Source organism: Lissotriton vulgaris, chromosome 6 (assembly GCF_964263255.1).
Source record: "Lissotriton vulgaris chromosome 6, aLisVul1.2, whole genome shotgun sequence".
Lineage (NCBI taxonomy): Eukaryota > Metazoa > Chordata > Amphibia > Caudata > Salamandridae > Lissotriton > Lissotriton vulgaris.
Window position 1 is genome coordinate 662,494,639 of NC_141694.1, and position 72,089 is coordinate 662,566,727.

Here is a 72,089-nt window from a genome sequence, read left to right on the forward strand (position 1 = left end):
TGGCGACCGCCAGTAGGTAATATATATATATATATATATATATATATATATATATATATATATATATATATATATATATATATATATATATTACCTACTGGCAGTCGCCAGTAGGTAGTTATAGTTAGGATTATTTTCAATAGGAAATTGCAACATTCTATCAGGAATAACTTTGGCGCCGGTTGAGGAATCTGCCTGAAAATGTCCTCAAATTTGCCTCGCGGCGCTCCAGCCCTTTCCTGAAAGTTTGGGGGGGATTCATTAAGTGGGGGCTGAGAAAAAAGGGGGGTCTCAAAACGTGTTTTCCCCATTTTAATTTCCATAGGGCGGTCAACCTCACTTTTAGCCCGAATGGCTGAATGAATTTCCACGAAACTTGGCAAAATTGTAAGGGACTGGTAGCCCGATGTGCCTTTGCTATGTCTCAAGATATGTGGTCTAGTGGATTTTGAGTAATTTAGGTTCAAAAAAATATATATATCTATGAGTGCGCCCCTGTACGCGCACCGGGGTGCTAACCAGCGCGCTACGCGAGTTCGCGCGCGGAAAGCTGATTGGCTCTCGGGTGTCTTTCAACATTCCAAACAGTCCGGAGTGGCCGCCATCTTGTGTCTCGGTAGGATCGAGACACAAGAGGTGGCAAAAACAAAGGGGGAAATGACCATAAGGGGGCAGAGTACACCCCCCCTGACCCCCTAGATTTGATGTGGGGGCTATAAAAGGGCCCCGCGGGACAAACATTTTAAAAAAAAAATGTTTGATTTGCGCGGGGGGAGTGCCTGGTACGCGCACCGGGGAGCGGAAAGGGGAGCGTACCTTGGGGAAAAAAGAATGACAGACTTTTTAAAAAATGTAGCCTTTTTTTATAAATTGGAGGTAGTTCTAAAAAGAACTGTTTTTTTTCTTCTTTTTGTTGTTTTATATTTTTTTAATGTTTTTTTGAACATTTTGTACTTTTTTTGGCTTTTATGAACTATTTTATATTTTTTTTGTTATTTTTATGGGGAGAAACAAAAAACAGGGAATTGTAAATGGCTCAACTGGAGCAAAAAAAAATAAGGAAAAAATTATTGTTTTTTGGGGCAATTGTGGTTGTCACCAGCACGGTTGATGAGCTTTATGCTTTGCTCACCATAGGTGATGGTCTTACCACAGAATATACAAGAGATCTTGTATTCCCCAAACTGTGGTTGTATGTTTGGGACCATCTCCCTTGTCTCTGGTCCCGATGGAGTGGGTTGCTATAGTTTGGAGGTGCTGGGTGAAGATTGGGGAGGGTTGCTGGCCAGTTCTCTCACCTCTGCCGCAGCATAGTTGTTGGGATGCCTGCGCTGCATGTGCCGAATCATTGTGTTATTGCCAAAGGAGTATTTTTTATTAGGGTTCCCCCTTGAAAGTTCCATGTTACAGATTAGGCAAGTCACCTTTGGCGCATTCACTTTCTTCTTGCCCTCTGGGATGGAAAAAAACTCCCATACAATGTGCTGCTTTGGCCTATATGGGGTATTGTCTTCTGGTAGGAATGTCCTACTCTCCTCCTCCTCCTCCTCCTCCTCCTCCTCCTCCTCTTCTTCATCTCCACCACTGTGGTGTTCTGGTGGTCCTCTTGGTGGTGGTGGTGGTGGTGGTGCAGATGCTCCAGCTGCTACTGCTACTGTAGCCATTTTAAAGTACAAAATATTATTCAGAGATCTCCAAACAGGTCTTCCTCAGTCAAAGGACAAAGTCAGAATAAGGAAAAAAGGTGGGGTCTTTCATCATTTGGAAAAAAAACTGTCCTGAACCAATGAAAAGTGTTATTTTCAGGTCACATGACCCGGGTTTTCATCATTTAGAAACCAAAACTGTTCTGCACCAATAAAAAGTGTTATTTTCAGGTCACATGACCCGACGCGCTTACGCTGCGCGCCCCGGGGCGCGTCGCGTAAGCGCGTCGGATGCTTACGTCGCTCGAGTGCTTACGGGTGCGCTTACGCCGTGCGTATCACACGGACGCGGCTACGCGATACGTCACAATGATGTTTTCGTTCGCGGCAATAGCGCTAACGGGACGCTCAATGGTGAGCAACCCGGGCCGCGCCGAAAAACTGCGCTTTCCAGTGCGCTCACCGGGGCGCGCAACGGGAGCGCTCCAGGGCAAAAAAAAAAAATACTATTATATAAATATACAATATAGGATTCATTATAATAAATATTACATTTCATAGGTTTGAGGCCCTATATATAGTTAGGAATTAGCATTTAAAAAACCTATGAAATTCACTGAAAAAACCATGGGTTTCACACCAGTTATAGTTAGGAATTAGCATTTAAAAAACTTATTAAATGCACTGAAAAAACCATAGGTTTCACACCAGTTCTAGTTAGCTGGAAATTTTACTGACAGAAAACCATTCAAATTCCAACGTTATAGTAAGTTGGACTCACTATAACAAGCGCGCCTGCAATGCACTGCTGATGACGTCACATATTACATCACTCATGACATGGTCAGTGACATCACTCATGACATCACTCATGACACCATCCTTGTGACAGAGTGACAGACCTCCTTTCAGTGTAATGTAACCCTTGAAACACATATTCAAAAATAGAATCTAACATTTTCAAAAAAATGGAGATACCTATACCAGTTACAACAACCAATTCTGTAATTCCACCATCTATATACACATCCACTTATTCACCAACAGTTCTATATAGTCAGTCATACATATACTCACTCATCATATGTAGTGATACACCAATACATCCTGTTACACACCGACAGTCATCCAAAAGTTACTCACACACATACTCACACATGCAAATAAACTATTGAACATCAATTTATTTGCATATATAACTATACACACACTCCCACCTTACTTCTAAGGAAACTTACACATACTTACTCTCTTAAACAATCATTTATAGAAACACATACTTATTTAAACAGGAACTCTTTCAATCTCTCACTCTCACATATACTCACTTATATACATCAATACTCACATATACTAGATTAAAACATATGTCGTTACTGATAAAGACACTAGTGAGACAGTCATTCACTTACTAACACATACATATACACACTCATCCACCCATACAGTCCTGCACATATGCGGTCTTCAAAACACATACAAACAGTGAGTCAGTCACCAACCCATGCAGCCACTTATACACAAAGTGAAACACTGATACATATATTTAAATAAATAAAAATTACTCGCTAATGTATGTATTCACTAAGATACACTTAATAAGCCAGTTAACCAATCAATATTTTTTTTTTAAACATCCATTTACACACTTATTTAACCATTTATTCTTCCATCGACCTTTACAAATACATATATAAAACATATTTATTTTTCAGAAAGACACACATTCACTGGATGGTGTCATCAGTGATGTCATGAGTGATGTCACTGACAATGTCATGAGTGATGTTAATATGTGACGTCATCAGCAGTGCATTGCAGGCACGCTTGTTATAGTGAGTCCAACTAACTATAACGTTGGAATTTGAATGGTTTTATGTCAGTAAAATCTCCAGCTAACTATAACTGGTGTGAAACCTATGGTTTTTTTCAGTGAATTTAATAGGTTTTTTAAATGCTAATTCCTAACTATAACTGGTGTGAAACCTATGGTTTTTTCAGGAAATATATATATATATATATATATTCAATGAAAAAACCATTGGTTATAGAACATATATAGTTAGGAATTTGCATTTACAAAACCTTATTTTACTCGCATAAAACCATTGAAATTCCATATATAGTTAGATGCGCTAACTATATATCGCGCACCCGCAATCCACTGCTGATGATGTCACATATTACATCATTCATGACATGGTTAGTGACATCACTGATGACATCACTGATGACATCTCAAATGACATCACTGATAAAATCACTGATAACATCTCATTTGACATGACTGATCACATCACTGATCACAACATCCAGTGACTGTTTGTTTCTGTAAAGTTAAAATATGTCTTACATATTGAAGAATGAGTGGATGTATAAGTGTCTGGATGAAGGATTTAGTAGGTGCATGACTGACTGTATGAGTGAGTGAATAAATGTGTCTCACTGAGTGCATGGGTTAGTGACTAAACTGTTTTAATTTGTGCATCATTATATCTGTTGTTCTACAAACTGCTGCATATGTTGATCAGTAGCTATATGAGTAACTGTATGGGTTATTCATTGGTTGTCCAAGTATTTGTATGGGAAACTGAGTGTGTGTGTATGGGTGGCTGGGAGGTGTGTGACTCTGTACATAGATGTGTGAGTAGTTGATTCACTATATGTATGGGTTCAAAAGTGCATGTGGAAACAGCTGTATGGGCGGTTGACTGTGCATGAGTGTATTAGTGAGTGAATGGATATCTCAGTGCTACATGTCAAAGTAAGTACATATGTAAAACACAGTACATGTGAGAGTTGACATCTATAAATAACTGTGCATAAGAGCCAGTGAATGTGTGAGTGGCTGTATAGATCATTGTGAACATGTATCAGGGATTGTATAAGAGAGTAAAGTAAATATGTGTTAGTATATGTTTGAATAAGTAAGGTGTGTATAACTGTATAGTTGAGAAAAAGGAGGTGTGATTGATCTTTTGCATAACTGACTAGGTGTGTGAGTAACTCCATGGATGAGTGACAGTCTATGACTGTCTGTTTACACTGATTGTATCTAAGGTTATATTAGAGTCTGAAGAGGTTCATGGTATTATCACATGAATGATATCATCAGTGATGTGATCAGTCATGTCAAATGAGATGTTATCAGTGATTTTATCAGTGATGTCATTTGAGATGTCATCAGTGATGTCATCAGTGATGTCACTAACCATGTCATGAATGATGTAATATGTGACATCATCAGCAGTGGATTGCGGGTGCGCGATATATAGTTAGCGCATCTAACTATATATGGAATTTCAATGGTTTTATGCGAGTAAAATAAGGTTTTGTAAATGCAAATTCCTAACTATATATGTTCTATAACCAATGGTTTTTTCATTGAATTTTCAATGTTTTGTAAATGCAAATTCCTAACTATATATGGTCTATAACCTATGGTTTTTTCTGTGAATTTCAATGGTTTTTTAATAGCAAATATCAAAAGCTGTCAAATGTCAAGTACGTGATAGGTAAAAACGTTTTCGTGTTTATGCACGCTCATGTGCTTTGAACGCTTCCCCCCCCCCACTCCCCTCTTTTCTCTTAGTAGTACTCTCTCTTTGCAGATAGTGAAGGGTAGTTAACGCAGAACTTTACCCCCGTTGTAATCCGTCGTACCTGCTTGTCTCTCCATTTGATTGATTGTTATCCAAGCATTTACTGTTTTAGAATTGGTTCTCTTTGGATCATTCTCTATTTACAAACAAGCACAAAGTCGCAATACTCTGTTTAGTCTTTGCAGATAGTGAAAAATCGTGTAAAAAAATAAAAGTAATCGTGCAAAATCAGTAGACCACTAATTGGATCTCTTTTTGACCTCGCTAAAATACAAACATTAGGAACAACCCTTCATGAGAAATACGAAAATAGTGAAATGAACTGAGCTCCACACCATGAGGGCTGCAAGACAGCTCGGCTCCGTCACCCACCCCGCCCAAAATACCGACAAACCCTATGCAAATATTATAAATATAGACAACAAACCAGCAAAGAAACAGGGTAAAACATTTTATTAAATAACTTTTTACATAACTATTTTATACTTTTTGTTGCCCGATCCGGCTAGCTCAATCGATCGAGCATGAAACTCATGCACTGATAGCAAGCGTTGAGAGTTTGTAGAACGAAGGCTTCAGATTTTCTACATACGGTGTAGTGGCGCGAACTGGGAGGGGGCGTTTGGATCCTGCCCCTTCCCCAAATAAGATTTTCATACAAGAGTGTTCGTTCATGCTTTTGGTCCCTGAGTTGCTTCGATGTCACTGCCTTACACAAATGGCATAAGTTCTGGATGTTGAGTGCCATACTTCAGAGTTCTAAGCAGCGCTTGTAACACTGTCTAAACCTTATTTGCACCTGCTGCAGCTTCACTATTCAAAGTAAGTGGGGTCCGTTTGTGAACCTGACTGCATTGGAAAACAATGTGATACGGTGCCTCCCTAAACCGCTTGACGGAGGCCCCCGAGGGGCGGTGAGATGGCGCGGACTGGGAGGGGGCGCTTGGCTCCTGCCCCCTCCCCAAGTCGTGTTGCCCTGGTGTGGCCTGAGATCGCCCCCAACATAGGCGGCCGGCTCCCGGGGTCCGGCGGAATTATTTGCCTTTTGATGACTCTTCCATTCTGGACCTTGTCCCACAATCCGTTTGACCTGAAGACACGCTGTAGTAGGGCGCCCCTTTACCGTTTTAGTTGCCATTCCGCCCGCTTTTGGTACTCTTTGCCTCTTCCGCCATTCAGCTGTTTACCGCCCGCTCTTGCGACTACAGCGTCTCGCTCACCATGTAGTTGAGTTGCTCCCGCTCTTAAGATTTAACAGAACTTTTTGGACTGCTGAAAGCGGTTGTATTCCGACCGCTGGTTGGTGAAGACATTTTGACTATATTCTGGACCTGCGTTGTCGCGTAATGCGTCATATGACGCGCCGCATTAGCGCACCCGGAAGTGCTCCGGTGCGCAAGGCGCAGCTTCCCGGAAACGATCCAGAGCGCGCCGCGCAGCGCGTAACGTAAGCATAACAGGTCATGTGACTTGTTAATAAAACTTTTCATTGGTTCATTTTACTTTTGTTTTCCTAATGATGTAAGACTAGGTCATGTGACCTAAAAATAACACTTTTCATTGGATTAAAAAAAAAATTTCCCAAACGATGAAAGCCCCACCTTGTTTCTGGATGTTTCAGACTGAAGCTGGCGTCACCATGAGAGCACCACCATCTCGTAGCTCCGTCGTGACCATTCCGCAAGCAATCATGGCAGCCGCTCCACACCGGAAGCCTGCGGGAGTCGAGGGCCCCAAAGACTTTTGTACAATCTTCAAGGCTGAGGGGACGCTTTCGAGAATGGGACCCAAGCCCTGGCAGACAAGCGTCCGAGTTCCAAGGTGTCCCAGGGCCATTTTACTGGACCAGGCCCAAATCCGAAGAGCCGGCCGCCATTTTAAGAGTCCTGTGGCAGCCGCCTATCGCTGCACCGCAAGAGTGGGAGCAACTCAACTACATGGTGAGCGAGACGCTGTAGCCGTAAGAGCGGGCGGTAAACAGCTAAATGGCGGAAAAGGCACAGTGTAGCAAAAGCGGGCGGAATGGCGACTGAAACGATAAAGGGGCGCCCCTCTACAGCAGACGAGCCTCCACCATGTGCTTCAAAACTGCATACGTATTTCGTGATATCAAGGTTGGGCAACCAGTACACAACAAGCAGTTACGAGTCCCATTTACACCGGCGCCATTTTGGGCGCGGCCGGGCAGGTCCAGGATCTAGTCAAACATAACAAATGAGGCTGACGTCTCTGAAGCAGTTGACGCACAGCAGGACATAGCAAATAAACATGAAGTCTCTAAAGCTGTTAACTCACTGCAGGACAAAACAAGTGAACCTGAAACCTCTGGAATAATTGTCGCTCAAAGGAACAACACACAAAACTCTGTAGAGCCTGAAGAAAGAAAAACAGAAGGGCACTGTAGTTTCAGACACACTTAACACTAATGACTTAACAAGGATATCGTCTGTTTATGAAGCAGTTATCATGTTCACAGAATTGACAAAGAAGTGTGCAGACACCAATGCTATTAAGAAACACAAGGAAATCCCTAACGCATCAGCATTCTCGGAAGAGGTTGACACAGATAACATCTTAGGGAACAAAGAAAGACAAAATAAGGATGAGGAAGTTATCACTTTAGTTTTTTCATCAGCTAGCGACAGCAAGAAACATATTGTAATGGAGATTAGAGAGGTTACGGATGGATGAATAAATTATCCAAAGAAATGGCGACTCCCCCCCCTTTACCAGATTAGCTAAATCTTTGCGTAATTTGGACGTTAAAGTTATATTATTGTTGTTGTTGTTGTTATGGTTATAGTTCTGGCTAATTTTAACAAGAAACACATTGTAATGGAGATTAGAGAGGCTACGGATGGGTGGCCCAGGATATCACCACTGTTCCCCATGTCATAAAACCTTAGGATGTTCAATAACTGAAACAGCTAATATGGGTTTACTTACAGGGGACATCTTTTGTTCTGTTTTCTAAAGTAAAACTATTGTGAACGCAAGTATTATACATAGTAAGTGTTTAATATAGCATTTGGCAGTCATTGGTTAAACAGCTAGGACCTGTTCACTCTTGACACCCCAGGTGCTGTGTATGTTGCACTATAGTGCTGCATCGGGAATACGGACAACCCTATTGATGTTGATTTTTCATTATTGATTATTGTAAAGAAATGGCGACTCCCCCCTTTAGCAGATTAGCTAAATGTTTGCATAATTTGGGCATAAAAGTTATATTATTGTTGTTGTTGTTGTTATCATTATAGTTCTGGTTAATTTCCATTCAGAGTGTCCTACACAGCACCACTCTAGGTAAACACTACTTTATGTAAAACCTGGGACATAGCACTCATTGAAACTATAGTTGGTCACCATGGGGTTTAAAGAAGGGATGGTTCTTCACCTGGGTGCCTTCCACAACTCAGCACGTTGTGCTGCCTTGGGACTATTCGCACAAAAGACAGCTTCTGACCATTGTTGTTTTTTTTTATCAAAAAATGTTTAAATATATTTACAGTTTTTGTTGCGTTCGTTATATTTAAAAGTTAATAAAGTTTTATAATCCAACTTTCTTGGAGTACTATATTTTTTTTAAAAATCGGGTGAATGGGGCCTTGAATCGGGTTATTGTCATGTGTGGGCTTTGCAAGTGTACTGCTACAGGATCGGACATTTCAAACTCAAATGCACGTTCTTTTTCTTACCTTTCCGAAGCATGGAGCGCAATAGCAGGCAGAGAAAGGGTGATGCACGTGTTGAACACTGCCTAGCCTGGCAAGTTGCTGGCAGTGCCCCCCCGCCCGCTCCTGAAAGAGGGCACACACACACCGCCGCCCAGAGTACTTCACAAATCTTTAAAAGACCATGCGCTTGTTCATGAGGCTTAAATGGTTTATCACCCCTTCTAGAACCCCTACATCGACCCTATGACGTTTCCTGGAAGAATTAGCACGTAACACAATACCAAGCCCTGTCAGCTGAAACCCCCGAGGAATCGGGGCATATTATCAAGGGGGTTTATTTCCGCTTTTTTGGCTTTAAAAGCCAAAAAAAAGGAGATAAAATTATCTCCCTATTACCAAGCTGTCGCTAACACCAGTTAGTGACAGCTAAAAGGAGATAGCGACCATCTTGGGCCCCGCTTTGCATGTCAGTGATATTTATCACTAATGACATGCAAAGTGGGCGTGCCAAGATGTTAGCGACTGGAAACAGTCCCTAACCATCACGATCTCCTATTACCAACTTTTGGAGATATTCGCGCTAAGCGCGAATATCTCCAAAAGCTAACACCTGCCCTGAGCAGTTTTTAGCCATGGTATCCAATGGAAGGTGGATAACATGGCTAAGAGCATTTGCTGGATAATGCATGAATATCGCTGACTTTTCAGCGATATTCATGCATTGCAGCCGTTTTTTATAGAATTTGCGATAAACCTTGCTAATAGCAAGGTTTATCTGCGATAAAATTCGCCGATGTGCGGCGATAATTTTTGTCTCTAAACAAGTTAGAGACAAAAATTATCGCTAGTTGTTGGTAATATGCCCCCGGGTTTTTCCTTGCAGGAATCGGGAGGCGGAAGACTAGCACTGAAATCAGTAGTCTCACGCCTGAATCGGGAGGATTGGTATGTCTGTATTCTCTACAGCTGGGGCCATAAACTACATCCGCAGGGCTAGGTGATAGCCTGGGTCCGGCCTGGACAATCGGACACAGAGGAAGAGGAGTGTCAGAGGGTGCGGTAGTGAATAGGGTGAAAGGGAGGTGTCGGGCGGGCACAGGGTGTGATTCTCAGGGAAGAGCAGCGCAGATGGGCGGAAGTATATGGCCCATGCATGAGAGAGAGAGCGGGGGTGACCAGTGCGTGGGGGAGATGCTTGCGAGGGTGGGGAGCCGTGCTGAGAATCGACGGCGTGCAGAGAGTGGGTCTGGTCAAGGCATCTAAAATGGCTGCCGTGCACGACAAAATTGTGGCATTGGAAAAAAAGGCAAGATGGCGCAGACAATGTTTATCAATAAGGATTCATTTATAACAAAATATTTACTCGCAGTGACAAAATGGTGGTCAACACTTCCTGATTTCCATCGAATCGAACGTTAACAGACGTCACGCAGCAAAAAAAAAAAAAAAAAAAGCTCACCCACAGCCGCTGGAAGACATGTATCAACATATATGAGCCTCCTCAGCCACCCTCAGAAAACATAAGGGGTCAGGATACGTCTCCCGCACCCCCTTATACCTAGTAATTTAATTAAAACGAAACACAAAATGGCGAATTCCCGTTTCGCTACCAGTTTGCGGCCCGGGAAGCGCTTCTACCGTGAAAAATATTTTTTTTTTATTTTCCCCACGGGACCCTTGAATAACCCCAACATCATTCCTAGAGGGTCAAGAGACGTATACCTTGCCCCCTTTCATTAAATTCCCCCTTCGTTTTTCACCTCTTCTTCTCTCTCGATCCTACCGAGAGATAAGATGGCGGCCGCTCCGGACTGTTTAGAATGTTGACAGACACCGGAGAGCCAATCAGCTTTCTGCGCGCAAAGTTCCGTTTCGCGAAAAGTAAGCGGACCGGAGCGCAGCCCGGAGCGCTGTTACAGATATATATCTTGTTTTGAACATTAATTTCTCAAAATCCACTGGAGCACATATATTGAGACCTAGCAAAGGCACATCGGGCTAACAGTCCCTACAATTTTGCCAAGTTTCGTGCAAATCCATTCAGCCGTTCGAGCTAAAAGTGAGGCCAAAGGCCCTATGGAAATTAACATGGGAAAAATGCGTTTTGGGACCCCCCTTTTTTCTCGGCCCCCCCTTGACGAAACCCCCCCAAATTTTCGGGGGCTGCTCAGAAACAAAATGTGCCTTTTTCCTGAAAATTTCAGCCGATTCCGTCCACAAACGCCAAAGTTATTAGACATAGAATTTTCAAAAGTTCCATAGACAAATAATCCTAACTATATATACCTACTGGCGAGACGCCAGTAGGTAATATATATATATATATATATATATATATATATATATATATATATATATATACATATATATATATATATATATATACTCAATTTCAAGGTACTGACATGTAGAGTTATGTACAGAAAATATATAAGGACTTACAGGCACAAATCAAAACTAGAGTCAATGAGATTTGCTCTACAAGACTCCCATTGACCTTGGTTTGCTGCTTGCCTGTCATGTGCACTAGGCCCAGCCACACAAGTCTGGTAGTATTCTTATCAGAACAAGTGGGAGAACTCTGGGTGGTAGGAATTTTGTGAATTCCTGCTGATTCTGGAAGTTTACACCACAGAAATGGAAGAAAAATTTGCAATTTTAGGCAAAGTGTGAGGTTCGCAAGGCACTGTGGGTAAAAAAAAACATTGTGGGATCCACACAAGTCACTCCTTCCTGGATTTCACTAAATGTCTAGTTTTCCTTAGGTGCCTGCTGAGCTAAGGCCTAAAATCCACAGCTACCCACTTTGCAAAAATGGGTTCTTTTTGAGTGGAAGAATGTAATGTATCCATGTCGCGTTTTGGGCTGTTTCTCGTCACGGGCAGCAGGCCTACTTACACAAGTGAGGTACTGTTTTTATCAGACAACTTAGGGGAATGCTGGGTAGAAGAAAATTAGTGGCTTCCAACAGATTCCAGAACTTTCCATCGCAGAAATGTGAGGAAAATTTGCTTTATAGTAAAAGTTTGAAGTATTCTGAATAAACCAATCTTGTGAGAGCCACGCAAGTCACCCCAGCCTGAATTTCCCTTGAAAGCTAGTTTAAAAAAATGTAGAGGTTTGATAGATTTCCCTAGTTCTCGGCTGAGCTAGGGCCCAAATCCACAGCTACCTACTTTTCAAAAAATGTGTCAGTTTTGAGTGTTTTTTTCCTATCCACTTGGCAAATGTGGGTCACATTTGAGTGGGAAAATGTAATGTGTTCATGTTGGGTTTTGGGCCTTTTTCTGTTGCAGGCACAAGGCTACCCACAAAAGTGAGGTATCAATTTTATCATATGACTTAGGAGAATGCTGGGTGGAGGGAAGTTTGTGGTTCCCCATAGATTCCAGAACTTTCCATCACAGAAATGTGTGGGCAATATGTTTTTTTATTCAAAGTTTGCAGGGGATTCGGTATAAAACAATCTTGTGAGAGCCACGCAAGTGACCCCATCCTGGATTCACCTAGGTTTCCAGTTTTTAAAATTGTACAGGTTTACTTGGTTTCTCTAGGTACCTCCTGAGCTAGGACCCAAAATCAACAGCTACCCACTTTGCGAAAAACAGGTATGTCACAGTCACCATGCCTACCCGTACAAGTGTGGTGCCATTTTTATCAGAAGATATGTCTGGGGATATTGAGTAGTAGGATATTTATTATTACCAATTCGATTTTGCTGTATTTATGCCATCCAAATGTAAGTTATTATGTAAAAAAGAAGACATTTAGAAAAATACCCTTTAACCCCTGCGATGCTCATGACGGAACGGTTCCGTCATGAGCGTCGGTTGGCCTGTGCTCATGACGGAACCGTTCCATCATCAGCCCGTTGGCTCATTATATCCTTCAGCACAGCGCAAGAATTTGTGCCGCGCTGAAGGTGTTAAGAGCACTGTTCGTACCGATACCCACAAATTCAGAGATGTACAAATAACCACTGCTCCTAAACGCCATACCTTGTGCTCATTTCAGAAATACAGCAGTTACCTTGATGTCTATTTTCCACTCTACATCTTTCACCATATGAATTGATGTATACTCGGTACACAATGTAAAATCATTGTACTGTGTAGATCAGTTTCTGGCTCTGGGTACATCGGGTTCTTGGAGAAACTGAAAATCCTACATATTCCCACAACCAAAAGGGTCTAGCAAAAGGAATGATACATTGCTTTTGATAAAGGCCCATTCTGGCAATAAGTTACAGATAAATCAAAAATCAATCATAGCATTTGTAAAGTGCACTACATTCCTGTGAGGGTCTCAAGGTGCTCGGGTAGGGGGGAAAAGGCAGCTACTTTTCGAAGAGCCAGGTCTTGAGGAGTCTTCTGAAGGTCAGGAGGTCTTCAGTCTGCCGTAGGCAGATGGGAAGGGTGTTCCATGTCTTGGCGGTGAGGTGGGAGAATGATCTGCCGCCGGCGGTCATTTTTCAGATGCGTGGGACAGTGGCAAGGGCGCGGTCTGCGGAGCGGAGCTGGCGGGCGGGGGTGTAGCGGCTGATTCGGCTGTTGAGGTACGCTGGTCCGGTGCCGTGGAGTGTCTTGTGTGCGTGGGTGAGGAGCTTTAAGGTTATCCTCTTGTTGATTGGGAGCCAGTGCAGGTTCTTCAGGTGGGGTGTGATGTGGCTGGGGATGTCGAGGATCACGCATGCTGAGGCGTTCTGGATGCGTTGGAGTCGTTTCAGGAGGTTGGCCAGGGCTCCTGCGTAGAGTATGTTGCCGTAGTTCAGTCTACTGCTGATGAGGGCCTGGGTGACCGTCCTTCTAGTTTCAATGGGGATCCACTTGAAGATCCTGCAAAGCATGCGAAGGGTGTAGAAGCAGGAGGAGGAGACAGCATTGACCTGCTTTTTCATGGAGAGTGTGGAGTCGAGGAAGACCCCTAGGTTGTGTGCGTGGTCGGTGGGTGTTGGGGGTGTTCCTAGTGCAGTTGCACCAGGAGTCGTCCAAGGCCGAGGGGGTGGATCCAAGGATGAGGACCTCGTCTTGTCCGAGTTCAGCTTCAGTCGGCTGTTCCTCATCCAACATTGTCACAAATAGCAGTCTTTTCTTACCCATTTTCAATATAAATGTATTTAAGCAGTTGGGGGCATATCATCAAGCACGGAGTTAAAATTATTGCTGCTTTAGTGGCAGAAAACTGCTGCTAAAGCGGCGATAATGAGCTTGATAATATGCCCTGGAGAATTCAAATAGAAGCCCATGTTGACACCAGAACATGGGTTTCTATTGGAATTCTCAAGGGCATATTATCAAGCCCAGTATCGCTGCTTTAGCAGCAGTTTTCTGCCGCTAAAGCGGCGATAATTTTAACTCTGTTTCTTGATAATATGCCCTATAGTTTCTGTAGAAAAACCTTGAGGAAGCTACACAATGACTCCTTGCTGAATTTGGATTTTTTTGTTCTACTTTTCAGAAATCTATAGCTTTCCTGTATCAACTCATGGGTTTCACACTGGTTTGCACCACAAACTGGAAGTAGGTTGAAAGCCCCCCAAAAAAGGACAAATTTGAAAACTGCAGTAAAAAATGTGGTTTTTGATTTAATTCTGCATGTTCCTGAAAGCTGGGAAGATAGTGACGTTAGCTCATCTAATTGTACAAAGATTCTATTTTTTAAAAGAAAATCAGACACTTTTATCCAGAGCACTTTTTTCCCATTTTTTTACAAAAAACTCAAAATGTAGCTATGTCTCAGCTACTTTCTCTGTCTCCTCCATTACAATCCCCCGGATGTTGGAAAAAAGAGCACATATTTGGCATGGATAGCTTATGTGGGCAAAACGTAATGGAGCTAGCAAAAGGGTTAAGGCACTAAAGTATTCCCTACATGATATTCAGCACCCACACCATATGTTTTGATATATTAATAAAAAGTTGTGCATTTTCAAAATCTTACAAGTTTGCCTGAACATAAACATAGTTTGTCAGCTTTGAGTATTGTGTTTTTCTGTAATTTCTGAGACATTAGGAAAATGTTAAATATTTACAAAGCCTCACAACTTTAGCTGCATTAACATCTTTGTTGCAACTATGGCAACTGTCCTGCAATACACCTAGACACAACTCTACACCACTTCCTGAGTTTGACATTGACTGCTTGTCCCTGTCTACTGGTAGAGCCAAGAGAACTTCTTTCTTTCGAAGACTTGGTACCTGATGTCCTGGTTAATGTGGAAGACTGTATCTCACCTTAGATATAGCTCATTGTAACTGCAAATGAAAGGATCAGGGAAAAAGGTCACATGGTGGATTTTTTCATTTGAGATGTATGTAAAATACACAGCAGATGCAAACACAGTTACTATAACACTACCAATTTTACATTTACATTTAATGGTGCATATCATTCATGCTCCTATATCCTTTGAGGAACTCCAGGCACCCAGTAAGGGTCCAGCTCTGGGCCCAACATCTTTGTATAAATGTGAGAACAATCCAAGTGAAAACTTATGTGAGCTAAAATCTGAATTGAGATATGTGTATACCCAGGACATTAGCAAGTGATTGAAAACTGTGGGGTGTAAGTTTCTAGAAAACGCAAAAAATTGCTGCAAGCAGGTTGATTGATCCAGGCTTAATTCAAATAATTAAGAAGTCTGAGCATCTAACACGTTCTTTTACACAAAGTGCTTGAACTGCAAATTGAAAAAGTTACACGGAACAGAAGAAACCCCCTTGTGGTTATGGCTCAAGCATGCCTTGATAAGGATAGCAGACCATTAAACAGATATTTGACACAAAGGATTATATGCCCATGCCCACATGTGACGAATATAGATCTTTGTAAACATTTGAAACCAAATAAAGCCACTGTGCGGAAAATGAATGCATAGGAAAAGACACTGAGGGAGATTTCATTGATGGAAATGTCAGGGGTTATTGAAAGAAACCATCTAAGCGTCTTCTGGGCTTTCTGTGCAATGATTTCAAAGAAGGTTTCTAACAGTGTCGACTCCTAGAACATAATAATGTTTATTTATACTTTGCATTGAAAGGACATGCTGCTCAGTACATTATTATGATACGTAATTTAAAATATAAAGCAGCATGTAATCCGTGTGGAGATCATCTAAACAAACAACCCTGTTGCAGCTGTGAAGAAGCATACAACTGTGTTCGTGTTAGGGAAACATATCTTTCAACACTAATGGTGGAAAACATGCGTTTCTTTGTTGTGACAGAGTCTAAGAACTACCTGTCGCAGTTTCGTAGAACACTTGTGCAGCATTTTCATTGCTATTACAAAGGAAAAAGAATAAAAGGGTCAATAAACTCCCAAAACCTGCAACACATGCATGTTTTGTTAATTAGGAAGCTAGAGTTCATTAACTTGTTTATATTCACACGCACATATCAAGAAATAAATATGATATTAATCTGCCTCACAAATAGCCGGCAATCTCTAGAGATTACAACAACTGTCACCAACCTCAGCATGACTGAATTAAGACCAAACACACTAAAAGCGATAAGAGGAACGCTTGCAAATAGTCGTACCAATGACAATCGCTTGGGGCAATATTCCAACCTATTGTGTTTTTTGTCCACCTTGCCACCTCAGAATAAACCCAGCCATATGCTAATTAATACAGATCCTGCTCCAATAGGAAAAGTCCAGCTCATATCACCTAACCAGGTCCTATCTAAACCGGAACACGAGCAACCCAAGACTGGCCTATAACTGCTTTAATACCACACCTGTTAGAAGACACCCCTATAAATAACTTCCATACAACTGCAGAAGGCAAATGCTCATAAAAGATTGTGTGCAAACATGTGACTTAGCAACGGAACTTCCAAAGCTGTACTTATGGCAATACACTCACCAAGATGGAAACCTCCCACAAGCTAGACTGTCCATGACACTTAACTGGATGAAGGAGGATCACTGTTAGCCATCTTGGAAGTAGCCACGCCCGAAACATATAGCAACATGACATGCAACTTGCCATGATGCTTTAAAATGCTATCACTGGCAAACATACTCCACCACAAGTACTGAAATAATAAAATGAAAAGCAAAATTGCCATACAAAATACCTATTGTTTGCTCATGATGCAGACTCCATTGAAGAACAGTTCAGCCTATCACTTTCCCATGTTAACACCATTCATCTGACCCCACACTTGAAGCTGTTCATCATCAACTTAGGCAGAATGGGGAACATTGTTTACAACGCGGTGTTTACACCGCACTACCTTAATAACGCTGCCATTACAACGCAAGTCGTTACTACGGATGGCGCTGTTGGTTAAGGAATATTGTAATTTTATATTCCAACACCTTCCCTACTGTTACGTGGACTGATGTTGGAATATAAAATTATAATATTCCACAATCCGCGCCATCCAACGCAAGTCGTTGTAACGACGTGCGTTGTAATGGCAGCGTTGTAAAGTACCGCAATCTAAAAAGATCGCGTTGTACTGACATACATCTAGGCAGAATACCTGTACTTTCCCAATGGCAAAACTCCTATATTATTGATTCATTGTTGGAGGCTTTGTCACCAGCGACGACAGGCTAAATCAGTGAGAAGAGTTTGATGAAACTAAAAAAAAAAGTCAGACTCCTCAAGTAATAGCACGGGCTTTCTATGGATGGGAAATCTCCACCAATAAGAATACCTGAAAAATGTCTTGCAGGCCATACTGACAAAGCTGTTGCCAAGGCCCTCCCATCCCACTGACTGGGGGTGAATGTTTTGCCATTGTGCAACATTCCGTCCATCATCTTGTGTGTTTTGCCTCCCATCCCACACCCAGCAGTGGTGCAACCAGAGTATGCAATTTCCACTGAAAAAAACACGAGCTGGAACAGCTCAAGCAGTGAATTATGAGTGACAGCACCCATGGTGTCCACCAGAAAAAGGTGTAAGCTACCATGATTCAACACTTTAACAAATAAATAACTGGTAGCCCTAGCCCATGAGATACCACCACGTGTGAAACTCTACTACCTTTGTGATAAAAGAGCGAGCCCTTGAGAAAACTGTGTAAACCAACTTTAGCAACTTGAAACTATTTTATAGACCACTTAATAACAAGTATTTCAAAGCAATCAAATGAAAAATAAATAAAAATGCATTTAAAGCAAGCATGCCACTATTGGAGGTTCTGTAATAGCTTTTAGTTGCCTGTCTATTGCATACCTGAGTATGTGCAGTGAGAAATCCCGTGCCTGGTGCTTTATTTAGTGTTTGGTGTATGCACAATGTCTCTAATTCCATATCAGATGGACACGAATTCCACATCTGATTTGTGCTGTCAAGTTTCTCTGTACCCTCTACCATGTTTTGAACTGCAGTGTGCAGTGCTCTGTTGTCTCAGAAAAGAAGTATTATTCTGTTTATGGCTCTATATCTGCTTATGGACCGTTTACTTGATGTACAATTTGCTTTTTGTTGGCTGAGGCAGGAAATTTAATGCCACTGCTTCACATATCAAATCCAACACAGTTTACTTGGGCAATTTAGCCTTTGCTCAGATCTAGTTTGAATATTTGGTGCACAAAATAATAATACGGATAACAATACTGATAATAATAGAGTATATGGTCACTTCAGGGATCTTGCTGGCAACAGTAATCACAACTGCCTTTTATGACAGCTAGTATCCCAAAGGAACAATGGTATATAATATCTTAGAACAATAGGGTTCCTAAGCATTAGACAGTTTTTATGTTTGCCCAAGTAGACACATTTTATAGCCCAAGGGTCTAAGTAACCTGCACTCAGCTCTTGACAACCTGATCTGTAGAAGATGGTGCAAAAGGCCAAAGATGACACAAAGGGACCTGTGCAAGTTGTACCTAACAAATCTAAACAGGAGATATCAGTGTTGTAGAAAATCTATGCGTAGTGCAGATATATTTAATTCTTATGTTTTATCACTAACCAGTGTAGGCTTTACATGATTGTAGATACATTTTCAATTTTTGTCAGGCCTTATTACAAAAATGTGAATCTTATGAAGTTTTAGCAGAGATGATACTAGTAGACACAGGTGCCACAGGGATAAGAAATGGCAATAATCAATCCTAGGTAGGATATATGCAGAGATTGCTTTCATGAGAACAGGTTTGGGCAAATAAAGTAACATTATTCCCATCAGATGAATTGTTTGAAAGAAGTAAGTAGACACTAAACTAATGTGTCCCTTCAGAGACAGATCTCTATCTAACAATACCCCTACAGACTTAAATCTAACTTCTGTGACCAGAGGACAGCCAACATTAGTTGCAACTTTGGCCCATATTTATCAAGGTTTTGCATCACCCTTGCACCACGCAAGGGGACGGAAGGGTGATGCAAAACCTACATGAGATTTATCAAGCCACACAAGGCTGTATTGTGTGGCATGATAAATCTAGAATAACGCAAAGTGCGTCCTTCTGTTACTCTGTGACATATCCACTCATTCATTCTGACATATTCCCAGATTTACCAACACTGGTAGACCTGGGAATGCGTCAGAAATGTACGCCTCCCCACTAGAGTCACAAAGAGGAGACCTAGCTTTATTTCTCCTTGTTTACTCTTTCAAAGTGTGCTGCATTTGAAAGCACAATTACGAAGAAGAAATGTCACTGAGGATTGTTTTCGTACAAGAAGTGCCCCTTCCTGCACAAAAACAATCCTTCCTGCAAAGGGGACACCCAGGCATGGTGCAAAGTTACCTGCGTTGGTGCTCAGGGCCGGACTGGCCATAGCGGGCACCTGGGCAATCCCCCGGTGCTGTTTCGGGCCCCTGGTGGCTGTTTTTGTTACAGGGCCGCAAATTGGCCCTGTACCAAAATCGGCCGAAAACCGACCCCGGCAAAGAGCTCGGCGGCAACCCCCAAAGTGGGGGGCCCGCCAAGCACTTTGCCAGTGCCGGTTGTGGTTCCCAGTCTGGCCCTGTTGGTGCTAGGCAGCAGTTTGTGTGCCAGCACATGTAGAGTATAATGTTAAATACGGCACATTCCTGCCCTCTCCCTGTCATGCAGTGTACCAAGGTGGCCTGCTGCATTGCATTGCATGAAATATTGATAAATATGGGCCTCTGTTTTTCTCCCATTCTACTTTGAGAAGTTGTTGCTCATCCAAGATGTACATTGTGGAGAGCCTTTACCCAGGGTTAGATAGAGTTCTGGTTACCTCTTGGTCAAGACGAACAATTAGTTGCGTGTCATCAGTAAAAGTCAGAGTGAAGCACCCAAAAGGTTTACATAGTTGTACCAGAGGCTTCACATGTACTTTGAAAAGCATTGAAGATAGTGAGCATAGCTGCCTGAACCAAATAGAGGGAGCGTTAGCATGGAAGGGGTAGCAGCTGAAACCGGCCCTCCACCAGGGAAGAAAACCAAGGGCTCACAGTCTACACAATTCCCACTTACTTGAGCCTGGGTTTAATGATAGCATACTTCCTGTTATCAAACTGGGCGGATATTTGCATTAAAATCACACTCACCACGTCCTCGTCATCCACAAAGTTTTCTAGTTCATCTAGTTCAGCTAAAAGGGCTGTTTTTGTGCCCCTGCCTCGACGAAAACCTAGTTGGCATGGATCTAGCAGCTGATGCCCTTCAAAATAGGCTAGGAATTGTTTGGTGACACTTTTTTTAAGGACCTTGCTTATTAAAGGAGAAATGTAAATAAGCGATCATTCTCTATAATGGAGCTGTTGAGTTTTTCTTACTTGAGTGATCACACCTGCGTCCGTTTTCCTGGAACAAATCACACAAGGACAGAGAAACAGTTAAAATGAAAATGTACTAAGTGGAAATAGCAAGGGTTTAGTGCCTCGCACGGTAAGTAGAAAATAGACGCTGGACGGATATTGTCTAGTGAGCCAGATTTGACTTGATACGCACATTTTGGAACTTCTTTTCTGGATGTAGATGTTAAAAGAGTACGAGCAAACCTCTTTGTAAGGTTCAGCAGAGGAAGTAAAAAGCGCGTTACTAGTGTTTGCGCAACCCTGATACCTTGCTTGAGAGATATTTTTAATTTTAGTAATAAAAATAAGACTAATCTGCGTGCATCAGTCTGATTCGTCCTAAATGACCCCTCTATTACTAAAATATCCGTCAAAAGCTACCAGTGTCAAGGTGAGGCGTTACGGTATAAGCTGCCTCCTTGGGATCTGAGGAACCAGGTTTGAGTCTTGGTGCACCTGATCATCATGTGAACCTGGGCAAATGACTTTTTCTTCTGTTCCTTAAAAAATTGGATGTAATTAAATTGTAGTTAATGCTGGGTGCTCATGTAAAGAGCTCAAATACCTTTGGGTGGAGCTCGCGCTATATAAAACTGCAAAATAAAAAGGTATTCAACTTTTGCTGTGGAATGGGCTGGTTGCTCTTGATAGTAGTCGACATTAGAGTCTGATTGGTGTCGTTTGCGTTCCATGCAGTACACTTCTAGGTGTAACTTTTTCAATGTATCGAGATACAAAGTGATTTTATTTTATTTATTTTTTCCGGACACGTTTTGCCTTCAAGAGAACTTCTTTGGCTGATATGTTAAGGATATTTTTCGGGAAATTCTCCGGTTTTCGGTCAATGTTTGTCGATTCTTTTTACTTCTTCGTAAGCATGTCAAGTGTAGTGTCCTGTGGGACACGTTCTAGTGTCCCACAGGAAGATGTCATCCCAGCCACCCCCTCGAGGACTGGACACACTGCACCCCACACCCATCCACCATGGGTGCCACGAGTGAGGTGGCTCCGTCAATAAAAGGGCCCGCGTGCATGCGCTCAAGGCCAGTTAACCACCATCACCACTGTGTTGGTCCTTATGCAGTATGTGGGCCTAGCGCCCACGACACCACATTGGCGATGAGGGGGTCTGACCCCACTTGCATACCACATCGCACCTCCGCTTCTGTGAAAAGGGGTAGTGCAGGACATACAAACTGTCGCAACTGTTTGCCCGTAGAAGTGCGCACAGTCCCCCAACAATAGGGTGAACCCTGACCTCGCCGGTGGAGGAGATGGAGACTAGCCGTCTCTAACATCGTGCGAATCGTTTGATGGCGTAGGACAGGCAGTGCTATCTGCAAGGCGCCGAGGGAGAGCGTGTTGAAACCCCTCCAGGTATGTTTGGGCCCGAGCGAAACAATGCTCAAAGGGGGGACCTGGGGAGAGCCGTGCGCGAGCCGGTCTCTCTCCGGGTAGATTTGCGCGTGTCAGCGGCCACGGCAGGTGGGTCCTGATGAACAAGGGTCAGGTGGTTCAATTAGGGTCAGGCAGGGAGCAGAATCATTGCGCACTTGGGAGGCGGGCGGCGAGTTTCGTTTTGTGTGCGTGCTTTTCCCTGTTGTTTACCTGGCTATGGAGGAATCGGAGGAAGTGCGGAGGGCGGTCCCGGTCCTTTGCAGGGCCGGTCGAGAGGATTTATTGTCCCCTGGAGTTCCTGGCGCGGCGCGGCGTGGGTGGGGCTCGCTCGCCCCGTTCGCAAGGCGGCTGGGGGAGTTGCCATGGCCGTCTCTGCATGCCTTTCTACACCGGCTGAGAGTGAGGACGACGGGGAGGCGGAGATGCCGGAGGCGGAGCCTTCCGGCGAGGCGGGTCCCAAAGGGCAGTTACACGCCCCCTCCGGAGTGCCGGGCCCCCTGCAACAGGTATGTCCTACCCCCCGTGGGGCTGCTGTTTTGCGTGGGGTGTCCGGCGGGAGGCGGGGTCGCTCCGGGGGGAGGCTTCTTCAGAAGGGACATACTTTTATGTCACGCAAGGCCTTTAAGCCCACCTTGAAGGCAAGAGGTCGGCGGGGCGGAGCTTGGTGTCTGGAGGCTCGTCCTTAGAGCCTGGTTTGAGGTCTTCTTCAGTGCCTGCTCACATCTCAGTGGTGGAGCCCCCCCAGCCTGGTTAGGCCCCTTTCCTGGTTTCAATGGACAGCGTTATCTTCTTTCGCCTGCCCCATGTGCTTCCCCTGGGTTTCCTGCATTGTCAGGGGCTTTTGCTGGTCCGGTTGAGGGCCCTGTGGGGCCTGTGGTCCGTGCTTCCGGGCCTCCTTCTACCTTTTCCCGGGGTTGCTCGGTTGCATGTGGGGAGTCTCCTCCTTCCACTGTTCTCATGAATGGGGTTGCGCGCGGGCCTTCGGGGGGGACGTAGGTTCCCCCTCGCTTCCTGTTCTTTTCCCTCAGCCTTCTGGGGGTGTGCACCTAGTTGGGGATGTCTCGGCTGCTCCTTGCCCTCTTTCCACTGTGTCCTTTCCAAAACCGCGGGGGCGCCCCTTGCTGTGTCTGACCGGCGGTGTGGCCCTTTGGGTGGTGGCCGTGGGGTATAGTTGGGCGCTGGGGGAGATTCGGAGGTGACTCCTCTAGGTGCGGCTGGGGGTTTCAGCGCCTCGGCGTCAGTGCGGTCCAGTCTGAGCAGCCGTGGACGGAAGACTCCTCTTACTGTGGGTCCTCAGGTTACCATTCGGAGTGGTTTACGGGCTGCCCCAACGGCGGCTTCTGGGGAGGGGAGAGCGGAAGGGGTTGCTGGAGCGGATCCCCTTTTTTACAAGCAGGGCGCAGTGCGCAGTACTGGTTTTCAATGGGAATCTTATGATGGAGGTGTGGGAGATGGGGAGATTCCTAGTGGAAGTGGTGACTATGTTGAAGATGATGTATTACATTTGGATATTGATGATGATGATTGGGAGGAGGGAGAAGCTCGGGATGGGGAGATTGCGCCTGGGGTACAGGTTGGGACCGGGGGTATGGGGCAATCCCATGTTCTCAGTCTTTTGCAGGAGTCTGGAGCGGACCCTGCAGCAGCGAGAGTTCCGGCTAAGAAGCTCCGCCAAGGGGATCCTGCAGTGTTTCGGCAGATGTTGGCACAGTTGCCTACAGGTAAGAAAGGTTGGTGGTCTGTGTGGCAGCAAGGGGAGAGTCTCCCCGTTAAACGGACTCGATCTATTGGTGTTGGGGATGGGAATGTGGGGGAGCAAGTTGCTCATCCAAAGCTGTCTGAGCGGCAGGCTAATGTAACGGTTACATCCAGAGGGGAGGCTACCGCCGCTTCAGTGGGGCTGTCAGGGGATGCTGCTCCTGTGGTGCTTTCCAGTGCTGGGTACCCGCTGTTCCCAAAAAGTTGCCCTACTCTAGCATTGGGATGCCGTTAGGTTCCCACTTGTCGGACAAAACTAAATCTAGAATTTGGGGTAATGAGTTTGTCGATGTTTTTAAATTGCTCCATCGGGATCTGCAGGCAAAAGAAGGGTCTAAGGAGGAGGAGTTGGAGTTGGCGCGGAGGCCGTGGGTTCCCAAGTCAATTGAAAATTGGACGTCTGCCTTTTTGATAGTGTTTACTGCCAGCGCATGCGGATAAAGCTGTGGCCATGCTGAAATATGTAGACGTCATCAGGAAAGCATACAGCTATTTTGGGGGTTTTGCTTGGCTGTCATATGACGAGGAATTCCGTGCGAGGATGAGCTTGTTCTCTGAGCGATCCTGGGGTGAGGTTGATACCGAATTATGGTTGCAGTGGACGTCTTCGGCCCATCCCCCCGCCACTACTCACACTGCTAGTGGTTTGCCGATAACGTATCGGCCCTTTCCTTCTCGCCCCGCTTACGCTGGGACAGGGTTTCTGGGCAGAGGATAGTCCACTCTTTCGGGCACCTGTTGGCATTACAACAGGGGCCTGTGTACCCGGCCTTTGTGTAGATACAAGCATGAATGCGCCCAGTGTGGTGGTCGGCACGCACTCACCCAATGTTTCCCGGGCCACCGTGGGGGGATGCAGGTCGGGGTTCTTGGGGCAGAGGCCAGTCTTCTCACTTTGGCGCAAAGGGCTCCTACTCCTATTAATGTGGTGCTGTTGGATTGCTGGTTGCAGGATTACCCAGATGTGGATGCGGCAAAACGCTTGTCTTGGGGTTTCAAAGTGGGTTTTCGGATTGGGTGCCAGGGCCCTCGGTGTGGGAGGTGGTCCGACAATTTGAAATCTGCTAAGAAATCCCCCAGGTTGTGCAGAAGAAGTTGAATGCTGAGGTGGCTGCGGGCAGGGTGGGTGGCCCCTTTTCGCACGGCCCTTTGCCGGAGTCGATTGTGTTCCCTTTGGGAGTCGTCCCCAAGAAAGCGGCTGGTGAATTCCGGCTTATTCATCATTTGTCTTGGCCCGAGGGTTCTTCCATCAATGATTTCATTGCCCCAGAGGATTCGAGTGTTTCTTACGCTTCGGTGGACGATGCTTGGGGTTGGTGCGGACTGCAGACTGGGGTGCCCTGCTTGCCAAATGTGACATACAGTCGGCTTTTCGCTTGTTGCCAATCCATCCCTCTGATTTTGGTTTGTTGGGGATGTATTTCCAGGGGAAGTATTATGTGGATCGGGTCTTGCCTATGGGGTGTGCGGTGTCCTGTGCATTGTTCGCGACATTTAGTACCTTCTTGCAGTGGCGATTTTCATTCATCAGTGGCTATGGGCTGGTCTGCCATTACCTAGATGATTTTCTGTTCATTGGGGCGCGGGAGTCCGGCCAGTGTCGGCTGGCGTTGCAGACTTTTCAGGCAATGGCTGGGGAGTTGGGAGTGCCGTTGGCTGATGACAAGACGGAAGGTCCCAGCACCACTTTGACTTTTCTGGGAATTGAGATCGATACCTTGGCCATGGTGGCGAGATTGCCTGCTGCAAAAGTACACAAAATTTCTTCCTTTTTGTCTTCCGTGGTGGTGGAACGCAAGTTGGAGCTTCGGAAAGTGCAGAAACTTTTGGGGGACTTGAATTTTGCGTGCCGGGTGGTTCGAGCGGGCTAGACCTTTTGTAGGAGGTTGAGCATGTCCTTGTCTGGGGCATATCTTCCGCACCACAGGGTGTGCATCACGGCGGCCATCAGGGCGGATCTGAGTCTCTGGTTGTCTTTCCTGCGGGACTTTAATGGCGTGTCTCTCTTTTTCACGGAAGAGGACATGGTTTGGCAAGTGCAAATATACACGGATGCTTCTGGTGCCCATAGCTTTGGTATCTTCTGGGGCGGGCGATGGTGCGCTGCGAGCTGGCCAGCTCATTGGCGGAGTCAAGGCCGTAGTATCGCCTTTTTGGAGCTGTTTACCCTGCTAGTGGCGCTTTGTATCTGGGGTGCTGAATTTAAGGACAGATCTGTGTTGTTCCACGTTGATAATCTGGCGGTGGTTCAGCTGATTAATCATCAGAAGGCGAGGGATCTGCGTGTCCTGAAATTGCTGCGTGTGTTCATGTTGCAGTGTATGCAGTTGAATATTGTTTTCAAAGCACAACATATACCTGGGACCACTAATTGTATATCAGACGCTTTATCTCGATTTCAGTGGTCGGAATTCCGCAGATTGGCTCCTGGGGCAGATCCAAAGCAGACTACGATTCCACAGTACGTATGGGCCTGGGGGGAGTGAGAGTCTCTCAGCTAGTGGAACATTCGATAGCTGCTTCTACTCGTCGGAGTTATTTCCAAGCATGGAGGGAATTTTGGGATTTTGGTAAATGTTTTGCTGTTCCGCATGGAGGGTTGTCTGAAGAGCAGTTTTTGTTGTCTTTTGTGTTACATCTTGTTGATAAAGGTCTGTCTCACACAACCATTTCCAGCAAATTGGCAGGGGTTTCTTTTTATGGTCTGCTGCAGTGGGGGAGGGACCCAGTTGGGGGGTGTTGGTCAGGAAGGTTTTGAAGGGGTTGGGTAGGTTGCAGTCGGTTTCCCGGTTGTTGCGCCGCCCAGTCACTTTTGACTTGCTTCAGCAACTGTTATCTCAGCTAAGGGGTTGCTGTTATGATGATTTTGAGTATTTCAAATTTCGTTTGTGTTTTGTGTGGATGTTTTTCGGAGCCTTTCGGGCTTCTGAGCTTTTAGGTTTACGCACCAGGGTGGGTTTGACCAGTGATGAAGTAATTCTGGAACAGGATAGGTTGCGCATTTGGTTGCATGCTTCCAAAACGGACCAGTTGGGTAGGGGTAGGTGGGTTTGCTTGGGTAGGAGTGCTGTTGTGGCTTGTTGCCCGGTGTGTGAGTGGGAGTGTTTTTTGCGGTCTTGGGTCTTTTCGCCTGGTGTGATTTTTTGTCGTGCTGATGGCAGTCCACTTACAGTTGCCCAGTTATTCGCTGTGCTCAGAAAGGTCTTGTTAACTCTGGGATTGGAACCTACCCAGTTTGGTACTCATTCCTTTCGTATTGGGGCGGCGACGGAGGCTGCTCGTTTGGGGTGGGACTGGTCTCAGATCCGAAAAATTGGGCGTTCGAGGTCAAAGTGCTGCGAGAAATATGTGAGAAAGTAGTGCCTTTTTGCTCTGTTAACATTTCTTTTTCTTCTAGGTCTCTGGCTCAGGCGGGCTGGCTTTAAGCAGAGAGCTTGGATTATTGGACACTCCTTTGTGAAATGGGCTGCAGTGGCTGCAGAAGGACAACTTTGTGGGCGCTCTTTGGGGCTCAGCAGTTTGACCCACGAGGTTGTGTGGCATGGGATTGGAGGAATGCGATGGGGGGGTTGCTTCCGTTACTGGCTACTCTTTGTCTGAAGGGTGGGGGCCCGCCTGACCTGCTAGTACTTCATCTGGGTGGGAATGACCTTGTCTCTTTATCTGGTTTAACTTTGATTAAGTCTATGCAAATGGATTTGGAAGTCCTCAAAAAAGCATGGGAGACCACCATGGTGATTTGGACTGAATTCGTACCTCACCGTCACTGGACTGGTGCAAGGAAGGACTCAGCGATGGAAAAAGCACGGAAAAAGGTGAATCGTGCTATGAGACTGTTTTGTAAGGATTTCTGTATTTATTCATTGGCTCACCCTCATTTGCAGGTTTCGGAAGGGCACCTATTTCGTGCGGATGGGGTCCATCTTTCTCCAATGGGTCAATCCTTTTATCTTTTAGAGTTACGTGATTTACTTGCCAAGGTGCTTGATGTTCAATTGTGGTGCTCTCAGCTCTCAGTTTAACTCTGCGGGTGGGGCAGGAAAACTCTAAAGGTTTTCCTGGGTGGCGGATTTTTAGTGGGGGGTGGGCAGCCTGGAGCGGGTTGGTCCATCCTCAAAAGGCAGTTGTAGGAAAGGAAGGGGTATACATAAGAGTTAGGGGCTTCTGGTTTGTTTAGGGTTAACTTGGTGGGGGGTTTAGCAGTTGGGTAGGAAGTTCTGTTAGGCTGAGAGCTGTTTTTGATTTAATAATTAATTAAATAAATAAACAAAATGGTTTGATGTGTTTACACCTGTCTTAATAAAGTGGCCTTTCTTGCTGACTAAGAAGTTGTGGACAATGACTTTCTTGCGCGATGAGATGAGGCGCCCGTAAGCTGAAGGGAAGCCGCAGCGTGACAGGGGATGGCCCCGTTGTACCTCCCTGCTGAACCGCTGTGACATTGCTGCCATCCATGTACCACCGTCTGTCTTCATAAACAAGGGGGAGAAGGAATGGCCATAACGAAGGGAACTGCACAGAATATAACTGCAACCCTGCAGATGTGAGCTCGAGTGATGAGGTGCCACCCGTTGCAGCAGCTGCCTGCCGTTGTGACCCCAGCTAAAGTCCCCGCGATGCCTGCAAGAGAGTGCTGACGCGCCTGCACTAAGAGGCCTCTGCCTTACCCCGAAGCATCCCACCAAGTGGCGTAAAAATCCGGAGGCCCTGTGACTCCCGTAGCCTGAATCACGCCACGCGGTGCATCGGAAGCAACAGGGCAAAAATAGAAAAAAATGCGGACAAAGTGCGAGTGCAGGGAAAATAAATAATAGAGGACGCACAGACCTGCAACCGTATCCCTGTGCCCACGCATTCAGGAGAAGTACAGGTGGCGCCTGCTGTGCGCGCCCCTAGAACCTCCCAGCACTACCCGACTGGCATCCTCCTTGTAGTAAAGAAGAGGAGGCAGCACTGACCCCGAAGCGGGAAGGTACAAAGACTGCTCCCAAAACGATCAGGCCCCTGATATGCCCAGTAGAGCATGCTGCCCCTGGTAAGCCTGGGTCTCCACCGCAAGGAAAAAGTCAGCGGCCCTGTCTCCCCTGGCCTCAGGCGAACCACGAGGTGTGGGAAGGAATGGGCCTCCAAGCAGAAGACACCCAACAATGTAAAGGACTCATGGTGGCCTGCACGGAGCAACTGCGGGGGAGTCTGACAGTTTTCAAGAAAGGACGCCCAGCACACCTCAGCCCAGGTTCACAGCTCAACTCAACAGTAATCAGCTTACCTCACAAGCACAGGGTGTTCCTCCAGTCTGCATCCTCAGCTTTTTCCCCACACCATGCCTGCATGAATTCCTAGGGCAGCAACAAAGCCATCGTAGCTGCAGCGCTACCAACCTACGGGGTCGGGCGCCGCGCCACAGCAGCACACAGCCCAGCACCAAGGTCTCTATCAGCAGAGGCCCGCAGCTCATGGAAAGACTGCCGGTAAACTGAAACGCTGCCCTGACATCTAGTGGCCACCACTGGTACTGCACCCCCACATAGGAAACAGAGGGCTAATGCCTGTAAGTCTCCAGCACAGACAAGCAGGTGCGGCAGCCACGTCCCCCACCACTGACTGAGCAGCACCCTCCTGCCCCAACTCTGGTTCCACTTCAGCACGGAGACCGGAAAAGCGAGAACAGGCCAGAGGGGCACAAGACACAATGCACCCACATATCCAACACCGCTGCATCAGCCTGCGAGACACGACAGCTGCAGCAAACACCTGCTGACTGGCAATCTGCACCTGCATCAGAGGTACCCTCACAGTGAAGGCCTCTCTGCCCCATCATTTAGCACTGAGTGCAAGGGACGTTTGAGGCAGAAGAGAGAGAGAGCAAAGCCCCGGTGAAAAAGGCTCCTCAGAACAAAGAACTACCACAGGCCCAGAGCTGCTCCACAGGAAACACAGGAAGACTAGGTGCATTGCACGCCGCCCCAGGCACAGCAAGACGTGCCATCAGAGAATGTCCCTCCGCACTCTGCACGTGACAACAGCAAGGACACCCTTAGAGACAGCAAAGTCACCAGGTAGCGACCACACTTTGAGATATAAGGAAAACTGGGGCCATGCGCGCAACACAGTGGCTGCTTACCTCAGGCTAGGACACTGCGACACAAGCCCCCACTAGCAAGAAGTGGACGACAAGCCAAGACAACAACGTCTTCAGGGAACTGCTCCGAGAATCAGCGCAAGAAAGACTGGTGCGGAGCACGCACCACACGTGGCTGCTCTACGCCACCACCGGTGAAGAGGTTGCATCACCTGCTCCTACTGGTGAACAGGCACAACCGCAAGCCACACCACAGGCACCCCAAGTGCCAGAAGAGAGCATCCCGGAAGAAGAAAGAGCATGCAAATTCAGAGGAGCGCAGAAGGCAGCGCCAGTGAACCTGGCAGCATGGGCAGACGTCAGAGAGATAGAGACATCTCCACAAGGAAGCACTGCTGAACGCAGGTAGGAGAGCACCCACGTCTCCACCGCCACAGTGAAGCCCCGCAGTGGGCCGTAGAATACGCACAGTGTCCTCCCTCACACTGCCTCAAGACAGAGTCCGCTGCGACCCAAAACAGGCAAAAGAGGAGTCCCACACCCCACGTGGCAAGCCGCCACATCTACATGCGCTCCAACAAACAGCGACACAAGACTGGGCGTCACGTCACCCAGCAAAAAAGGAGCACGTCACAAAGTAACCAGTCCAGACAGCAGGCCAGACTGAAGGCAGAAGCCGGCGCCATGACAGCGCCGCCTCGAGGTTTAAGCGCAACGCCCTCGAAGAAAAGAAAAGAGTGACAGCCCTGTCATCCTGAAAATCAGAGGAACACATGTGGGCTGAATACACCAACAAAGGGAGAAGACTGAGGACTCATAGCAAGCCAAGAGCACACTCTGACACACCAGACAGCCACCAAGGCGGGCCGACGTCCCTGGATACAGCCTTATGGGTGAACCGAACGTAAGCTGCAGCAAGCGCCATCTACGTCTCATCCTAATGCTTCCCCAGGCGACCGTCCATCCCCGAGTGTCGGCAGTCTAAGTCAAGCGGCATCCCTGCTCCTGTCTGCAGATGCCACGGTTGAAGATCAGCTCCGAGTGTCCATCCTCGCACCACCTCAAGATGGAGTCAGCAGTGGCCCCAAGACAGGCAAGAGAGGATTTGTATGCTCGACGTGTCAAGCCGCCACCAAAGATCAACCTTAGCCAGGCGGAAACACATGGCTGTCAAATCCCTCCTGACATCTGATTCTCCCAGCAAGTCACCACCACCTGTCATTCCGACTCACCACATGGCTGGCAACCGCAATCACGCCACCCTACAGCACCTGCGTCAAACATCACTACCAGAGCACAAGTGGACTGGAGTTCTACACCGTTGCCACGTCAGCCGACCAAAGATATCAGAAGCTACCTGTGAACCTGGCCTACACCGGACCCATGGCAGCGAGTGCAAGTCTTGGCCAAAACTCATCCGCCCTTGAGAATTGTGCGTGTGACTAAGTAAAGACTCCTCAGTGGTCCTACAGCTGCCCCCAGATGGCACACAAGCGGCCCCCAGCGCAGCCCTCCTGCAGTCCAGCAGCAACCCCGACAACGGGCCTCCCCAGGTGGGAGAGCGAGAAGAGACTTGGCCCCACCAACAGGTTTCCGGCCACAGCCAAACAGTTCAACAGAGACAGTCGGCCCAGCAACACCTCTGTAAATTCTCATGTGGGACTCCATCTGTGTTCCTGACACAACCCACTAAAAGGAACTGTTTAGAACTCACCACAGACCATCACTGATGTCAGCAAAGTGGAAGCCATGTAAGACAGCAAGACTTGTCCTCGTCAGCGAACTGACGGTATGCAGCGGATGTCTCCGAGCCAGCGGTCGTGTCCTGAAACCCTCAGGTTAAACTACGGGTGCCCGCCGAGAAAGTTCTGCTGCCAGCAAAGTCACCAGCCCACGTTTGATGTCGTCCGGCCACCTGACTCGAGAGACTGATGGACCTTGTGGTATTTAGTTAACTGTTTGTTTTGTCCCCACAGGTTGGACTAACACTTTGTTTGTTTTTCAAAAAAGTTGGGGAGGAATGTAGTGTCCTGTGGGACACGTCCTAGTGTCCCACAGGAAGCTGTCATCCCAGCCACTCCCTCGAGGGCTGGACACACTGCACCCCACACACATCGATCACGGGTGCCACGAGTGACATGGCCCCGTCAATAAAAGGGCCCGGGTGCACGTGCTCGAGGCCAGTTAACCACCATCACCACTGTGTCGGTCCTTATGCAGTATGTGGGCCTAGCGCCCACAACACCACATCAAGCACCTTAAGTGTGTTAGGTAGATTAATGTTTTCTCATACTGGTTTGCCTATACTCTTGGCATTCAGGCACTTACAGCCAGATTCATGAAGCAAAATTGCGATCACAATAGCTGCGAATCAGCAATTGCGATCGCAATATGAAGAAAACGAATTCATGATAGTGAAAAGTTTAAAATTGCGAAATCGCTAAAGAAAAATTGCGATTTCGCAAAGTAATTCGCAGAATCCTGGAAGAAGCCCTTTAGCGAATTTGAAATTGCGAGAAACCATGGATTCTGCGAATTAATTTGCGAAATCACAAAATATTCGCAATCGCTATTCAAGAAAAGTCGCAAAATGCGAAAAACCCGAAAATCGCTATTAGCGACGCGCAATTTAAGGAGAACCCAAACCAGGTGGTAACCATTAAGGAAAAAAAATAAAAAACTTTAACAAACTACCCACAGGTGCAGGCCTGACCAAACACACTTAAGGATACGCAGCTGGAGCATGAGGACTCTCACAATGCCAGGACTCTACATGGTGGTCAGGCGGCGAAGGCTTCAGCGAGCAGCACGGAACAGACACAGGATACAGGAGCGAATATTTCGCCAGCGGATCATTCTACTGGGCCAAACTGCGGAGCAAATCTACTCCAAGTACCGCCTGAATGGGGCAAAGATCACTAAGCTGATCCGGGACCTAGACCCCCTGATGCAGCCCCCAACAAGAAGGACCAATGCCATGCCCACCCATGTTCAGGTCTTGTGCAGCCTGCACCTCCTGGCCTCCGGAAGCTTCCAGGGGATAGTTGCATATGCAGGGGGGATCTCCCAGAGCAGCATGTCCCGCTGCCTAAGGAGTTTCCTGGAGGCAATGCTAACCCGGTTAAACCATTACATCACATTCCCAACCACCCAACAGGACTTGAATAAAACCAAGCTGGATTTCGACAACATTGCACAATTCCCCCATGTAATTGGATGCATAGACTGTACCCACATCCACATCTGTCCACCTGCACAAACAGAATACTTGTACTGGAACTGCAAGTCCTACCACTCCCTGAATATCCAGATGGTGTGCAACGCCAAGACAATCATCATGGACATAGTGGCACAATACCCGGGGAGCACACATGACTCATTCATATTCCGGCACAGCGGCATGCACACACGACTGGCCAGGGGAGACTTTGGTGAAGGACACCTTCTAGGTAAGTACACATGCCACTAAATGGTACATTGCCACCATGTTGCTGCGCATAACAGGCACTCACCCTCTGCTCCTTTCATTCAGGTGACAGCGCCTACGGTCTCCGTGAGTACCTCCTTACCCCATACCTCAACCCTGCCACACCACAGCAACGGCGTTACAATGCTGCACACATCCGCAGTAGAAATTGCATTGAGAGGACATTTGGCCTTTTGAAGAGCCGCTTCCGCATACTGCACAAGACTGGTGGGGCCCTCAAACACGAGCCTGAGGTCTGCTGCCGCATCGTGGCCGTGTGTGCAATACTCCACAACATTGCTACAAAGCGCAGGATACATGTAGAGATATCTGGCAGTGAGTCCAAAGGGGACAACCGCCCACCTGCACATGTGCGTCATGCACGCGGGGAAAATCCAGCTGAAGGACACAGACGCCGCAACCAAATCACAATTAACTGTTTCTAGTGCACCCACTCCCCTCACCCAACACTTCACTCATGCATGACAATTGAAATAATGACATGAGTCTGATGTACTGTTACTGAATAAATATTATTGTTGTTTTCACAATAATATTGCATTATTTTCAAAAGATACATTTGAGGTGTATTGCGTCATACATCTCCTGATTTCTTAGAGGGCATGCTTTTCTCATCAGCATGTCCCTGCATGATGAGCAAAAATGTCAATGGCGCCTCCAGGCCAAAGCTCCGAGTCGCCTCTCAACCTCTTCCTCCAGGTTCGCCCGTGATGCCGCAGTGGGCCTGCTGCTGCGGCGGGGAACACTAACCGGTGGCAAAGAAAGGCTGCTGTGGCTAGATGTTCCCTCACTAGCATCATCCCCTCCTGCCTGGTCGTGGCCAGTTGCCTGCAGAGCCTGAACTGCAGTGGTTGCCTGCTCAAGTGCCCGTGCTACGTCCTGGCAGCATTGGACCATCTGGATTTGCATGGCCAATGATCTTCGGGACAGCTGGGATGTTGCGTTTCCAATTATATAATTGGAGCGTGTGTACGCCGAGAGGCGTGTTAGGAGCTGGCGTTGGCGGCGCCGGGTGAGGTCCCGCTGGGTCAGCATGGCCTCAGTGTTAGCCTCCACTGCTGTGGTCATTCGCTCCATCCGGTCGGACAGCTGGCCAACATTCCTGGCTGTATTGTGCAGCTGCAGATGTATTGCTGCAAGGTGTCGTGCCTGTTGTTGGTGGACGCGCAGCATGCGGCGCTCTATTGAAAGACCCGGCACAAGCACAGTCACCCCCCTCCTGCCGGCGCGTGGTGTAGTTTGGCGCCGCTCCCTGACCTGTCCGCTGGACTGGGTGGGCACAGTAGGTGTGCGTTGTGTTGGTGGCCTGGCGGCTGCTGGTGTTGCCGATGCCACTGGCATGGGTCTCACAGTTGGCGATTGTGGTGCGCCTGTTGTCGCTGGCGTTGCAGGTGGTGGTAAGGCTGCTGGCGCTGGTGCTTGCCCTGCTGGACCTGGTTGTGTGGATGGATGTGCGCCACCCTCAGAATCCTCAGGATTCTCGTCAAATTGCAGCCCCTCACTGTCGCTGCTGGTATCTTCAGTGCCACCTGTGGTGTAAAGTGGACGTTGATTAATAACATGTATCTTGCACATGGAAGCTTGCTACATGCATGCAGGCTAGCATTCCCTGACTGGCTGTTGGATTGACTCTATAAGGACATATCTGGCTGTATGGGGCAGAATGTAAATTGTGGTCAGACTACATGTCCCACAATGCAATAGGGATTTTCTGGTGTGCATGGGCTGCATGACTGGGGTTTCTAATGGGTAGCTCTAGGGTCATGGTCATTGTTAGGGGACAGGGTCGCAGTCGCATGGCACTTACCTTGGCTTTCTTGGGTGGGTCGGGGGGAGTCCAGCCGGGTTACCCCCACGCATGCCTCAGGTTGTAAGGTGTCCTCAACGAGGTCCTCCAATGGGGTGTTGGGAGGGACTGTTGGCTCTCATCCCCTCCTGTTGAAACACGCTCACCCAGCCTCTCGGCGATCCTCTCCTTGGCACGACCTCGGATGTAGTACCACCTCTTCTTGAGATTGTCGATTGATCGCTGGGTGACTCCAACTGAATTAACTTTTGCGCGGATGCGCAACCAAATTCGCCGTTTGTCGGCCTCTGGCACCCTCCTGGAGTCCTTCCCGAACAGTCTGTCATGATCTCTACTGACTCCCTCAATCGGATGTTAAAGCTCCTGTTCGGAGAATTTAATTTTCGCTTTCTCCCTGTGGAACTGGTCCCTGCTGCTTCCTGCAGTGGGGTGTATCCTGAATCAAAGCTGGAGGTGGTTTAGAGTGGAGCTCTGGGCAGTGTTGCTTCCAAATCAGCCTCAGTATTCAGAATGAGGGAGGGAACTGCCTGCTTCCTGGTTGTGATGTCATCACTGTGGTCGAAATGCGACTTCCCGCTAATAGCGAGATCGCAATTTCAACACGGAAAATGTCCGATTTAGCGATTATTCTGCGATTTAGGGAAAATCGCAATCGGCTTTTGCGGCCGAATGCAAATCGCTATTTTTTTCCGTAGAATTTCATGAATCCCATTATGCGAATTCTAAATTGCGATTCGGTATTTCTCGCAATTTAGAATTCGCAGAAAATGGGTTTCATGCATCTGGGGGCATGTTTGAGATGTCTTGACTCAAAACGAATTAAAATAGTGATCAGTCCAGATTATATGGGTGAGGGCAGCTATTTCACCACAATTAATTGGGGCATAAATAAGATCCAAGGACCCTTTTCTTGAGTGGGTTCTTTTACCACTTGATATAGCCCAAATGAGTCTTTGAGTTGAAGAATACTTCAAAGACAGATTGCCTGTGGGCTCATAAACTTGCACATTAAATTCGCCAACTATGAAGACCCTAGTTGTTTGTAGAACTATATGACCTCAAATGTGCTTCTGGTAGCTGTATAGTATTATAAAGATCAGTATTGTCTCAGAAGAGAGAGCGAGAATGAGAGAGAGAGAGAGAGAGAGAGAGAGAGAGAGAGAGAGAGAGAGAAAAGAGAGCGAGAGAAAGAGAGAGCAAGAACAATGGCATTTGTAGTTAAAAAAAAGCTCAAGTTGTGAATGGTCATTAAGTTAAGAATTTTCCAATGATGGGACGGCAGGGAGAGGACATTAAGCAGGACACATGATAGGGACTCCATACTGTCTGTAGGGGTCCCCGGTAGTGGCTTGCAGAGTGACATAGTCCCCTCAGAGCCCTCTATTAGTCCTTTTTGGAAGGTAGAAGGGGTTGGTTTAACAGACATGCTTAGCTGAAACAAAGATCTATCTCTGCCTGTGCAGACAAAAAATAATGAATCAGGTTCAGCAATAGTTTTTCAGAGACAGCTGCCTTTCAAGGATAGTCGCTCTGTGAAAATTTATTTATAAACATCCTGAAACCCGCACATGACCTTTTTCAGAAAAGGGCTTTTGACTTATCTAGAACATAAAGAACCTCATGGGCGCTGCTAGGTAGCACCATTAGCAGAGGTATGTTAAATAAATCACCAAAAAGCTCACAGAGAAGCAAATAATGAGAGGCTTAGTGTCACCAAGGCTTGGGCAAAAAGAAAAAAGACACACATTTAAAAACAGTATTTACACAATATTTAACAAGTACAACAAAGTTCACGTGCGGGATACAGCATGCAACAAAAAAGAAGGTTTGGAAGAGCCACAACTTGCAAATAATAAAGGTCTGCCCACACAGAACAAAAATCAGACTGAATCAGGGTCGTCAATGGTTTATCAGACACCGCTCATGTCAAAGTAAAGTTGGTGCAATAAATTAATGTAAACCTCGAGAGCCTTCTATCACCGTGGGAGTGAAACAGTCCTCTCATAAGGGGCACTATGATGGCTGCTGCAAGGCTTACCACTTTATTGCCACAAAAACAACGAGACATATCTCGTACATTCAGGCAAGACATTGGAGCCCCCACCATCAGAACCCATATAACACAAGTCGTGATGATACAAGGACACCTCTTAAGCATGCGACAACTTCATTGTGACCAGTGAAAGCCCCTCATCATTTAGGGGATACAGGTATATCATTGTCTTAAGAAAAAAGGGATCAAAAACAGCCATTACAGGATCCACTTCAGAAAGATAACACTGAGGTAGACATTTCTGACCAGAATTGATGTAGGGACCCCACCAACTAACGGCTTGACCACAGGAAAAACAAATATGATATATGAGCCAACCCTTCTTCTCCTGACTGCAACAGTTTGCCAAGTGTGAACCCCCCTATCACTTCTGGATAGTACCAGGCCATACCCAATCTCCTGAGGCAAGCAGCCAATAGACAGCCATTACTTGGCTCACAAATCAGCTGTGACAAAGAGACAGACATTTCTGCTGGACCTTCTATAGTAGCCTCCACTGCTGGCTGTGTGACCCAACAATCAGGCTGTGACAAGGGCAATGAGATACTACTTAACCCCTGACCAACACATTGTGTCCAGCAGGAGCCTCCAATATCACCTGGGAGGAAAAGTTAGGGGTGGAGTAACTCGCGTAATTCAGTGTAGAGTAATTATCTGAGAATTCCACAAGAATACAAATACTTACGCAAGAAGAGTAATTCTGCATTTGTCGTGTATTTCCTATAAAAACTATACAGGATCTGCGCATTCGGACAGCATACACTGCAGGATTGGTGTCAGACTGACTCTGTACACCCCCGCCGGGTATGTTAGCCTGCTGTATTAGTGAGCTCACAGTGCCACTAGAATCTCCTTTTACCAGAGAGAGAATAGTTTTTGGTAACCATTGAACATGACAACCCAGATCCCTTAGGACCGTGGGAACAATACGCTATTTATTGTTGAGACACTTGTGCTTACTTAGTCTGGCTCATAGAAATACACAGAATAAACAGGCTGGGAGTTTTCAATAAGAATTTATTGAACAGTTGGTCTTCTAGTGTAGAATAGATGAGCTGCATCAACAGTTAGACAGTAGCAGAGATAAAAGATTAGAAGCACTAAGAAAGTAAATGGATGGTATAGCCCTACCATCTTGCAGTAATCATGATACATATAAGTATATAAAACACATGATAATAAAAAGGTGCGTACCCCTACAATGCTTCCCTAACTAGATGTACATAAGTGTACCTAGCATCTGTGTAGGTGTAAAGCCAAGAATCCCTCTAGGATTTAGTCAACCCCATTACCTGAAGTGAGAGACTGCGGGACTCTGTCCTGGTCTCGAGTTTGACACCCCACAAGGGATGTTAGACCACAGCGAGCTGGAGTGTCTGCATGAAGGAACCTCAGCGTCTCTGGCCAGTGTGTCTGCCGAGAAGTCTCGGTCTCTTCTAGCTATCCTAGCAAGATGTGATGTGTATATACCCATAGGTCTCACAGGGGTCATACCTTGCTATGTTTCTGTGTCAGCCTAAGGATGACGTTGGGCATGAATTGTATACATAGACATTATACAGGAGATGGTAGTCCCGCTGTGCTTCCAAGAAACCTCATGCATAATGTATGGGATTTCAACTGGGGAAAACAGACGTTTTGAATGCAGTGTTGTATCTAGATAAAAGGTCAGTCCCTGTAAACCGTTATGTGTGTAATGTAGGGAAGAATATAGGTGAAAGGTTGCAATGTTACCTGCGCCTATATTAAGGTACCTATATGGAATATAACACTCACTCCTCTTCCGAATGGATGACATATGTAAATTATTAACATACAACTAGGCTGACCAGATAATGGTACGCACAAAGCTATATAATAAAAAACATTTGATTTTGCTAAAATGTTTAAAGAAATTCAAACAATTCTAACAAATCTACAAAAATGATAAAAAGAAAAAGTGTAATTGAAGCCATAGCTCTAAAGTGCCCGTAGTTATAGTCCGAACTACTATAAGCATTTGAAAGCCATGTATGCCCAAATGAAAGGCATGTAAATTTTGTTTTTTATTTTCCATTGCAGTTTGTTTAAAGAGGCTGAATTTCTTCCAGCACATGACAAGCCAAATGAGTCAACCGTTTATGTGTACTGGCTGGTAGATGCAACATTTTCATTGCCTGCTTCCGCAGTCGATGGTCCCTGTAACACCAAGGAGATTAAATCAATTGAGCACAGATGATGTTCTGTATCATCCACAGCCGTTGCTGGGGCAGCCTCTGCCACGTCCAAAGCCTGGGTGTCAGAGGAGGAGCCGGTGTCCAAACCTACAGGAGCCGATACTACCTGTGATGGCTCTGGGAATGCTGCCACCAACATGGGAATACACTGGGGGCACTGCAGGGCCGTTATTGGGCCCAGTAAAGCATTGACATTTTGTTGCGCACGTGATGGACATGTCAGACAGAGATCTGACATGCATTCTTCTCCGCAGAACAGACATCTGAGTACAGGTAAGATGCAGTCCATCCAGATTGGTCTAAATGACAAGAACCAAGATGCACTTAGTTATATCAAGCGAGGCGTGCCCAGATGTTGTTCCATGCGATCACGGTATTTTCTCTCCAGGAGTACTGTTTCCATCTCCTTGGTGACTGGGCGGTCCATTGCATAGCAGAATAAATACAATCAGTATCCCTGCTATTAAAAACAGGATCAACAGAAGTTCTCTAAAAATGCTTCTGAGTACGGAGTGTATAAAGTTTGGTATAACTCCGGGTACCGTCTGAAAGGTACTTAATAGACCTGAACCTACAGTCTTAGATAGGTGGATGATGCCATTTGTATCAGGCATGTTAAAGATACAGTTTACCATTTCTGCGAAATGGAAGGGGCAGTTCATACGTATGAGTGCCTGTATCTCAGCTGAGCACCTTGAGATCTGGAGATTAAAAATCTCTCAAGTGGAGGTTAAGGGCATGGTCTTCTGTAGGAGCAAGGCTTTTATTCTGCTTAAAGCATCAAACCGTATTAAAGAAACATTCAGTGAAGGCCGTTATGGAGCCTCCCTGACTGTATGTGTTGGCAGAAACAATACTTGCATACAGCAAGTAACCCTGGAGCTCATGGTTACCAGATATGCAATGCCCGGAAGCATCCCACAGCAACCTTGATTGTTCAGCATCAAGTAACTCCCATTTGAAAGCAGCTTGAATACTGGTGTGATCACTGCAGCTGGGGCACCCCTCAAGTGTCAGGACAAGTATACTAATGAACCATTACAAGCCCCATGCAGCATTATATCCTGGCATATGAGTGATCCACTTAAGGCGTTCTCACAGTTTGTACCTCTTAAAAAATCACTTCTCAATCCCCACTCCAGCATCGAAATCTGTATGGTAATTCCCATGATTCCTGGATGTATTCCCTACTCATTTCTTCACATCTGCCTGCCTGATTTTCTTCAAGGCAATACTGAAACTGAAAAATAGTGACTGGTAGAGTTATGTGGCCATGGATTAACCATTCTGTGGATGTTGATGCTGCCACTGTAAAAGCGAATCTGTCCAGTTTTTCGATACGCAGCATTGTAGATTTTGCTCCAGTTTGTGCCCTTTTTATCTGTTTATCTGTTTGATTATATGCAGAAAACAGAGACGTACTGTTTATAAAATGCAAAGGCACATAACCTGCGTACAAAGTTTGCAGCGTCCAGCTCAATAACATGATAGAACGTAACTGTCTCTGCCTGTGTTGTAATATGGACAAATCTTGCTCCAATATGTGTATCGCAGAACATACAATGTTGCCTAAGGAATATATCCTTGAAGTTAGTGTAGTTAATCCATTGTCAACCACTGCCAGAGCTTTCTCTAGGTTTATACAATCTATTTCACGTAATCTCTCCGCGGCCTCTTGTTGAGAAATCTTCCAGCTTTCATTATAGACAGCATATAAGAAACGTTTTTGATGTGGCTTTTTGTGACCCAATAAAAAATCCCATATGTCCACATCCTCTGTAAGTAAGGATAAGTGTTGTTTCACCTGTGTAAGTGTTGAGGATTTTAGCCAATCAAGGCACTTCTCAACAACACTGTAGAATGTCACTACCCCTGGATATTCTCTCTGTACATAATGGGGATCTGAATGGATCAAACAATGGCTCATAAGGAGTCCATTCGTTTTAATACACAAAACCGACGGCGAGGAACACGCTCCTGGAGTATGGAAGTTTCCATCCCCGCAGTCAGCGTGACTCTATCCCCTTTAGTCAATTTCTCCGACTGAGGAGAAATTGCTCTTTGTTGAGCGACTTTCCCGCTCAGTCAGACATTCTGAAAGAAAAACTGTCCCGGAGGGGATACCCACGCCGCTTGATCAGAGAATCGTTCAAGAGAGCGAGATATTTTAACAGGGACAGTATGTTCCTTGAGCGTAATCTTACCAACTCTGACTGCCTTGTATGCATTACTAAACACTCGGGGATGAATAATAAAATCCGACAAGTAGTCAACTCATTGTGGCACATCCTTAATGCCAATGACTTGGAAGAGCAGTTACCTAAACCTATCTTTGCATTCCGGCACAATAAAAATCTGCGCAACCAGCTGGTTAGAGGAACTGTAGGAACCACAATGGTATCCAAGCAAGTCGGAGTATTTGGCCTCCCCCCTGTGGTGGGGAACCATCGCTGTGGGAATTGTCATGCATGCCCGCAAGCCCTGACGGGCAGCACGTTGCAGATCGGCAACCAAACTATCAAACTGAATGACATGAGTAACTGCCGGACGTCTAACATTATTTATGTCATCGTGTGCCCCTGTGGGCTTCCTTATGTGGGAGAGACTGGACGTGAGTGCAGAACCAGGATTGGTGAGCACAAGTCCAATATTCAAAATCTGAAAAGTGGGGCTCCGCTCGTAGCCCACTGGAGCACTGCCAATCACTGCGACTCTGATCTTAGATGGTCTGTTTTGGAAAAGATTTGCACCATTCCAGGTAAAGATGTGACAGCGATAAGGAAGAAAAGAGAGGTCTTCTGAATCTTCCTTCTGGATGCGGTTAAGTCCGGCCTGAATGATTGGTGCCCCTGGGAAAATGCTATCGAGTGAATCTTTTCCTTGATTTTATCTCGCATATTCTGGAGCCGCTTATATAAATCCTGTCTATCTGTGTGGCTATATTCATATGCCCCCTTTAGCTGAGATTGAAACGGCTACATGGCAGCCGTCAGTCTATTTCCCGCTATGATTCCCTGTTCAAATTTGGTGTGTTCGGTCTGTTTGATAACCTTTCACCTTGCTATCTTTGAGAGGCATTTACAAAATGAAGTTCTTAGACGATGGGATCCGCCGGGGCCCCGATGGCTGGCTCCGTATGCGTGACTATCCGATGCCTCACTTGACGTGCGAGTATCCTCTAGGCAGCGCAGCCCCTGTACCATTGAGGGATCGGTATGCATTCTCCCTCTGTTTATTTTGATTAGTTTATCCTTGTGGACCTTTTGAGGGTGCGTGCCTGTGACCTGACTGGCGATTTGATCCGCGCCGGGTCTTACCACGAACTGCATGAACTCCAGAGTGGGAGGCCAGGTGTTCCTACTTTGGAATTAGAGGCGGGCCCTCTACCTATTTTAAGCGGCAGGAAGATGCAAGGTGGGGTTGTTTGAAACCCGTTGACCGCTTGTGAGGACCTGGAGACGAGAGGAGAGTCTCACCTACTACATTATATTTGAGGTGAGAAGGGCACGCCTATTAGTGGATTAACAATTCGGCTAGTTATTTATGCTACCTGATGAATTCTATCGGGCAACTGTAGGAATTATGATATTCTTTGCTCTCACAGAAGTACCGCTCTGTTCCGATTAAATCCTCTGTTAATGAGTCATTCTGCAACGGAGGTTACCTAATTAAGATAGCCGTGCCCGTAGCACTTTCTTGGAAATTGTGGTTTGTTGCTTTACCCTTATCGGTCCTCTGTGCTCTTGTTATCCCTTGCAGAATACCAAGCTTTTACAGCTGTAGGCGGAAGCTTTAGAGGACTCCTCTCTCGATCGTGGGCTGGAAACTATGACCCCTTTCGCTGTTTATCTTACGGTATGTGCAACTCTGAATTTCACTCAGCTCATTGTCTAGAAGTTACCTGAATCAGCAGCCGTTAGTCTTCTACCAGCAATTTATTGTACCTTTCTCTAGTTAACATCTAGAATCAGGTTAAAACTGTGGATCGTTATGCACTATTTATTGATGTACTTTTCATCTAGATATACGTACACAGGACCGTTTGAAGCAGGAAGTTACTATCCGTGTGAGACCTACGAAAGACTCTTGGAGGAATAAATATCTTTAACGGGTAAGCTCCTGACTAAATGTTGACTGTGGGCGGCCTTTTTTGATTGAGTCTAGCCCCTATGAAGCTACGATCTTTGTTGAAAGTATTCCACCTCTATTTTTACTTCGCACTTACTTTTAAACAGATTTCGAGCGGATTAGTGGGGGTGCTACGTCATCTGGGCCGGACCAGTGATATACCAAGCTGCGGCCTCTTGGATCCCTGAACCAGTGGCAAAGGTAAAAGGGTGACCTATTTAGTTGAACCAGGCGTGTGTTGTATTAGTATCTAAATAGCAGGGCCCACAGAGGAATAGGCCTCATCTTCGTAAGAAATATTAAAAACGTTTCTTCTTTTTGTGAAGTAGGATACTATCGCTTTTGGTGGTTGCCACATGACCATTAGAGAATACATATGGAAAGTTTGGTGTCTTTTTGAAGTGTGATGAATGTGATGTCTGATATTTCTTGCATCTTGGGATTTCTATGTGTGCTAATTTTGCATTTTGGTCTCTATGTATCAATCTATTGCAACATGGGAGCTCACCGTGAGTGTGGCGACTTTTCGAAGCAAAGTGCTACATTTTGAATTGTACATGACTACCTAATTTAATGAAATGTGCATAAACTATATCTGAAACTGTGGACCTTATGAAAATCCTAGGTTCCCTTGTTGATCGTTTCTATATTGAGTATAAATTTGCAAATTATTGAACTTTATATCAGATTGTTGAATCTAAATTCAATTTCTTTCTATAACAGATTGGTCACTGGTGTATTACTTATGTGTCGTGTCTTCCCCTCTCCCTCGGCGTGAAAGCCCTGATGAAGGTGCGCCTGTAGATCTGGGCCTTGCACCGAAACGCGCGTTGGCGTTACATGAATTTTGGATTCTGCCTTATCGATCTGGACTCCCTGGCTGTGTGCTACGAAGGCTCCGCAGGGTCCCTTTCTTGTGTCACTCTGGGGATTACGTTGAGGAATTTGTATTTAGTGTGCTATATTTGTGGATGTTTGTGTGTGACTGAATGAGAAAAGAGTGCATGCTTGTTGAGAGGGTGATGTGGGGAATTCATACTATGTGTATTTATTGATGCATTTTCTACTTATTTATTCATTGATGTACTATGTTATCTAATGTTTTGAATAAAAAGTATATAAACTAAATATGAAAAAAAGAAAATAAAGATTTTGTACATCTATATTTGTAATTCATTTCACCTTGTGACCCTTCTGTCGCCCTTCGGTGAGTTCCATGTTGTGCATTAAAACGAATGGACTCCTTATGAGCCATTGTTTGATCCATTTGGGTGGACTCTCTCCCTTGTAGTAGTGTTATTTTCCCCTGACGTCTGCCCTTAGTCGTTGCAGGGGGCCCCTTTTGTATTGGCCCATAATGGGGATCTGGCCTGTGGATACTGAACCCTTCGGTTTTACCTATGAATCTTTCCTGACATCTATTGGTGTCTGTGAGCCAAATCTACCAGTTCTTCAGATCAGGGTCTGATTTGTTGTATTGCATAATGTCCTCTATTGTAATCCCTTCCTGTGATGTTATGTTACCCTCGGAGTGTGATGGTATGGGCATCTGAGGCGTGTTCACGCCTTTATTCTTGGCTAGTCCAAGGCAAGATGTTTGTTGCGCTGTTTCATTCAAAAACATGATTTGCTGAGGAATGAGGCATGCTCTAAATAGCGCTTCTGTTCCCTGTACTTGCCACTCTCTAGTACCCCAGACGGATTTCAAGTCTATGGTGTCATTCCGTAGGTCGTAACCGTGTTCACAGTAAAAAGAAGTGATACCCTTGAATTAATTCACCAACTTTACGCAGCATTCGACTGACAATTCATACATAGTATATCTCCAAATGATACACTGTCGATAACCCAACATATAATTATAAAAATACACATATTGTTAAAAAATAACAATTATTTATTCAATACACAAAAATATCGGCCAATAGATCAGAAATAATTAAAATACGAAAAATACTATTCACAATTCATAAGAACATTTCACATCATAAATTCATTAAAACACAAAGAGACAATACCAAGTGACATATTAAAAATCATCAGAAATCTTGCTAATACGACAGAATCAATATTGCAGTCTTATCACATAGACTATCTTTAGACCCAATTGTTCCTCGAATTTAACATTTCAGAGTCATCAACACGTTTCGGTGTGCAAACAGCTTTAGTACCACCTTCATCAGGACTTTGTAATGATAGCCTCTTTGTGGGAAGTAGTACAGTGAGCAAATCTGCCTTCAGCTGTTAGAGCCCGGACTTGATATCTGTTTATAAGTTATTGGCCGCTCCTGTATTAGACCTTGAAAAATCTGAAATCAGATTTCTTCAACATCACAGTGACTCATGCGAAGCAATCAGCCTGCCTGGATCATACGCGGGCCTATGTGATCACAAGGGCCTTGTCATAATTATCCTTAGGCAAGTATGTTAAATTAAAGCATAAGTTTTCTACAAATGTTGTCAGTCTGGTGTATATTTTTCCAATTCTTTATAAAAAAAGCTCTAGTCTAGATGATATTCATACAGAGGTGGAAGAATATCCTCTATTTTCGGGTCAGTGATGCGTCCGTCACCCCTCAGTATGTTCTTAGTATGAAATTGTATCTCTACATCTCTTCAAACGTCTGACGCTGCTCCGCAATCGGGAAAATAACCTTGTTCAGACAACTGGGCAATAAAGGAAGCAAAGTAAATAAATCTGTTTGGTGTTTGTTAACATACATTTCTGTGCTAGGGTTGGTAATATAAGGCTGGATCTGACATGTTAAACCCTAAAAAATATGGAAACTTTTGTGCAAATGTTTTTGAACTGCTTCTCGGTGGTGTAGGGCAATGTTCCCACTGGTGGTATGTGGACACATTTCTAGAAGTAGCTGATTTATGCAGAAAATGATGACCATCATTTTGATAGCAATACATTGTTTGAAAATCTGATGTGCTTTCTATTGGTTCACTACTAGAAAATACAGCAGATTTATCCAAATCAGACAACATAGGGGCATATTCTCAAGGAGCTATTGCTGAGTTAACGTCACTTTATTGCAGCCAAAGTTGCAATAAATTCATCACCCCATTTACAAGCGGGTGCTAACAGCTCATAGCACCAGTTTACCCATGATAGCAGCCGTAAAAAACATCACCACAGATGACCCTGACAACTATCGCTAATGAGATGCAGAGTAGGCGTTCCCGTGCAAAAAGCCACAACAACACCACTCCGCAACATTCTCAACGACCATCCAGTTCGACGATAACATCACAAAACATGCGATAAAGCACATTAGCAGCAGGAAACCTACACCTGCTCTGACCTGGTGTAAAGTCGGACGACAGCCTGCACCACAAAAGGGAGGCCAGCCCAGAGCCACACCTGAAGAACAAAAGATACCATGGAGCCACTGAACATGCGAACCAGACACCGAAGAGAGCCACAACACCCACCGCCACCAACCCAGGACCACCCTCACCACCCCGGACCTCCACCGCCCCCCGGACCAACACAGAGGCAGCGCAGACTACGCTTGTGTCGTTTGCGGTGTTTGGGCTACTTCGCACTAGGCAAACTGCACGTAGCACAGGGAAAACACGCGTAGCATAGTGCAGAAGTCATTTTTGGCTTGCTCGAGGTCCTCATCGTCAAGTTGGTGACCGCGAGCAAGCAAAATGACATCCCGGTGAGACTTTTTCCTTGTTAGTGATCAGCAACATCAAGTTGCCGATCGCGAGCGTGGAAAATAAACCTCCCGGCGAGATTCTCAATGCGGGGAGGTCAGGTTTCTCATTGCAAGTGCTCGCGTATGCTTGCGACCGCTCGCGATGAGAAACTACCAGTCTGCGTGGAGAAAGCTGCTGCTCGAGTGAAAGTCTACTCGAGGGGCAGAAAACTACAGCTCGCACTGTGCAAGATGCTGTTTTCAATGATTGCACAGTGCCGGATGCTTGTCCGCACTGTGCATTAATTGAAAATGGCATCTTGCACAGTGTGAACAGGGTACTACACAGTTTGCGTAGTGCTACACGTAGATCGCGTAGTGCACTTTGCGCAGCTTCGCGTAGTGCTACTTCGAAAACTAGGCCCAGCCTTAGCGCAGACAAAGACAGCGACCCCCTGAAAATGCACCAACCTCACAGACCCAACACCAGAGAATGTCATAGCCCACCACAGGCACAAACGGACAACCATCCGCCGCATCCTGACCACCATTGTACACAGGCTGATGGTACCAACACAGGGGACAACCAACATCCCACCTCAGACCAAGCTGCTGGCCGTGATGCACCTGTTGGCCACTGGTACCCTCCAACCAACATCCGCACGAGTCGGAGGAGTCACACAGCCAGCCCAATCTAAGTCCCTCACAACAGTCATGGATGACACCATCAGCTTGGTACCCCACTATCTATACTTCCCACACACTGCGCAGGAACAGCTGAAAACCAAGCAAGGCGCCTATGCCACAGCTGTCTTCCCGCACGTGTCGGGGGGCAATTGACTGCACGCATGTCCTACTCGTGCCCCCTGGCAACACTGCACACAATAAGCGCAACAGAAAGCGCACATATCCCACCAATGTCCAGGTAATATTGGACCACCGAGGAATCCCCACCGTCACCACCAAGCCCCAGGCAGTGTGCATGAGCCTTACACCTTCCGACAGTCCATCATCAACCTGCGCTACCAGGATGGTACCCACGGAAATGCACTGCTCGTTGGCCAATACCTAATGAACACACCACACACCTCAACTCTACAATCATGCAACTCCCAACACAGGGAATGCACACATCACAAGCTCACGTACAACTTGCACACCCACCAGACACGACAGAACAACTTACTGTGGGAACCTGGGCCAGCCATGTACTTTAGCCATCAACGGCAAGGCACCTCAGCCACACAATAGCAGGATGTGGGAAGAGGTGGGGACCAGGCTTGTGTGAATGAGGCAAGTGACCCACGAATGAGGATCTACACAATGCCAAGTGTGGTGTGGATGTGCTGGACAGACTGCAGTATGCAGACCACACACATATCCATGTCAACACACACAGCTGGTGTTTGGAGTGTAGTGGACAGTGGACGCAACCATGTCACCCCAGACAGTGGTGAGGAAAGTGGAAATGTAGCTTGTTACATCACCCCGTAAGCATGAGTGGAGTGGTCTGGCCAGGCGTACGCCAGGCCAGCATAGGGGTGTGAATAAAAGACATGTAGCTCTGGGCATGGTTGTATTCTGGAATGCTCAACGTCTCGGCCAAGGTGGTGCCTCTCACCCCGCCATGTGGCCGTCGCCGTGAGCGGGGTTGCCAGCGATCCAGTGTGCCTGCTGCACCCCGGGACGCCTGTCCCCGAACCAGTCTTACCCGCCCCTGTGCATCCAGGCCTCAATGCCCACCTGCGTGTGTCAAAGAGGGCCCACCACTTGCTGGTGCAAGCTTCAGGCCTGAGGCCCATAACCATGGCAACCTGCTATGATCATCACGTCCTACGTGAGCAAGGCCCGCACTCCTTTCTCGTTTACGTACTCTACAGGCATACACAGTGTACTAGTAGGTCGCACATTTGGAACTGAGTCTTGATTACACTATGGTTGAGGATGATGTTTATGACTGAGCTGAAGTCACTATACTCCCTTCGTTGTGGTGCCACCAAGTCTGTGCATAGCATTACAACCACAAGCGTCTGTGGGCCCACGCGGACTACTGCTCCCGGGCCACAATAAGCTTGAGTACGTCACACATTTGGAACTGAGTCTTGATCATGTAATAGCCGGGTACACATGTCAATGCAGACTTTAAATCACTATACTCCCTTGGATGTGGTGACACCAAGTCTATGTATAGCATCACAACCACACGTTTCTGTGGCCCCTTGCTGGAAACGCCTACCATCTATACTGCGGTCAAGTTGGTTGCACAATTGGAACTGAGCGTCGATTTTCCAATGGAAGAGTACATATTGCACGCAAGGAGAGGTGTAAGAGGATGACATGTTGCAGTCAGGAGCAAAAAAGGAACATCATTACGGAGGTGATCGAACACTACCGACAACTGCTCTGGTGTCACTAACTCTATGCATCGTGAGCCAATGACACATTGCTGTGGGCCACTGCTGACTGCTGCCTCCGGCCTACACTGCGGTCCAGTAGATCACAGAATCTTGATTTAGCAATGGCAGAGTTCATATCAGTGTACCGGCATCAATGGAGACTGCATCCCCTCTCAGCCCTGGTGCCACTAAGTCTGTTCCCCGACATTCATGGACACTCACTGGTCGTACATTGGTGGTGTCTAAGTCTATGGACTAGGGGGTAGTTTTCATCCTCATGTAGCTGATACTGAATCGGTTCTGGCAATACATCTGTCGCTTTCCACTCCACCATTTGCTGCATCCGGATAACATCATACCTTACACATCAGGTGCTGGAGGACACCTTCCACTGTCCCCCGCAACCCTCTGCCACATTCACCTTCGACATCGATAAGGACTCGCCTAGTCTGCGTGGCCCTACCTCAGTGCACCGCAAGTCACCGTCCCATGGCAGGGTGCCTGTGCTGGCTGCTCTGCATCCAGGGCCACTAACTCTGTGCTGGTCAGGTCCGGGACCCCTTCTTCTGAGATATTGAATGGCCTCTGAGGCGATGGCTTTAGGGCCATCATCACCATGTGTCTGTGGCCCTGCGCTGTCCGCTGCCTCCAGCCTCAACTGCAGCCCGCCAGGGCTCACATATCCAATCAAGTCCTGACCGGCCCGGACGTCACTTCATTGCAGGAGGCACACACCACCATCACCAGGACTACCTCCAACCGCCATCTGCCAGTGTCGAAACGGTGGTACTGGCAGACTGACAGAGTTGCTTGCACCTGTCCTGGATGCCATCTTGTGCCTGATCCCCTGCTCAGCACTCCAGGTGCCACTGACTCAGTACATTGCAACTCACGGACACTTCTGTTTGCATGTTGGGTGACCTCTGGACTTGCTCCGGCTCCCTCAATGTTGCTCAGCCATAGACTCTGTTATGCAGGTGTTTTCTGTTTCCGTTGCACTGGTGGCCACTGTTCAAGTTTTTGCCAGCACCAAGCACCCCATGTGGGCTGACTTATACTCATCCCACAAACATCCAGCACAGGCGTCACTGTACATGTGGCCCTGCAAATAATGGGGCTGGACGCACGTGCCCGTAGCCATATCAACATAATATCTGCGTGTGTCTCTGTGGTCTTGTTGTATGCATCAGAGCCCTGCGCCCTAGGACATTACATTGTGCTGTGTACAGCGGGTGCAGACATGTCACTGCAGGCAGTGTGTTGGAGCTTTGACATGTAGCTTTGTTGTCACCCACTCAATTCGTGGGGGGAGTAGCCTGGACTATCGTACATAGAACCAACGTGGGTGTTTGACTGCTATTTGCGTGTCCCTGAGCGTGGTTCTGTACTGTGAATGTGCATCTGCATGTGTCTCTATGGCAGTGTGCATCTCCTTTGTGGGGTGTAGGTGGTCCCTGAATGAATATATGTATGTGATCTAGTTTGCCTTCCATGGGTTCGGAACCCACCCACACCTGTTTGGCCACCTCCTTTTGGCGTGCTGACACCTGGCATTGGGGTGCCATGTGTGGGTGGGTGAAGTGTTGTGAGCCAGCTGTGCTTGTGCGTGCTTCCTGCAATTGGTCTGTTGCAGGGTCTGTGTTCTCCTCTAAGTAGCTTGGCTGCCTGGGTCCTGGTGGTGCATTGCATGGGATGTTTATGAGCTGTTGTAGGGCGTCGGTGTCAAAGGTGTGGTGGTACTCTCCGGCATCACAGATGTGTTGTCTTCTGTGCTCTGCTGGAGGTGTTGTGCGCTCCTCTGAAATGTGAAGGGGAGATGCATGTTGACATTGTGTTGAGATGTATGTTGGCATATTGTTCTTGTTTACATGCAGACCGTATGACAATGTACATTTTGACTTATTGGGAGGTACTGAATATTGTTGCGGGACAGTGTACATTTGGACTACATGACGGATGTGAGGTTGTACATGTACATTTCCATTTCATAGTTTCCAGCTCTGCCAGATGTAGTAGGCATGTTTCTGTGCGTGTGCGGAGCCAGTTGTGTCCTCTGTTCTGCAGTGTCGTATTTGCGCATTGAACCACGTTGTCGTCAATGTGCGTGTGCTGTTCTTGCTATATGTGTGTGCTGCAGTGCGCCATGGGGATTAGGGACGTGATCCAAGGTAATTGTGGGTGTGCAGTGTGCTACACCTCATTGTGCATGTGTGCCATTGTGCCCATCTCCCCCCGTCCCCCCAGTCCCTGGTCAATACTCACCCTGTTGATGTTGTGTCATGTCCTCTCGAGCTGTGACCGTACTGCGTACTCCTTGCACTGTCTCCACACTGATGACTTTGGCCTTGGTTTCCTCCAGCTTCTCCTGTGGTGCAGGACTCCCACCTCTTGTCGCCGTTGCAGCCTTCCTGTTGGCACCAGGTTTGTGCCTGGTTTTCGTTGTCAAACGATGCCAGCGCCTCTCGGCCTCCTCTATTGGCCTCCTCTGCACTCCGACTGCATTCCAGGTGGTCTACGTGTGGGTCAGTTGATGGTGGTGTTCTGTCACCTCCGTGACGCTGATCTGGTTTTGCTGCGGACTGCATGGCTTCTTCCTCTCCCTCTTCTCCTTGGCCGTCCCCGTTGTTCCTTGCTGGTGGTCTGTGGGGGTTGTGGGGTTCGCGTTGGCCTCTGCACTCGGTCATGGTGCATTCAAGTTGCTGCGCGCTTTGGATTGTTTCAGGTGTGTTGTTTCTGTAGTTTTATGGTGAATTTTCCCACCAGATGTGTGGGATTTGCAGGCCTGTTTCTGGTTTTCACTGCTTTTTGTACAGCAATTGGCCTCATCGCAAGATTTTTTGCATTCGCGTTTTGTATTTTTACTGCATGGCATTGATTTTAACGAAGACATTTGACTTGATTATCTGGAGACTATCGCATGGTACCGCCGTGCTGAGAATGCTTGTATAACCGGCATACTTTTCCCGCGATGGACTGCGATGTTGGAAGTTGCGTTAAGGGACTTTTGAGATGGTTATCACACGTTCTTGAGAATATGCTCAATAATATTTACAGTTTCAAAGTCCCAATCATCGGCAAATGTACATGAGGTAATGATATCACTTAATGATATTTTAAATAAATGAGGAATTTTTAAATGTTTGGTCAGACCAAATATATCAAAATTTACCTTGCTCACACAATACCATCAGGTATAGGAACTGCTTTAATGTTCACTGATGACAAGACTCGTTGCTCTCGATGAGATGATTGGTGTGGTTTTAAAATTAAATTCACCTTTTAGGCTGCAGAGCTTTGTCAAAAATAAGTTCCATTCATAAGCATATTAAAAACAATTACTAAGCCTAACCAGAAAAAAAGAAGAGTACCCCGGTAATTACCCATAGTTCTACCCAAGTCGATACCAGGTTAGTCTTCTAAGAAAGTTCAGAAAGTCTTTACCTTGCTGCTTGCGTGATTGTTGGGCTGGCATTGTTTCCGGTTCACTTGAATCCAAAGAAAACGTGTCAAAGTCTATGAAATAGCCACATGCAGTTTGATAAATTTTTGGTAGTTCTGCAGGGCTTGTGGAAACTGCAGCTTGCCCTTGTTGAGGCATGTTGATGTAGACATCTGTATTTGGTTGAGTAGAAATGTGTCTTTTATTTTGATTTTGAATTTGAATTTCAGGTTCAAGAGGAACGAGTTCCATAGCATTGTTGCTCAGTCCATCATTCCTTGCAGGGGCCTCTTCAAATGTGATGAGCTTTTCTGTTTGAACTTCTTGTATTGTAGCGAGAAGAGGGCGTCTGCTACTTCAGAGTCCACATGGCCTACTACTCAGTATTTGCCACATAGTATGTTTTGATTAGGTTGATTGACACAAATCTTTTCTCCTTTTTTCCGGCAAGAGGCGACCAAAGTACAGTTCTTGATCCTTCAATTGCTAGGACCGGTACAGGCTTTCTGTATGATGGCCCAAATTCTTTTATGTCCGCTATTTTCCCTCTGACCAGGTCCCTGACTTTGGGATCCAAACAGGTCTTGCTGTGGCTGACTTTACTTCCCCAGTGGCGGTCCGCTTCACTTGAACATTACTTTGTAGTGCACGGGTTTCATTTACATCCTGTAAAACAGCCAAAATGATTATGGATGTCAAAAGGCTTTTCATCCACCACTCTGCCTTCACAATCAAGATCAGGTACCCACACTCTTGTCCCAAATAGGACCTCATATGTAGTGACCCCCCTAGAGAACCTCTTGACATGTTATTCAATGCTTGCTGAACACTATACAAATGCTTTACCCAACTTTCTCCCGTGCCTAATACTCTAGTTGTTAAAGATTGCTTAAGTCCCGTTTTTTCCTTTCCACTACTGAAGGTCCCTCAAGATGGTACGGAGAGGAGTACCGCAATGCTACACCCAATCCTCGTATAGCCTCCCTGTAAGCCCAAGAACTAAACGCGGGGACATGGTCAGAATGTAATGTGCCAATTGCGTACGTCCCTATAAAGACGTGCAAATCTTTTATAGCAGTTCGAGCGTCAGCCGAGCGTTGAGACCACACCCATCGGAATCTCGAGCAGGAATCCACCTCAACCATGATATATCTGTAAGCCCCATCTCTCTGTAGAGGGCTGTAGTGGTCCAAGTAAACACAAACAAGAGGTTTGTATGATATTAACAGTGGAACCTTTCATCTGCTGGTAGATATCGCATTTCAACACATAGCCTTTAGTTTTTTTTGTTAACCCTGGCCACCAATAGCTTTCTTTAAATTAAGAAACAGTCACTGTATCTTCTGCATGTGCAGAACCTATCCCCTAGTGTGCTGTGAGAATGAAACCTAACCTGTGATCCATATTCAGAATTACTCTATCCCCCACTCCAGGAATCTAAGCAACTGGAACATTATTGGTAGCCAACTTGTGGGATTACTTAAGTGGAAACATCTTTGGTAGTGGCGTTTTATTGCTTGTAGCAATAATTGCAACCATAATTTCACCGTCTATTCTCGTTTTTGAACAAGTGATTGCAGCTACGGAAGCTGCGCGTACAGCCCCCTTCACGGCTTCACCGGCCAATGAATTCCCTTCAACATGAATGCTATCACGCTGATGACTCAGTGTATATATCATGTGAACCCTTGGTAGTTTGTTTTTCAACTCCACTACCTGTTCCCGTAGCGTTTTATGTTTAATTGTGCCACTTTTTTCATCTTTGAACCCGTTTTGTCCCCAGTGGTGCAAATACTCATTATATGACTGTACATAGTAAAATGAATCACACACAATTAGTGTGGGGAATTCTTGATCCGTATTTAACTCTGCCAGCTGCACCGTGCAGTCTCCTAGAGATTGCACTTTCGTCCAACTTGGATGGAACTTCCACATCCTGCATGCAACCTTTAACGATAGCGCATGCTGTGCTGTATTGTTGCTTACTTCTTATGGCCGGCTTAGCAGATCTGTCAGTGTAAATTATATATTCATACTGATCCGGTGGCATAATTTCATTTGGGAGAGGATATTCTTGTTTGTATTGCAGAAATGCCTGTGTCTTTAGACTTGGTTTGTACCTGTATTCTACATCTGTTGCCGTGAGAGAATTATCCATGTATCCATCTCGGATGGAAGGCTTTAGCTTTTGGGACGCTTGCCTTTGTTGCAGCCTCTAAGGCTGGAACTGGAGTTATGACAATTATTTGTTTCCCATGAGCCAGTGCTCTTTCTCTCACTAAAGCAGTACAAATGTGATTTGTACGCTATTGGTACTGTTTCACCTTCACTATATGTTAGGTAGATGTACCCTGATTGACCCGCAACTATATGGATCAAAAGGTTGAGGACATTTACACTTGTTTTTAAGTGTTTGGAAGCTATCATGTCAGCTTGCAAGGAACGAAGAGTTTCTGTGGGTTCCTGTGTCCATTGTCTAACTGAAAATTCAGGTCTTCATAAATTGTAGAAAGGTTTCACTCTTTCTGCGTAATCCAAAATGTATGTTCCGCCAAAATTCAGGAAACCCAAAATCAATTGTAAGTTTTTAAATAATTTTGGGGGTTGGAACAGCACACATTTTTCTAAAATGTTAGCTGCCAGACTTGTTCCTTCTCTTGAAAGCTCATATCCCAGAAACAGGACATTGTAGTGGACAATGTTTGATTTTCTAAAATTAAATTTGTAACCCTAAGAGGCAAATCCCATAATTATGATATTTACTTTGTTCAAGTGTTTCTCTAGGTTTTCATCTGTTAGATAAATGCCATCTACATAGGACAATGCCTCTTCATCCAGATTTTGAAGTAACTCTGTTACTCTTGCTGAAAACAACCCAGGCCTGTCTTACATCCCTGGGGGAGTCAACAGAATTGCCTCAGTGAGCCTAATGTGGAGAATGCAGTTAAATACCTGCTTTCAGGTGCTATTTGTTGGCAGAAAATTTCATTTGAGATATCCAGTGTTGTTTTGTACTTTTTCTGCACAATGTTATTCATTAATGCGGCACTGTGTGCATTTTGGACTGCAAATGTCTTTGTGAAAGTGTTCAATTGTCTGTAATCTAAAACTAGATGGGTAAGATTTGTCCGAATTCATTAGGGCAAACAAAGGATTGTTCATTTGAGAGCTGCAATTTTCAATCACACTTTTGTACTCAAGTTGATCTAAGATCTCCCTAACCAGTTTTTTAGCTTCTTGCTTTATTGGGTACTGCCTCTGTGCACTCAGTCAGAGTATGTTTTAGGGGAATTATGTGGTGGGTTGAATCCTCATCCCATCCAACATGGTTTTTATATAATGCCGGGGCTATGGCAACTGCCCACTCCCATGCATATGTGTATTTTAAATACTTGGTAACCGGGTCGGAGAAGGCTGGTAAAATTACTGTTTCCCCTCTGGGGCACTCCATAATGAATGCTGGCGGCCAAACTTGTTCAGCTAATAAGATGTCATAACCGAATGTCAGTTTTCCCAAAAGAGACCTCTAACTTTCCTGGGCTTGTCCCCCGCCATCTGGAGTGTTTTTTTCATATAATGGATATGGGACACTTACCCTAGTATCAGGTGTTTCCACCGTGATGTAATCATTCAAGTCCGCTCTCACCACAAATTCCATCAGGTTCTGGCGAGCTATTGTTACTTCTGGCGCACTTTCTGAAGCATGCTGCTTGTCTCTGGACTTTGTACATTTTTCTTGTCTGTCTGACCGCCCTTCCCTCTCGGAGTTCTTTGATGAACTTTGAAAGGAACGAGAGGAACGTGTATCAGTATTCTGATGCCTGTCAGGTTTCCTAATATTATCCACATTCCTAAAGTTATACCTCGTTTCAGAGGACTACAGTGGAGGCGATCTACCTCTGGATTGAGATCTGTTTTTTTTTTACTTTTTGTTTTTTATTAGTGTCCCACTTCTGTTTTAGAAGAAGTAGGTGTCTGATTAGAGGCGTCCTTTTCAGGACTGCCCATCAGTTGTGGTTTCAATGCTTTTCCACCCAACTGTCTCTGCCTAACTCAGTATACACAGTCTCAATATTTTGGGTAGTTCCTGTCCCTGTTGTAATGACTGAATTCCCTTAGGCGTTGGCGGCTAGCCACTGATGATACTGCCTCGCCTTTAATATTTGCTAATAGTTTTGCTGACACTTGGGCATAATTACCTAGTAATTTCATCCCTAATTTCAGAGCAGGCTCTGCGCCGTACTCATTTTGTATTTTTCTAAAAACATCTGGTATTACAACTGCTGACGGGATGCCATGTGTTCTGGTGTAAATGGCAGCGAAGACTGTACCCCAAGTGGTACAATCCTTTATTTGTGGTGATATCCCCATGGGCAAGCATATTTTTAGCATTCTGTGTTTTTCATACTGACTAGTATTTTGAAATTGGACAAGTTTGTCACTTTGTCATTTTCATTTTTCTAGGAATCATTAGGTATAAATATGGGGAAAACAAAGACTGAATTAATATATTAATCTTTCTCTAAGCATTTATGTCTGGGAAATTTCTATTCCCATTTCAGAAGGTGTTGAGGTTAAATCTTGCCCCTATCTTCAAGATAATAAAATTAAAGAAACATTTGTTTAATTTGTACCCTGGCACGGTGTCTTTGTAGATGTATGGATCATTTAGTAAATATGTCAAAGAGTTTTCTATATTCCTATTGGTTACATTTGACCACTTCTATAATGGCTCCCACACATATTTTTATTCTTTCTAAGAATTCTTTCTTCTTGTACAATTAATAGGATACATTTGGAAAAACAATAATCCTGAAGGCCTTTTAGCTATCTTTGATTTCAGGGATTCTATTCTATCTTAGCTTTCTCCCTCATAACCTAAAATCCTTCAACACTTCTGTCACTGAGTAATTCCCTGGTCCATGAACTATACTATGACTGCTGTGGAAGGCCTTGCCCATGTCCCATTCATCCATCTGCGACAGCAGTCGGGGACCATAAGTCTCTTTCTCCTTCATTAGCAGTTTCTTGATTTTCTTTGACCATCTGGTCCTTTTTGGTCTGATTTAAAATATATATATATATTTTATTGATTTTCAACACGAACACAACATCCATATTTGTAGCACATTACCGACAGGGACACAGTTCCTGGTATTCTTATTGGTTCACATCCCCCATCTGGACTTGCTTATATGTTATAGTCTCCATGTTGCTATTCTGTAATGCTACTTGCTCTTTGGTTACAGCCTCACTTTACATTTGTACCATAACATCATATATTTCTTTGTCCTCCAAGATCTGCGATCCCTGAATTACTTGCCACCTCCCTCCCTGTACCCACCATAGCGCCATCCACCAGTGTGTTCTGGTTAATGTGAACAAAGAAGTATCAATTTTCATAGCTTTTCCTGGTTGCTTGGCTCTATCAGTCTTCCAATGTGGTTACCTGGCCTAGGTCACTCGTAATTCCGCCTCATTGCCCCCTAGATCTATGGTAACCCCGTTATATACTGCCAGTTCAGGGAGTACCCAGCGGCACGTCCAGTGACTCACTATCTGATTCTGGTTCAGGCAACGTCAGTAGTGCCACCAGTGCCTCCCATGCTTTTGCGGATTCCAGTGCTTTCTCGCTGTTAGCTATCCTAGCTTGCTGGAACAAACAACTCCACATCATATGGAGGAAATCCGCTGCATCCAATTGGCATCGAGGGCATTGGGCTGTATCCACATTGAAGTATTTATTTATCTGTGCTGGGGTTAAGTACGCCCTATGTAATACGTAGCAACGAATACGTTGGTGCTTTTCCACGCTCTCCACTATCTTAGCCCATGTCATTTCTGGGAAGTCTTTGCCCAGATATCTTCCCACTTCCCCTGCAATTGACTCAGCGGTTGCAGTCCCTCTTCCACCATTCGCATATATAGGCACATTATAGCTTTGACTGTTCCTGCTGCCATCACGACATATTGACATGCTAATGATGTCTGTGGTTCTGATAACCCTCCTCCCCAATGCCATTGGATTGCTGACACTAGGGCAGCTTGCAGTAAAATCCCGCCCCTAGGTAGGTCATATCTTTCTTGCAATGCCTGATACGGTAAAAGGGCTCCCTCCTTGTACAGGTCCCAAATCATTTCCAGCCCCCGCTCCTCCCACACGGCTAGCGCGGTCTAGTCCCCCCCATGTGGGAGGGCCGTGCACATGCCCAATGGAATCTCCAGGGCATATGGATGAGTAGTCCTCCCTGCGCCGGCTCCGGTTCCAGCATAACCTCTGTGTGTGCTCTTCGTAGGTCAGCGAGCCAGTTTGCATCCGCTGGCAAAGAACAACAAAGGATAACATATGGCTTGGAAACCATCGGTCCAACGGGCCACCCGGGCCCCTGAACTCCCTAACTACCACTTGGGTAAGCTGCTGCAATTGGGCAGCTCGATAATACAATTCAAAGTCTGTGACCGCCCATCGACTTCTCGCCATCTCCCATCCCCCAATAAACCGCCCCATCATGGACCGAAGCGTCCTGAACACCGAGCCCAGAATCCAGATCGGGAGCGTCCTAAATTAATATAGCAGTCTGGGCAACGCTACCATCTTCAAAAGTGCCACTCGGCCTGCAACGGATAGAGGCAGCATCCCCCCGAATGCCATGCTCCCTTTGATTCCTTGCACGACTCTGCCCATATTACTCTCCAAGAGGTCCTCCTGTCTGTGATAAACATTGATTCCTAGATAAGGCAAACAGTGAGGTTCCCATTATATGCCCTCCAGATGACCGGGACTTTCCATCCCCTGGTGCACCGGGAACAGACAAATCTTCACCCAGTTCACCCGGAGCCCTGAGACCAAACCTGCATAGTAGCAACGTCGCTCCCGATAGGATCTCCCCTGGGGCGACCAGCAACATGAGTAAATCATCAGCGTAAAGCAAAATATGCTGTATGTCTCCGCGTAACTCCAGACGGACATAATGCTTCCCTGATCTAGCTCGTGAGGCCAGTGGCTCAATCGCGAGCGCAAACTGCAATGGAGACAATGAGCAACCTTGTCGCGTCCCATGCCCCACCAAACAAGGAGATGATACTATGGCCCCCGTCCGCACTCGGGCCGTCGCTGAACTGTACTGAATCTGGGTCCACCTCACAAATGCTTCTCCCAAACCCATCTGTCCCATGACTTGAAAAAGAAACAACCATTCCAGGCTATCAAAGGCCTTCTCAATATCAACCGAGAGAACCATTGAGGTAGAGGGCAGTCCGTGGTCCTCCCCCAGAATACGAAGTAGTCACTGCACATTAATAGACGTGTTCCATTTCGGAATAAAACTCGACTGGTCCCGATGGACCTGCTGCGACATGTATGGGAGGAGCCGAGATGCAAGGATCCTACTCAAAATTTTGCAATCAGTCGTCAACATTAAAAGTGGGCGATATGCCGTCATGTCAGATGGTTCCCTCCCTGGTTTCAGGAGGGGAGCAATAATAGCCTCTCGAGTGGTCACTGGTAACTGCCCCACCTTTTGTGCGCCTGATACATAACTTGTAGGCGAGGAGCCAAACAATCCACATACTTGGTGTAAAATTCTATTGGTAGGCCATCCACCCCAGGTGCTTTATTACGAGCCATATGCTTGATTGCGCTCCTGATTTCTCTGATTGTGATCTCATGCCCAAGCGAATCTTCCTGCTCTTTCTCCAAGCACACAGAGCCAGGTTTGCGAGGTACTCCCCTAAGTCGTCGGCACCCTGATTCAGTTTGCTGCGGCAGAGCTCAGTATAATAATTCAAAAATAACCTATTTATCCCTTTTTGTGTGTACACCATTTCTCCTGTCGGGGCTATCAGTCCCAATATTGGTGTCCCCCTGGGATTCGGGTTAGCCAACCATGCCAGCAAAGTGCTCAATTTATCCCCTTCTGCGTGCATCCTCGCTCTGTAGGACCTATGGTAAAAGGAGCGCAGTCTTTCCACCTGTACTGCCAACACTTCTCTAGCCTCCAAGACCTCATTCTGTGCTCCCAGATCCCCAGGCCGGGCTTTCTCTGCTCCTCGCAACCTGCTCTCTGCCGTCTCTAAATCGGTCAGCAAAGTTTTCCTGACCCGGGTCATTTTGCCAATACTGAAACCCGGAACCACTACCTTGAATGCATCTCACTCGACCACCGCCGACATAGCTGTCCCCTCGTTCACATCAAAATACTTATTAACACCCGTCCCTAGGTCATCACAGAAGACTGGGTCCTCCAGCGCCTCTAGTCGGAGCCGCCAGGTCGGAACCACGGATCTCTCTGGGACCCATCGTGTCCGCACTAATAGCGGATTACGATCCGAGATCGTCCTGGTCAAGTATTCACTATCTATTGACTTGGAGTGGACTTTAGGGGTACATAACAGCGCATCAAGCCGTACATGCAGATCATAGAGGCCGCTGAGCCTTCACCAGGCGAGGTCGCCCCCACTCCGCTGCTCCTGCCCACTGCCTGCCTGAGCCCGCTGCCTACCTGAGCCCTGCTCTGCTGCCTCGTTGCTGCCTTCTGTATCTCTCCCCCCTCCTGCTGCCTCGTTCTTGCCTTCGTCGTTTTCCTTTTACTTCTCCCCTCTGCTAATTCACTCGTTTCTTACCTCTTTTTTTCCTGTTTGCCCTCTGTGCACCCCTTTCCCCCCGCTGCTGCCCTCCCCCTTCCTTGTGTCTCATACCGTCCGCAAAGACGACCCAGCCGCCGCTGAGCCGCCCTCGGACCTCCTTCCCACCGCAGACCTCCGCCGACTCCGCCCCCTCCTGCCCATTGGCCGCCCCGCTCCCACCACCCAGCTGACCCGCCCTCCCAGCTCCTCACTTAAGGGGTCTGAGTGCAGGGACAGGGAGCGAACGCTGAGCCTTCACCAGGCGAGGTCGCCCCCACTCCGCTGCTCCTGCCCACTGCCTGCCTGAGCCCGCTGCCTACCTGAGCCCTGCTCTGCTGCCTCGTTGCTGCCTTCTGTATCTCTCCCCCCTCCTACTGCCTCGTTCTTGCCTTCGTCGTTTTCCTTTTCCTTCCCCCCTCTGCTAATTCACCCGTTTTTTACCTCTTTTTTTCCTGTTTGCCCTCTGTGCACCTCTTTCCCCCCTCTGCTGCCCTCCCCCTTCCTTGTGTCTCATACCGTCCGCTGGACGACCCAGCCGCCGCTGAGCGGCCCTCGGACCTCCTTCCTGCCGCAGACCTCCGCCGACTCCGCCCCCCTCCTGCCCATTGGCCGCCCCGCTCCCGCCACCCAGCTGACCCACCCTCCCGGCTCCTCACTTATGACGCCCCCAGAGCGACCGTGCAGCGGGAGCGCCGACTGAGCGCCGAAGGTGCGCCAAAGGTAAGCCCGTCTGTGCCCGTCCGCGCCTGGACCGCGCCCAGCGCCAGGACCCCTGGCCCCCGCAGACACCAGCCCACCCGCCGGACCTACGACGCCGCCAAACTCAACGCACTCAACGCCAGTCGAAGCCCGGGCTGCTATCGAGCCATCCCAAGACGCACCCACGGTCCCTTCGGCTGCCACTCCTGCAAGTTCACCTGCATCCGGACCTGCACTACACCAGCTTCGACCAAGCCGAGCACCAGCAGCAACCACCTCAAGTGCATCCTGCTCAACACCCGCTCCGTCCACAGACATGCCGTCCAACTCTGGAACCTGATCGACACCACAGCCCCAGACGTCGCCTTCCTCACGGAAACCTGGATGAACGCCTCCTCAGCTCTCAACATCCCCATCGCCATCCCGGACGGCTACAAGATCATCCGGAGGGACCGCGTCAACCAGACAGGAGGAGGCATCGCCATTATCCACAGGAACACCATCCGCATCACGACCAACACCGACGACACCCTCGCACCTGCCGAACACCTGCACTTCCAGATCCACATCAACCCCAAGACCACCCTCAGAGGCACCCTCATCTACAGACCCCCGGGACCACGCACACAATTCAGCAAAGACATCGCCGACTTCATCAGCCCGCACGCCCTCCTCTCTGCTGACTACATCCTCCTCGGGGACCTCAACTTCCACCTGGAGAACAACAACGACCGCAACACCACCACCCTGCTGGACAACCTCGCAAACCTCGGTCTCAAGCAGCTGGTGACCACCCCCACCCACTACGCCGGACACACACTCGACCCCGTCTTCTCATCCAGCAAGGACATCACCTTCAGCCACGCCACCGGACTCCACTGGACGGACCACAGCTGCGTCCACTTCAGCTTCAGAAGGACCACGATCCACCACCACCAGCAACAGGTTGCACGCAGAAGCTGGAACAAGATCACAGCCGACCAGCTCGCGACTTCCCTGAGCATGAACCCTCCCACCAGCGAAACAAACCCAAGCCAGGCCGCCACCAACCTCGCGAAGTGGATCAGCAACTGCGCAGACGACCTTGCCCCACTGAAGACCCCGCCTAGCAGACCCGGCCGCAAGAAGGCACCATGGTTCACCGACGAACTCAAGAGCTCCAAGAAGAACTGCCGAGCCCTCGAGAGAACCTGGCGCAGAGACCCAACACCGAACAACATGACTGCCCTCAAGCTCGCCACCCGAAAACACCACCAACTGATCCACGCCACCAAGAAAACTGCATTCAAGGAACGACTGGACAGCAACGCACACAACAGCAAGGAACTCTTCAACATCGTTAAAGAGCTCTCCAAACCCAAAGCCGGAAAAAACGACATCACCCCTTCGCAAGACCTCTGCAACTCCCTCGCCTCCTACTTCCACAACAAGATCGCGGACATACACAACAGCTTCTAGAACAGCAATGCTCTCGCACACACAAAACAGAATGTAACTTTAAATATTCATGTATAACAGGATAAGTTGCTATTATAACAAAAATAAACAGATGCAGATCTTGGTGTGTTTTCCTTGTAGGTGGGTTGTTTTAATGAGTCCACAACCATAGCAATGGTCCACAATCAGCCGACACATGTTTTGTCGTGTTATGGTGAGTCAACACGACTCTTCAGGGCTGATAAAATAGAAAATAACGTGTGTATAGGTTTTGTCATATGTATCACATACTTTCTTGCATTGGATACGTGACAATGGTGATTAATATGTGCGCTTCTAAAGTACCGTTATCTCCCACAAGTTGTGCTTGTGATAAGTTCTTGTGTGTTTGGGCATGCTTCTTCAATACTTGCTAAATACATTAGGTCACATAGCGTATTGGTGATAAAACACAGGGCTGTGACTCTAAGTTAAGTGATGTGATATGTGCCATGCTCACGACAATCCTGCATTAGAAAATCTCAAAGTGAACAAAGTGTTGCTAATTGTTATTAGGCAATGTGTGTATAGGCATGTGACTTTCTATAAATTAAAGGTGCATCCACTCATAGTGAAGTCTGTGATTAAGTCGATAAAATCACACAGAGAAATCAGAAAATGCATACCTTGTGGTACAACCCACGTGTAGGTAGGTCGAGATTGAAAAAAGGTTGTTTCTCAGGTGTAAAGTTCTGTTTAGATGAGAACGGAGGCATAAGAAAAGAGCAAAATTGCTTCAGGTAAATATATGTATTTGGAGAAAGGTTTGAAAAGGTGGGCTTACCAGTATTTAAATGTTGTTGACATCTAGTGAAATTTATAGTCTTTGGTTCTGATTTTAGAACAAAGGAGAAGTTCCTCTGAGAATATTCAATCCGCCAGGTATAGCGGACGTTCACAAGAAATGCGCTGTGTAATAAAGAGGAACCGAATGTTAAATATATTCAAAAAGTTGTTCAAAGATAGATAACATTGCTTATGACCACGATCAATCTGTAGCAAGCTAAAAAAATGATAATCGTACCTTAATACGTGTGTGTATTAAACGGTACCGGGAGGGTATCCAAATCTTGATGCAGCACAACAGTTGCGTTTGTCATCCAATAGACTTTCTCTGTGTCAAAAGAGAAAGTAAACATGCGGGCGGTAAGAACGGATTCGGAATTTGGACCGGCTGAATAAGTGCTGTGTCCAAGTTAGTGTGATCGTGTGAAAACGATCTTGCTTTTCTAACATTGTAAACACCACGTAAGTGGTATCGAGACTCACCGAAAAAGTGGTATCCCTCCTCTTGTGTTTCCCGGTCGCCGTGTTCCGGAAGACGGACACGTGACCGGAAAGAGGAAGTGCCTTTATCCACAATGTCTGTAAAAAACTAGACCGTAACTATGATTAAGTGGTCGTCCATGTTGGGAAGTTAAAGGTAACTTCCTGTAGTGGTCAGCCACCCTGTGAAACGGTGAAAAAAAATCCAAATAGAAACAGTTTATGAGGAGTGAATGCGTTAATCTATTGTAATTTAAAAAAAAAAAAATATGAAGTCGACATTTAAAATAAAACAAGATCGCGGACATACACAACAGCTTCAGCACTCAACCGACGCACGCCACGACTGAACCACTGCCCCCCACCACCACCCTCCGCGCCTGGACCCCGATCAGCACCGAAGACACCATCGGCACGATGAACTCCATCCACTCCGGATCTCCGACCGACCCCTGCCCTCACCACGTCTTCAACAAGGCCGACGCTGTCATCGCATCCCACCTGCGGGACATCATCAACACCTCCTTTGACACCGCTACCTTCCCGGAGAGCTGGAAGCACGCCGAACTCAGCGCTCTACTCAAGAAGCCATCAGCCGACCCCACCGACCTCAAGAACTACCGCCCCATCTCGCTGCTCCCGTTTCCTGCAAAAGTCATCGAGAAGACCATCAACAAGCAGCTGGCCGCCTTCCTCGAGACAAACGGTTCCCTCGACCTCTCACAGTCTGGTTTCTGGGCCAACCACAGCACCGAGACCGCCCTAATCGCAGCCACCGATGACATCCGAGCCCTGCTCGACAACGGAGAAACAGCGGCCCTCATCCTCCTAGATCTCTCAGCGGCCTTCGACACTGTCTGCCACCGCACCCTAGTGCAGCGCCTCAGCAGCATCGGACTCTAGGAGAAGGCACTGGAATGGATCACCTCGTTCCTCGCCGGAAGGACACAGAGAGTCCGCCTCCCCCGTTCATATCAGAAGCCACCAAAGTCATCTGCGGCGTTCCTCAAGGCTCCTCGCTCAGCCCAACTCTCTTCAACGTGAGCCCCCTCACAGTCATCACACGCCAACACAACCTCAACATCATCTCCTACGCCACCACACCCAGCTGATCCTCTCCCTCACCAACGACCCCGCCACCGCCAGAGCCAACCTACACGAAGGGATGACAGACGTAGCCAAGTGGATGATGAACAGCCGCCTGAAACTCAACTCGGACAAGACGGAAGTCCTCATCCTGGGATCTTCACCCTCCGCCTGGGACGACTCCTAGTGGCCCCCCGCCCTGGGCAGCGCAACCAAACAAACAGACCACGCACGCAACCTGGGCTTCATCCTGGACTCCTCCCTCTCCAAGACTAGACAAGTCAACGCCGTCTCCTCATCGTGCTTCAACATCCTGCGCATGCTACGTAAGATCTTCCGGTGGATCCCCACCGAGACCAGGAAGACAGTCACCCAGGACCTCGTCACCAGCCGTCTGGACTACGGCAACTCCCTCTACGCCGGAACCACTGCCAAACTCCAGAAGAGACTCCAGCGGATTCAGAACGCCTCAGCACGACTCATCCTGGACATCCCCCGCCGCAGCTACATCTCCGGACACCTGAGGGATCTGCACTGGCTCCCGGTCAACAAGAGAATCACCTTCCGCCTCCTCACCCACGCACACAAAGCCCTACACAACCAAGGCCCAGGATACCTCAACAGCCGCCTCAAATTCTACGCTCCCACACGCCAGCTTCGATCGACCGGCCACGCCCTCGCCGCCATCCCCCGCATCCGAAGAGCCACAACAGGAGGAAGGTCCTTCTCCTACCTGGCCGCCAAGACTTGGAACTCCCTCCCGACCCACCTCCGCCTGACCCAGGACCACCTTGCCTTCAGGAAGCAGCTCAAGACCTGGCTGTTCGAGCAGTAGCGGATGAGTAGTGCGCTATATAAATGCTTTGATTGATTGATTGGGAGGCCAGAATAATAAGAGTAATCCCTCTACTCTGAGTGATGTGCACGCCATGTATCAATCAGTCCCCAATGTGTCTGCCATGCGTTTCTTGCCTTGGAGAGTCTGTGTACCGGAGCGTCGGAAAGGGGAGGGTGGGACCTATCTTTCTCCACATCTGCAATTGAGTTGGAATCCCCTCCCATTATTATCGAACTAGTCAGGTATGGCGCTAAGCTCCCTAGCAGACGGTCAAAGAAAGAGATGTGATCCACATAGGGAGCATATATGATACATAGCGTCATTTCCATCCTGTTGAGGTGCCCCAGCACCACTACGAACCGTCCCTTCGGGTCCACCAATTGTTGCATTGGCTGGAAAGGGACACCAGCTCTGACCCATATTAAGGCACCCCTAGCAAAAGCTGAATAGGTTGTTTAAAATAATTGCCCCCTCCATCTATGTTCCAATGCTAACCCCTCAGATCAGTTAATATGTGTTTCTTGGAGAAAGGCTATATGTGCCCCTTGCCGCACCAGGTAAGCATGCACCTTGTGACGCTGCTGCATTGTATGGAGCCCCCGTACATTCTAGGTAATACATTTCAAATCATTTAAAGTCCCCATTTGGTGACCATATACCCCCAAGCACACACTCCTCACTCAGGAACACACCGGTGGTTCTGAGTACCCCAACCAACCCCCAAACCCCACCCCAACTTCCCCCCAGAACAGGCGCTACAACGCTAGTACCCATCCAAACTTATACTCAAACTGCTCCTTCAAGAAAAACCCCAAGGAGCTATACCCACACAAAATTAGGGGGGTGTGCCCTAAGCTTCAGAAGATCGATCTACCAGCTCGCCACCGTCCTGCCCTCAACCCCCTGGTGGCTAGCCAGCCCTCTCTAATGCCACAGTTTAATGGGAGCATCTAAAAATGTACTCAGCCAACCTTGCCAGCCCCTCCCACCTTCGGTAGCCAGTCATCAATCAGCCAAGTCTAGGGGAAACATCCCCAGGCCGGTACCAACTCAATGCCCGTTTCTCTGCCCATGCTTGGCAAGTCGCAGCATTACCCATCGATGATCTCATCCACAGTCCCAGCCGTCACATGGGGCAAGTGCACGCTTCCTGCGTCCGATTGTTCGTTGTCCATGCCCTGAGATCCCTTTTCCGACTCTGTCTCCTCCAGCGTTGCGGCCCTATCCTCTTGCGAGATAGCCGTGACCGCTTGTAAAGCGGCGGAGCGTTCTTTCTCTGTTTGCGTCACCGTAGGTCCCTGAGATGCAGGTTGACGTCTCCGGATGCGCCGCGATCTGCGCAGCTTTGGTTCCTCCTTGAAAGTGCTTGCGCCACCCCCTGCTTCCCCAGACCCTGCTTTATACATCTCCTCTCCAGCCAGTCCCAAGCCTCCTCAGATCTACTGTGGAAAAACGTCTTATTATCCACTGTTATCTTTAGGCATGCCAGGAACATCAAGGAATATTGAAGGCCCTAGTCCCGGAGTGCTCTTTTGATTGCCACAAACAATGCCCGGCAGCGCTGCACATCGAATGTGTAATCTGGGAATAGTGTCACCTTACTGTTGCCAACTGTATACGGATCCGCCGACCATGCCCTGGACAGCAAGAGGTCCCAGTCTTTATAATGGAGCAACCTGGCCACTACTGGTTGTGGTGGTCTCCCAGGGACTGGCAGCTGGGCCGGCACACTATGGGCTCTCTCCAGGGTAAAGAAAGGTGTCAGGTCCTCTGGAGCGATGGTCCCCCTCAGCCAGCCCTCCAAGTAATCCACCCTATTGGCCCCAGTCCCACCACCAGAACATTCTTTCTTTGATTCCTCCCTTCGTCATCCTCCGTCCTTCGCTCCAGGGTTTGCAGCCAGTGTTGGAAATCTGTCATCTGAGCTGCCATCATCTTTTGGGCCGGTTCCAGGACTTCCAAGGCGAACTCTGTTTGCTTCACCCTGTAGACTAGTTTGGCGTGGTCGTCTCTGAGCAACCCCAGACCCTGCTTCACATGCGCGATATCCTGTTGCAAGGCCTCTCTGGTGTCTGTAATAGCTTTGAGAATTTGATCCACCTACCACTGGAGCATCCTCTCCGATCCGAGCGGTGGTCCTTCCTGCATGTTTGATGCACTCGGTCCTTCTTCCTGCTCAGTCAGCGCACCTGCCTGCTTCCCTCTGGGCTTCCCCATGCTTACTCGGCGTGTCAGATCCGTCTTCACCAGTGCTCCACCTCTCCCATATCGATCTCCAGTAGTGTGCCCACGCCTCAGGCCATCAAGCTGTCTCCTCAGTCTCTGCTGTTGTTCCTCTTCACATGGGGCGCCACTGCATAGGTGCAGTCCTTGAAAGCGCGCCTGCTCTACGCTGGGGCGCTGCCCCGATTCTCCAGTTATTCCTCGCTATCGCTGGCCATGCGGCGATGCTTATAACTGTGCCTCAGGGGAGAGCCAACCCAATCCGTCCACAGGACCCCCCTCCTTCGGGCCCCAGACTTTCTCAGCTGTTCTAAAGGCCTCGCTGCCGCAGGAACACAGTGCCGGCAGGTCTCCTTATCATGTAACTGCCCAGTCCGTTCTCCTCCTCCGCTACTGCATTACAGTTGGGTAGTCAGTGAGGCCAGTTCTCACGCCGGTTCAGCAGTTCTGGCCCCCTCTCCAGCAGTGTATGACTGTCCACTGCTCGCTCAGAACACCCTCCGGCACCACTGCCCTTCACGGCTCCACCAGCGGTCTCCCCCTTCCTTAGTCCAAGGCCAACGCTGCCCAGTGCAGTCTCTGGCTGTCTGTCTTAGTTTCTCCTCGTTCTGCCACCCAGGGTTACACAGGCTGCCTTTTCTCTTAGGGTGCTGTAGGCACTCGCGCTCACCTCAGTACTTCTTCTGAGCTCCTCTTTTAACTCGCCAAGCTCTCAATACGGCAGCTCCAGCAGCACGAGGCCATCAGCCCCGCAGGCACTCCAGCAAGGCGATCGGCCCTCCTGCGTCCTGATCAGCGCCCCTCAACAGTCGTCCCGCGGCCGGCTCTTGAACAGAAGTATCCTTAACTTGACCACATCTCCAACAGAGGTCATTACCCTTAATGCTCAAACACTAAACTAAGGTTAAGCAGTGCAACACATGACTTTCTCATAAACCGCAGACCTATAAGCTAGCTTTATGGGGCCTGGAACCAGGGTAGGGCAGACACTAGTCGCACTGTCTCCCTGCGTGAGTATGAATGTCCTTATATGCTTGTGAAAAAGCTGTGTCAAGACACTGGTAAGACCTATACCCTTCAGATAGTAATTGGGAATTGTACTTTCTTTTCCTTAGCATCAGAGCAACAAAGTGCTCTGCCATCCCTGCCCGCACCCGCAATCCACTGCTGATGATGTCACATATTACATCATTCATGACATGGTCAGTAACATCACTGATGACATCACTGATGACAACTCAAATGACATCACTGACAACATCACTGATGACATCTCATTTGACATTACTGATCACATCACTGATGATATCATTCATGTGATAATACGATGAACCTCTTCCGACTCTAATATAACCTTAGATACAATCAGTGTAAACAGACACTTACAGACTGTCACTTATCCATGGAGTTACTCACACACCTAGTCAGTCATGCAAAGAATCAATCACACCTCCATTTCCTCAACTATACAGTTATACACACCTTACTTATTCAAACATATACTAACACATATTTACTCTCTTATACAATCCCTGATACAAGTTCACAATGATCCACACAGCCACTCATACATTCACTGGCTCTTATGCACAGTTATTTATATATGTCAACTCTCACATGTACTGTGTTTTACATATGTACTTACTTTGACATGGTAGCACTGAGATATCCATTCACTCACCAATACACTCATGCACACAGTTAACCGCCCATACAGCTGTTTCCACATGCACTTTTGAACCCATACATCTAGTGAATCAACTGCTCATACATCTATGCACAGAGTCACAGACCTCCCAGCCACCCACACACACACTCAGTCTCCCATACAAATACTTGGGCAACCAATCAATAACCCATATAGTTACTCATATAGCTACTGATCAACACATGCAGCAGTTTACAGAACAACAGACATAATGATGCACAAATTAAGACAGTTTAGTCACCAACTCATGCTCTCAGTGAGACACATTTAATCACTCACTCATACAGTCAGTCATGCACCTACTAAATCCTTCATCCAGACACTTATACATCCACTCATTCTTCAATATGTAAGACATATTTTAACTTTACAGAAACATACAGTCACTGGATGTTGTCATCCGTGATGTCATCAGTGATGTCACTGACCATGTCATGAATGATGCAATATGTGACATCATCAGCAGTGGATTGCGGGTGCGCGATATATAGTTAGCGCAACTAACTATATATGCAAATTTCAATGGATTTGTGCGAGTAAAATAAGGTTTTGTAAATGCTAATCCCTAACTATATATGGTCTATAACCTATGGTTTTTTCAGTGAATTTTCAAGGTTTTGTAAATGCTACTTCCTAACTATATATGGTCTATAACCTATGGTTTTTTCAGTGAATTTCAAAGGTTTTTTAATAGCAAATATCAAAAGCTGTAAAATGTCAAGTACGTGATAGGTAAAAACATTTTCGTGTTTATGCACGCTGATGTGCTTTGAACGCTGCCCCCCTCCCCCCCCTCTTTTCTCTTAGGAGTACTCTCTCTTTGCAGATAGTGAAGGGTAGTTAACGCAGGCCTTTGCCCCCGTTGTAATCCGTCGTTCCTGCTTCTCTCTCCATTTGATTGATTGTTATCCAAGCATTTACTGTTTTAGAATTGGTTCTCTTTGGTTCATTCTCTATTTACAAACAAGCAGAGTCGCAATACTCTGTTTAGTCTTTGCAGTGAAAATCGTTTAAAAAAACAAAAGGAATCGAGCAAAATCAGTAGGCCACTAATGGGATCTCTTTTTGACCTCGCTAAAATA